General features: G+C 36.0%; 4 protein-coding genes across 6 annotated transcripts in view; 2 read left to right on the top strand and 2 right to left on the bottom strand.

The window, feature by feature from the left end:
* Positions 1-11769, bottom strand: part of cnn3a (calponin 3, acidic a) — a 15649-nt gene extending 3880 nt beyond the window's left edge. The window contains exon 1 of the mRNA XM_088598335.1: positions 11455-11769. Coding sequence (XP_088454461.1) covers positions 11455-11511 — 57 coding nt within the window. The 5' untranslated portion in view covers positions 11512-11769. The remainder of the gene's footprint in view (positions 1-11454) is intronic.
* Positions 11770-17667: 5898 nt separating this feature from the next.
* alg14 (ALG14 UDP-N-acetylglucosaminyltransferase subunit) lies at positions 17668-38046 on the bottom strand. Of its 2 annotated transcripts, XM_088598339.1 has the most exons (5): positions 37918-38046; positions 35600-35682; positions 33718-33869; positions 32638-32760; positions 17668-19689 (listed from the first exon to the last, which is right to left on the bottom strand). In XM_088598339.1, exons 1-5 carry the CDS (start codon positions 37926-37928, stop codon positions 19459-19461), a joined length of 600 nt encoding a protein of 199 aa, XP_088454465.1. In that variant the 5' UTR covers positions 37929-38046; the 3' UTR covers positions 17668-19458. The 2 variants fall into 2 exon arrangements, with proteins under 2 accessions (XP_088454465.1, XP_088454464.1); XM_088598338.1 differs by lacking the exon at positions 37918-38046 and having other exon boundaries at positions 35600-35811.
* tlcd4a (TLC domain containing 4a) lies at positions 38022-63367 on the top strand. The gene is made up of 7 exons (XM_088598336.1): positions 38022-38417; positions 48349-48515; positions 50694-50783; positions 52008-52066; positions 52593-52687; positions 57602-57675; positions 58346-63367. Exons 2-7 carry the CDS (start codon positions 48361-48363, stop codon positions 58659-58661), a joined length of 789 nt encoding a protein of 262 aa, XP_088454462.1. The 5' UTR covers positions 38022-38417; positions 48349-48360; the 3' UTR covers positions 58662-63367.
* A 1817-nt stretch (positions 63368-65184) lies between these two features.
* hccsb (holocytochrome c synthase b) lies at positions 65185-71458 on the top strand. Of its 2 annotated transcripts, none has more exons than XM_088598333.1 (7): positions 65185-65305; positions 66034-66187; positions 66905-67071; positions 67460-67608; positions 67692-67811; positions 67955-68041; positions 68368-71458. In XM_088598333.1, exons 2-7 carry the CDS (start codon positions 66073-66075, stop codon positions 68567-68569), a joined length of 840 nt encoding a protein of 279 aa, XP_088454459.1. In that variant the 5' UTR covers positions 65185-65305; positions 66034-66072; the 3' UTR covers positions 68570-71458. The 2 variants fall into 2 exon arrangements, with proteins under 2 accessions (XP_088454459.1, XP_088454458.1); XM_088598332.1 differs by having other exon boundaries at positions 68365-71458.
* The last annotated feature ends 631 nt before the right edge of the window (positions 71459-72089 follow it).

The raw sequence follows: 72089 nt of genomic DNA, 5'->3' as shown, positions 1-72089 counted from the left end.
AGCAAGTTAGTAGTTGTGGATTCCTACAAAGAACGAGACCAATTACTTACATACACAGTCATAGAAGACCTACTGTACAAAAGCCTTAACATGACTTCACTTTCTTCCTGTAGTTAAAATTAAAATATCAAAATGTTCTGAACCATGCTACAGTACATCAATTCCTAACAAACTTGATTCAGACATAGCTCTTCTCCATCTTGAAGAGTTTTAGAATATTTATGCTGAAGATTGTTTTTTTACCAGCTTCAACTGAAAAGGTGATTAAATGACATTTGTAAGGGACCAAAAACCACATCTGATCAACATGAAATAAATTATATTTCCCAAGAATTGGGCAGTTTTAACATCCAATTAGACTCTACTGCTTGCCTTTTTTAGAGAAGCTCATTTTGAGTAAGAAATGTAACCATCAGTACACCATCATACTTGTCGATTTCAATGCGGTTCTCCAAAAGAGCATTATCTAAAAAGAATTAGCCGTTTTACCACAGGATTTGTATACTTCACAGATCACAGGGATTCCCTTGCATATGCCTTTTATTCATTTAAATGAAATGCCAAATCCTTACTGCATCCTACAGAGGTCTTTGCATAGCTCAATGAGCCAAAGGGTTAAAATTGGAAATAAACCTTCAGGACTCAGGAAGTTGTCTTTTACCCACCTCCTGGTTAAAGATCATTGGCACATAGATAGGCGAAACTCCCAGCATTTATCTTGTTTCCCTCTCAAAGGAACTAGGGCTTTTACAGGGTAATAAAATGTGGGTCACTATTTTGTCTTATTGGGAAAAAAAATAAATAAAAGTAAAATCCAAGATCAGACTAGAAATTTAATCTCATCTCAGATACTGCCCTTCTGAGAACTAAAGTCTGGCCTGGTTAGCACCAGGATGGGAGACTGCCAAGAAAAATAAGGTCGCTGCTTTAAGTGGTGTTGGTAGACAATAAGTGGCTCTCTACCCTCTGGGCCAGAACTGACAAAACCAATATCACAAATATCGCTATGTTGTACTTTAGATGAGGTGTTTAACCAAGGTCCTAACTTGTCTGGCATTAAATACTCCATAACACTCTTTGTAAGAGCAGGGGTGTCAACCCCAGTGTGCTGGATAAATTCCACACTAGACCTCCTTAAAGTTCTAACTTAATTCAATTAGCGGAGCAATTTCTGATTTGCTACATAGCAGCTCTCCTGAAACGTAATAGCTGCCATGGTTTACCCAGGCAAGTGCTAAACAAAGAGGGTACCTTCCTATAAATAAATTGCTATACAAGATCATCCTAAAGGAGAAGTATATAGCCATCAGCTTATCAAGAGGAGAAACTGGGCAAGATAAATGACTACTGGAAAACAGTGGTGGTCATCCTAACATGTCAGCACAGGTGACGAATTTATTCCCACCACTATATTAGAGTCACACATTCAAGAGCACCTGTGGAACTAGACACAAATACTTTCGTTCAGGACAATAAACTAGCATCTCAACACAGGGGGAAAAAAGGTCAACTCATTTTTTAAAATACTTTGCAAGCCCCGTCAAAAACAATGCCTAAACATAGGACAAAGATGTAAAGGCCAATTTAGGGCATATTATAACCGGAAAAAAAGTAGATCCAGGACTAATTACATTCTTTGATGTTAGAGTGTTTACTGCAAAAAACTTCATAAATGGGCCCTTGTATTAAGTGTTACCCTTTTCTGAACACATTTCATAGAAAGAAGACAATGTGACAACGGACACTACTGTATGAATCCTCCATAGTTGCATAGTTATAGCACAAATAAACACTTGCAGTCGTGCAAGGATTTTGAAATAAGAGACCACTCAGAGCAAAATATGAAGACAATCAAGTAACCATCAAGATACTACTCACTTCTTTTCAAAGCCACCTGGTTGCAATTGTCAATTCTCAAATGTGGATAGTAAGAAATGTACTCAAACTTGGGTCAGGTTTATGGTAAATTGTTGGAATCAATTTAGTTGAGACCACAAGAGTCCAGACACTGTAGAGGATCTCACTAAGAAAAAAAGCCTCCTTATATCCCACATATTTATCCTGGAACAAATCCAAATGCTGCCGAGATACAGGAAATTGCATTAAAATGTTTCTTCGAGAAAGGATTTACTGGACAGTGAACTCCATGCATCATAAAAAGAAACACATGGTCACTCTGGAACCACTAAAAATGACCCTTGGAAGACAGCTACATAGTAATTCTTAACTTTTGGAAAAAGTTAAAATTTTCCAGCAAAACAGAGCTAGCTAGTCCTTCAAGTCAGCTTATCACCATACTACAACACCAGTATAACAATGACCAATTTCACTAAAGCCCTTTAGCCACAAGGCAATAACTCATTTTTCATGCAAGAGGAAGACAACAGCATGAGAAGAAATTTGATTTAGGATCTAAATTAACCCTAAATGTAGAGTTTTAGGTCTCTTCAATTTCCCTCCAATATCCAGCTGCCAACTTTAGTTGCTGTTATTTTAAATCAATGGAATAATAGCTTAGGAATTAGTTCATTAAGGAAGTATATACTGAATATATCAGCTGTTACAAGCATTTGCACTAAAAGATTAATTTCACTGTCTGGTGTTAATACACTATCACCCTTCCAGGATACATTATGGCAGGGTTCAGCTCGAGCAACTACCAAAGAATCTAAAATATATTCTAAAAAAAACAAACGAGACAAACAGCCTTTGGTAACCAACACCAATGTTATCATAAACAAATCAAGGTATGTGCTGGGTGGTGCACATTAGACACCACCTCTCAATCCCCAGTGAAATGTCTTAACTTGTGCAGAACAGCCTACCTTTTGTCATTTACATGAATTCCCCATTATGTCTTGAACCAATATGACAATTCAGGCAGCTTTAACAAGCATTCTCTCAGTATTAACTTTAAAGGGGAAATGCAGTCCCAATTTCTCAGACTGTTTGTTAAATCTTGCTAAAAAGTTGACAGGATCACAAAATTTCACAAATTCCAAATTAAGCACAATCATGAACTTTGCAGAAGTACTGTATAGTCTCCTTGTTGTTGTAAAACCCCCAGGCTTGCCACGGCCAAGAATGAGTTTACGTGAACTGCCACATGAAGTTTAGCAGTCACTGCAAGTACGATGTTGTGCAGCAGACATTTCACCACAAATGTTCCAATGTGATCTGTATATAGAGAGTTAACAAGTTGTATTTGTTGGCAAAAGCTCAAAGTCAAGAGTAATATTTCTACTGGACTAAAGGAGTAAACAAGCAGGCTTGTGAATATCATGTCATAGGGCCATTCACCTCACCGGAAGTTTGGGTCGCTTTGTTCCAAATTACTGAACATGGCACTGCACACACCTGGAAATTTAAAGTATTCTGTGATGTACACCAATGTTACTTTCATTGTGGTTTCGAAAGCACTCAAAGCTGATTCTAACCCCGAAATACAAAATTAGCATGGCAGTTCCCTTTTAAGGATTACTGCCATGGAATGGGAACTTCACACCTTCCAATTTACAAGGATTAGTGGGGTTAGGGGTGGGGCAGAAACCAATAAGACTTAACATGTGTCAAACATTTGTCGTCATATGGATACAATAGCTGTACACAAGGGAAAGTTTTTTTATTGCAATTCATACTGGAACTAGCATACTTTAAAGAAAGACTAAACCAAAGCCATTTAAAATCAACAAAACCTGCAATGTAAACTACTTTTAAAGTAAGCTATATATTCTGTTTCTGTTCTGAGCCATTGAACTAGGTTTTAAAAAGGTTAACCTTTAAACCATACAATAAGCCTGCAGTTATGTACTCCCGCACATTTTAGACGTGCTATGTGAATGACAGCTGACAATGAACAATTTCCTCTTTATACTTGCTAAAGTGAATTTCAGCACACTGCTTAAATGACAGCCAATCCTTAAAAAGGGCAAAACTGTGTTGAGGCTTTATTGTACTGGCCTTTACCTCATTCTTGGAAAATAACATCAGACTATTTCAAATGTGATTGTTTTTTCCAGTCCTACTAGGTCTTTCTCCATGACTACAAAGTTTCAAAACATGTATAAAAATCACTAGTGGTCCTTCGTGAAAGTGTAATCACTTCAATAACTCCTTTTGCACAAGAGAAATTGAACTAATTACTGTGCAGATAAATGGTTTTATTCATGAACACAGACTTTAGGAAAGCAGCCCAGAACAAAAACTGAGTTTCTGTCCCTGTTCGATAGAATTGGCAAACTCGGCTTCGGAGGAAAAATCTGGAAAGCTATGGCTTCATCCCACAGGAATTAAACCCCAGACACCCCCCCCCCCCCCCCAAGTATTTCCTGCTGACTGCGCACAACTGAACAAACATCTGGAGAAAGAGCTTGGAGAGAATGCTACAGAAGCTTTTGTATAATGAAACTGATCAATTGAAACTAACTTGCATGTAAACACTGTAGGTTTCCCTTTCTACATTAAAATAAAAACATTTTGAAATATGCTCTCCGTTACACTTTTACTAAATTTAGATCACAATTACTTCATTCAAGATTGTTACCTTTTATCACCACTTAACACTTAATAACTTGTTTCAAATACTTTCCAGGTTTTAAGCCAAATTCTGAAAAGGGCTACATTTTATAAGATACATCCATTATGTAGAATCCACAACTTTTCTTTTTTATTTTTTAAGGGCAAAATTGGACTTTCCCTGAGATGTACAATAGGTCTATCATTGACATTCCTTTGTTCAGAGATGTCTCAAAGAACTTTATTTATTTAACTTGTAGGTTTTGATTAAAATGATAAACCCCCATCAAAAGCTTTAGTATCTCACGTCAAATATCTCCTTGTTAAATAAAGGACGACCCAAACTACCAAACAAATAGCAGCTGGGTATACTGTATAATGCTAATTAATAATTTACCTTCAACTCCATTACAGATGCTTAACTGAGCAGATAATGGGTTTAGAATAAACAAGCAGATGAGAAGAACATGGGACAATTTATGCACTGTACTATGCCAATGTATAGTTGGTCTATACCAGGCTCACAAGTATTCACTATTAAGGAATTAAAAAAAAAACGGAATTTTTTTTATCCAAGTATAGTAGCATTAAGAGATTCCTGGAACTACGTACAGTATATAAAATCTTTAAAGACACCATGTTCTTAAATACTACTTTTTAAACTGGAACACAAAGAGCAGTAGTGCCGTTTTCAGCCTCTTAAATGTATTGTTACTAAAAGTTTGTCATCAAAACATTCTAGGATGGCTAACTAATAAACCATGATAATTTTCAGGGAACTATTTCCCCATCCGTTTTTTTTTTAAAAAGATGGCATAGGGTGAAATGTTGAAGATTTGCCTAACTGAATTTATACAGAGAAGCATTTGGCTGACCTGCTTCAAGTGTGTCAGCAGACTATACTAAAGCCATCCCATCAGTAGTAATGAATGCTAGAGGGCCCGAGAGGAATGTAGGAATACACTGCAGCCTTTTTGAACAACTTTGCTGCCTTGTAATATTACCTAGTACCAGGGCAGTATTTCTTCTCACCACCATCTTCAAAAGAAAATGCCTGAATGGGACTCTATTCACAGCTCCTTGGCCCCCTTCCGAGTAAAGGCTTCGCAACCACATGGGAAACACGAAAATACCAGAGTTCACTGTGCAGCAATCAGACATTAGAGGACAACTGTATATCAGGAAAACTAGAACTTGCCCAAGAAGTAAACACGTATTCATATTAAGACTGTTAGTGAAGGCAGTTAAACTGAACATGAGAAAAGGGCAATAAATTAAGAGACCATACGCTAAATCACAATTTTATTGAAAAATCCCAAAGAATCCCATTCAACAATATGGTTATGATTGCAAAGATACTTCAATGCATCAACAATGAGTATTGAAAAAGATTGAAAATTAATTTCAAAATTAAGAATAAATGTACTCACATTGTTATTTGCATTTATATAGTGCTTTTCAAGTCAAAGAATTCTGAAGTGTTCATATGTAGGAGAAGATCATCCAAGTGGGTGCTGCATAAGTTGCAGCAGAACAGGTAAAAAAAAAAAAGTGAAATATGCAGAGTATCATGGAATCTTTAATGATAAAACAGTCAGATGCTCAGTCTAATTTAACTGGTATTTTAGGAATTTCATGTGTAAGTGGAGACCAGCATTATGATCTCATGCTTAGTATTTAAACCTCATAGCAGATGGAAAAAAAATGCAAAACTACTATAAAACCAAAGCTTTGAGTTCAGGATCTTGAGCTAACATTTCAATCGATTTCCTCCTTTGAGGGCGATAATTTGACTTGGAAGAAAAATCACTGCATACCCCAGCTGCATTAAAGTCTTTTGCCACAAATTGTAACTGTCTTTGTAAGATAACCCACAGACAACCACACACACTCATCTGTCATTAAAAAAATCTGCAAGTGTATAACTTGTGCTGTATTTTGTTCCCCTTCTGCATTAAAAAGGGGCAGATAAGAATGCTACTCTAGTAGAAACTAGTCAGAGATGAACTCAGGGACTTTTTTTTACAGCTAATCACCACTAGCAGGAATGAACTTTCCAAAATATTTGATTTGTGGGTTGGATTATCACCAATTTCATGTGTCTCTATGTTAAGAGACCATAAAAATATTGATTGCACTAACAAATATTGAATTTCTTTAACCTAGTTACAACCGTTCTCCCTCTCAAAGGCATTGCAGTTCAGCACCAGGATACATTGCACATGGAATGGAGATAATTAGTCTTTTAATCCACAAGACGTATCACCACTTGTTTGTAAATACCCTGGAAAAACCCGAATTGATCCTACGCCACATAAAACACCATTTAAACAGACACCTTACCTAGGAATTCTTTTTTTATATTGAACTTTACTGCCCATGAGAGAAATGTGCCCCTAAGTGTACTGTACATTGCAGGCATCTGGTTAGTTAAGAGAAGATGCTCTTGTACAGCAAGTCTATAATACCTGAAGTACTCCGTTATAGAGTGGCACTACAGACTTGTCTGCAGATTCCCAGAACCTGAAACCAGTCATTCCAGATGGAGACTTGGTTCATAAGTCACACGTACCTTAAAGCACTTTGTCATTAAAGGTGCCATATGTAGAACCATAACATAAATAGCTGGGGGTAATACCGTAATTCAAAAATCACAAAGTCTTTGTTGCTTTTACTAAAGGATTAAAGAATGCAGCCATTCATATAACCCTATATGAATATTATTTCATTTCATTAAGTACTCAAGATATGGGGAAATGTTTGTCAAGAACATCCACAACGGTTGTTGCTCATCTGATCACAGCTTTGGTATTAAAGATTACATATAGTATAGAGGCCTCAAATACTACTTGTTAAATTGGGAGAGAAAAGAAGCAAAATCAAAATTTTAACTTCTAAATAAGTACAAAACATCTGAACAGAGTATATTCTTTATCCTATGAGTCAAATTAAAATCCTCACAAGCAAAATTAAAGCTATTTCACCAAGTGTGTGCTTTGGCCACTTAAGACTGCAGTCAAGTCATGAATGAAGTCAATGAACAAAGTCTGTATGGCCTGTTAAATGAATTGGACATTTTGATGTCATTTTGTCATTTCATCAAAATGTAAATCAAATGTAGCAGAAATCCTGTTACTTCTCCTGATGGTGTGCCAGGAGGTTATGCAAAAAGGAAATGCATACCAAGCCACTGTGCACAACACCAAGACTTACAGTAAACCAAAATTTCATCCAATTTCACACAAAGTGAGCCCTCAAGATAACAGGATCTTGAGTGTTTTTAAACATTGCTTAACCGTTCAACTTTACTATTGCACATTTTATTTAGGGGGAACAATGTCAAATATTGATGTCTTGATTCAAAAAATATTTGCACGCCAAAAAACTCCAAACAAATCCAGTTAAAGTCAGAAGTAATACCATTCACACCATATGTGAAGTAGATCAATACAAGATAAGGCCTGGGACACAATTAAACCTGCCAAGCCATGTTGTTGAAGCTAATGCCAAGATTTCTTTTAGAAAATGGCAGGGTGAGAGCCTAGGATCAACTCGCTACTATCCACCAAATGACCTAGAGGGGTCAAATACCCTGATCGGGTTTGAAACCTTTCTTATGTTATCTTTGTCAGTTCATTCAGCTTCTTTAGAACACAGGCTTCATTATATTTTCCATTAGTTGTAACAAATCACTGGAGCCTGGCCTGTCAGTCAGCAAATTCTCTCCAAGCATTCCTCTTAATAAAGGGCATCTGTATTGTCTCCCTGCTGGCAGCTGCAATGGAAAATACTTCAGATCAAACTTATTTTTATGAAATGGCCCATTTCTTCTCTTCTCACTTGGGGGAAAAGAAACTCCTTCTGCCACAAGCCAAGAAAGAATCGGCACAAGAACCTTGCTAATTTAGTTATATTATATTCTATCAGGGAAAAACATAATTTAGATTCTGGTTACGATATGAAACCATAAATATTATCCAACAAAAGGAGAGCTACAAGTTCATTTGGCAATGAGAGACAGAAGCCACTGGTCAAAGTCCAAGTGGACTATTTAATACATAGAAGTGAAAATAGACAAGAAGGTAAATCTTTAGGTTACAGGGTACTGCTTAGTCACGATATTTTCTGTGGTCAATATATTCAAGAACCTTGTACAACTGTTACATACAGTATAGCACCTTTAAACGCAACTGTTTTAAAATGCTGTAATCATTAAACAGATGGTTCCCCCCCCCAGCAATCACTGTTTAAAGCGAACAAGCAATATTAAACAAATCCTTACTATGAATGTTTGGCAGGTTAATATTCCCTTACTCGATAAGATGTTCCATTAAAATGAAGTTAAGCAAATCTGACCATTCTTCAGATTAAGTAACACCAAACCTGTGTGGCACCGTTTTTAGCCCATTCAACATTGCACGTTTTCTAATGTTTGTAAAGACTTTACACTGACTCTCATTCTAGTATTTTAACCACCACTTATATGAAGCTCCAAATGGTGTAAAAATACTAGAAATTAAAGCACTTTTTTTAAAAGAAAAGGCAAGCATTTCACTCCAAGTATAACTGACAAATGATCCATTTGTAAGGAGTTACTATAGATTGAGAAAAAGTCCCAACATTAACAGTAATATACAGTATATACTCCACCCACCCCGCATTCCAATGATAAATATACTTCATGTCATAACCGTGTGATTAAAACCCAATGCATAAACAAAAACTTTTCCAAGAATACAGCGGGCATGAACACTAAGAGGAAGTTTGAGGGATCTCTGACATTTGGAAGGAACTGTCAGCTGCTTTTCCATATCGTAAAATCAGTCTCATTTACTTTTTTCTCGTTAGCTGTGAAATAGCGTCTTATCTTACTGATTACTTTAATTTGGTGGATAGTAACATGTGGCATCTATTCCCAGAATGTACCCTTAAAAGCACTTCATTTAAATGGCACTTATGCTTGCATTAAAAAGGGGAAAGAACAGCTAATTTAAACGTTGTCCAGCAAAAAGACTGATTTCACGTTATTTATTATCTTCAAATTATTTTGCTGAGGGTATGAAAGGTGTTTGTTATTTTTACATCCAAATATGGCTCACAACGACTCACCTCAATTTGATCTTGGTACGTAAAGAAAATGAGCAAAAACAAAAGACTTTTGCTTTTCTATCCCTGTAGGCTACTAACAATGTCCTGAAGTAAAAGATTCCTGGAATAGTACAATCAGAAAAAGTATGAATTATCCAATTAAAGCATTTTGTCCTGTATATTTTGACTAATGCGTGCACAACTCCTTTTTAAAACAATGAAAATGATTAAATAATGCAAAAAAGACAAAAGAGGAAAGAAGTTCAGATCTTGCTGCCTGAAAGTTCAAAGAAACCAACTTTACAGAACAGTTTCAAAGTTTTAAGAAGCAACCTGAAGATCCGGCAGTTATCTATACTGGAGATTAAATGGTGCCAACCCTTGTGGTTTATCGCCAAATTACTCTTGAAATCTCTGCTCGCTACATCTCGCTTAATGGTGGCTTCCTATGGATAAATGGTGATGTAATGCTTTGGGAATCCTGACCAGGATTCTACCCCCCTCCTCCTCCGTTAGACATTTTCTTTTCGCAATCCGTTACGACGTAACATCTCTCACGATTTAAAGCTTAACGCAACAAAACCTGACTACCTACTGTTAAATCAAGAAAACGTGAACGTCACACGTTTCTCCCTCTATCAATCGTTTCAGGAAAGTGCACTTCGGGACAATTGCTCAAGGTTACAAAACGGTAGAACCAAAGCTAAATTCAGTTTCGTGCGCTTTTTCTTCCAACACCTAATTACGGTATAAATAAACTCGCAATTAAACAGCTCATAGGCATATCTTTAGATCTGCGTTTCCCTATTAATTTAGGTAACAATATAAAGGTTTTTTTGCCCCCATAATATTGTAACGGAGTACGTGGATTCTAAGTGTCCCAGCTCCTCCCAAACAGCTAATAGATCCCGAACAATGAATTCGGCAGCGGATTTCATTCATATGGCTCCTACTATGCCGCATACCAAACCAGCGCTGAACAATGGGTTCCTGTGGCTCTCCTGCGTACATTCATGAGCTGCGCATCAAGAATGCCGATGTTTACCAAAGCGTTTGATTTACACACACAAAATAAAACAGATTGCAGGCTCTGATGAATGTGATTTTTGTTGAAACAGTAACCAGAAACTGGATAGACCATCTATAAACGAATAGACCTCAGGGTAAATAGTCCCGTCATTAAACAATAAAGATACCGACTAGTATTTTGTTGAGCAACCTTTTCAACCAAGTGGTCTTCGTTTTATTACTGTATTTTTGCAACGACAAAAAAAAATAACACAACCGTGTTAATAATTACTCGAGTCAAAAATAACAAAGGATAGAAATTATTCACTTTTAAAAACCAAAAAGTGGAACCTTCGGAACATGAGCTCCAAACCGTATTCATAAAGTCAAAACACTTTTTACACGATACTCATTCTAAACTGTATTAAGATACATAACTGGTACTATATCTGAATTTCATCGTCTCGGAAAGTCAAAGGGGGTCATCAAAGAGAGACCGTAGCTGTTTTTCCAATAGTCGAAATAACATTCTCAATAGATTTTTTTTAAAAAAAGGACAGGTTAACTATTGCATTGTTCTACCTTTTAAAAAGCAACACAGACTTATATGAAGGGTGTGTATAACTACTCGCACGAATCTCTAAAAGAAACCTTACAATTGTATGAAATTGAGCTTTTTAAGTGTTACACTGGACTAACAGAGGGACCGATAGGGTCGCTAAATCACAATTATGCTCTAACACTCGGAAACCAGATTTACCCCCAAAAAAGAAAGTTCTATTAATCAACTCCGAGAATTCAGTCAATTTCTTAAAGTATACATTTCTTTTTTCCTCCTCTTACCTTGCTTTTCACTTCTGCAGATAACCCGTAGGCTGGCCCTTTGTTGAACTGAGTCATTTTCCTTTGTTACAGATAATAAAATATCAATGCTTAGATACAATAGAGTTATGCGTCCTCTTAGTTGCTGTTTTTCAAAACGACAGCAAAATGAGGCTGCCCGTTTTTCTCCCAGCTCAGTCCAAACAAATTGCTAAAAGTCCGTGCACGCTGAGCCCTTATATGCACTCCTAGTTGTCCCAAACAGATCCTAGTTGTCCGAAACAGCGTCTCCGCAGAAAGTTCTGGTTTCAATAGCTCATTTTTTTGTGCGCTGAAAAACTGTCGCAAGACGATTGACGGCCACAAGTTGACCAATCAGAGACGCTGATTTTGTATCTACTCTCCCTTTTGTTGAAACAAGAGGCTGCTAATTGAAGCTGACGTCAGCTGATATCGAAACTCAGCTTCGCTTCAAATCTGGTTTGAAGGCTTTGAAAAAAAAAACAGATATGACATTTATTATAGCTTTCATATTTCTTTTTTTAATCTATCGGTTTCGGTCAGTTATCTGTCATTATATACAATGTTGCAATGAAGATTGCAACATTGTGTATATCACTGGACTAACAGAGGGACCGATAGAGCATAATCATCCAGGTGGATGCTGCACATTGGTGGTGGTGGAGGGGAGTCCCCATTACCTGTAAAGCGCTTTGAGTGGAGTGTACAGAAAAGCGCTATATAAGTGTAAGCAATTATTATTATTATAAGATACACTGAATATGTGTTGTGTGTTTCATTCTGTCATGGTTTTGTTTTACAACAGATACAACTTCTGTGAAATAAAAAGTTGTAAAAGTTGTAATGTTCGTTGTTTCCCAAAATATAAACCGGTCTCTGAATCGTAACTAAAACACGTTTTAGTATGCTTTAGTATGAAAATCCAGATGTATATTTAATATATTTGATAGAAACATATTCAAAATTAAAGACATACAGTATACGGCTTTCATTAGTATGTACAAAATGAAAATATGTAAAAAAAACATTCACATATATATTTCTAAATGCAAGATAAATTCTATTCATATGCCAGCAGAGTGACGTTTGTGAATCCTTTTGCTCTGACAACCTTGAGGAGGCATTGAACTACCTGTTAGGGTTATTTGGCCACTCCTCCAAGCAGTATCTCTCCATCTCAGGTTGCACAACCTGCTCTTGTGATCTGTTTTCCACAGCTTGTGCCATTAATGTTCCACTAGAGACTGTGATAGTCCATGAAAAACATAGATTTTTAGGCTTTTTTACCCTTTTGGTCACTGTGTTTGATGCATGCTTTGCATTTTTATGCTACAGTTAAGTCCATTTGCAAACAAGCTTGAGCTTTATGCAGAAGTCACACGTATTTGTTGAGGTAAACTTCAGAATTCAGATGTTCCAAGAAACCAGGACCAGAGGAATTCAAATCAAATCCATTTTTCAACACGAGCTTCTCCTTTCTGTGCCAATCATACTCTAGGTGACACTGTCAAAAAAAAAAGAACAATTTAAGTTTCATCCAAACACATTAGGTATTGATTTGGAAATCAATCAGTTGCCATCTAGCAAGTTTTTTTTTTGTTTTAGAACTCTGCAGTACTGCTGAATTTAACCCTGAATGCTAATCTTGTTGACATTGTTTCCTTGTGATGTCTTCTTTTTCTGATGATGGACCAGTCAAGTATATGATGTCATATGTATTTCCGTGGCCCCCACTGGAGCTGTAGAGGTCAATAAGCGTTCTTGTAAGATCTTGAGCCAGTTCCCTTGCTTTCCACATGATAACATGGTGCTTCATATTTTGCTTTTACATTGCCTCCTCTGTAGCCCAGTGGCTCATCCATCCATCCATTTTCTAAACCTTTCTTCCAGTTCAGGGTCACAGGGGAACCAGAGCCTACTCCAGCAAGCAACAGGCATAAGGTAGTTATCCCTATCTTGCGCCCATTACTTGGTATTGCTTACTCCAGATAGGACACACAGACTCGAACACAGACACGCACACACTCACACCAGGGACAATTTTCCCTGGAGCCAATTAACCTACCAGTATGTCTTTGGGCTGTGGGAAGAAACCAGAGCATCAGGAGGAAACCCACACAAACATGGGGAGAACATACAAACTCATGCAAATCCAGAATTGATCCCAGGGCCCCGGAGCTACATGGCAGCAGTGCTAACCAACCCAGTTGATTGTGTGATTATTGTTACGTACTCTGAGGGAAAAGGTAGGAAAAGACCCTGTGCGGAGAGTGAGAGAGAAAACTGAATTCAAACGTTGTCCAAGTCGTGAGGCTAGAGTGAGGTCAGAGATCAGAAGCAGTACTGTAGGTCAGAAATCCAGGGGGTCACAAGAACAACGATAAGTCAGAGAAAACCACTAACTAGATGTGCGGCTCATGCTGAGGAAACCTCAATAGTGAGCGAGGACAAGTTGCAGAGTGGAAGTCTATATGGACAAAGTGCGTGAAGTAAATTAGTGGGTGCTCATGGGAATGTGACAGTGTCTGCGTGCCTGCGTGTGGTTTGTGACAATTTGTAATTGTAATTGAAATATTTAATTTCACGGGACTTTGTAAACCTACCAGATTACTGAAAAACACTTTAGGGGCTTATTTCCATAAGAATTTTAAATCTATGGAATTATGAATTATGGTTATGAATAATACAGTTTATATGAAATTACTGATTACAGTTATGCTATGTATTGTAGCGCTCACAGGTTCACGTGGGTATGCGCCCTCACCACTGCCACCTCAGATCAGCCCCCCAACCGCTGGGGACTCAAACCCAGGCCTCGGCCGTCACTTAACAGGCACTCAGTCAGCTGAGCTAAAGGGAGATCTCTCATCAGCCTGGCGACTGAGGTCCCTGCTATTCACAGGGAAAGGCGATGACATCACCGCGCTGGCAAGCCAGCTCGAACAACCTGTAATGTCGGCTGTATGCGTGACAGTATCATACATTTTAATGTACACCTGTTTTTCCTTTGGGAAATTAACTTTTAGTTCAGTCTTTCTGTAAGTGTTGTTCCTAAATAGTTTGAGTAATTGTTAGAAATTTTGTTCCGAAAAAACCCAATATATTAAAAATAAATACTTAATGGAACTAAGATATGATAATAATAATAATAATAATAATTGCTTACACTTATATAGCGCTTTTCTGGACACTCCACTCAAAGCGCTTTACAGGTAATGGGGTCTCCCCTCCACCACCACCACCAATGATCAAGCTTTCTATTTTTTTCTACTGGAAAAAAAAAGTGTTTTCTTAAAGTGCACACCTGTATAGAAGGAAATATATTTACTCAACAGTATGATTCACAGACCATGAGGAAATCTTACCATCAGGCATTCCAGTGACTCACAAATGAGGACAGGTCTGCTGAAGAACAAAGAGACAATGTAAAAACCAGTCTACTAAGTGGGTACGGCACGTGAGTTCAAAAGCTTTTAAACAAAAATGAAAATGCATGCCTTGGAATCCTCCCCTTGAAGGCAGTTCTACAAATACAACATTAGTTATATCTGAATGCAAATGTAGAACGAAACAAGTCACAAGCTGCTAAAAGCAAATGGATTGAATTATACAAATTAAAAAGACATTTCTGATACATCTCTAGTCATACAGAATTGCATTCTGTGTTAATTTCCATTACTGAGCTAATCAAATCCCTCAATTACTTTTTTCAAATCATTTTCATTTTTTAAGCAGTTGGAGATTTTGGAATGTACATGAAGGCTGTATCAACTGTATCATTCCAGGACCAGGACTGCCCTCTCAGGTGTATTAGTAGTAAATGTTAGTATAAGCACAGTACTACCATTTGCATTCCATTTATGTATATTTTGCTTCGTGTTTTTAAACACATTCTGATTTTAAAAGATAGGGATTTTTACATCTAATGTATATGGAAAATCCAACTTCAAACAAATCTACAATGATAGTATTAAAAACATTATTCTACAACACATTATCAGATGCATTTATTTCATTAAACCAGGTGTTCATTAGGTTAAACCATGAGTATAAAAAACGCTAAGGCTCTACATCAAATGTCATTTTTCTCAGTTCTTGTAAATATAATTTCTGCATTTTTCTTTTTTTGAGAATACTCCAAAAATTATCTGAAATAAATTAAATGGAATATAGCAACTATTTATGTACTGTAAGTTATCATTTAATACCCTTCTTTTAAACCAGATTTAAAGTGAAATTGGGCTCCTAGGTTTATAAATCTGATTAACTCTTTTCTAGCCTCTATAGAATGATGTTAAGTAAATTGAATGCTCACATTTATAGAAGATAAGATAAATTAGCTGCATCCATTAAAAATTGGCAATTGGCAATATAAGCAAGATTACAAACAAGAGGGGGTCTTGCAGCCCATCTCATTACTATGATTCCAGGCAACTTTCTATTGCCTTAAAGATCCAAGGATTTCATGCAGTTGTTTCTTGAGGAAAACTAGGGTATCAGCTTTAAGCACACGACAAGGCAGCTGGTTACAAACTCACACAAATCCCTCATGAAATCACTTTCTTGTCGAGTTTTACAAGACTTCCCCTGTCCCCTTGGGTCCAAATGGTTGACTTTGTCAATGCCTTTGAGGATTTTGAATACTTGAAGATGGTCCACTTATATAGTAATACAAATATAAGAAAATATCATCAACAGGAGGTCAATTGGCCCATCTGATCTGTTTGATTTCTAGTAAACATGTGAAATGATTTAATTGTGTTTTGCTGTCAGAATAGGACATTCATTTATTGCTAGGATTATCTGTATCTGCTTGTCATGTTCTTTTTTGATTGTTTGAAAAGGCTATGCAGGCGTTCCCTGACAATGTGAGTAAGAAAGCAGCTCTTAGTCAAGTCTACCATTTCTGTTTCAGTTGTTAACGTCCCATGCAGTTCTTCCCAGACTGTGTGTGGAAAATTACAGTCTCCCATGAAAGAACAAATGAGAAATTCAATAAAGGACAGATTTAAAAAAAAAAAACTTGCAGTTCTTCACCCATGCAAAAAAAATGTACACATTTAGAATGAAAAAGTGTGATGCCCTCTCAAGGCAGATTAATGCCAGCAGTTTCTTGAGCATGGAAATCTTCAAGTTATAGCTGTTGCTATTTTCTTGGGAAGCTGTTAGAATGTTACCCTGATTGTGAAGAATTTTCTAGTTTTTGCTATATCATTCTGTTCCACTCTTTCCCATTACTCTTACAATCCTGGTCTCAGATTTGTTAATTTGTCTCATATTTGATGAACTCAGTTTTTTGTGTAGTCACAGCTGCAAGAAGGATCGGTGGGCATCTGATAAATCTGTAAATCTTTAAAAGATTGCCCATCATTGTCGATCATTTTTTTGTAACGTACTGTGAAAAAAATGGTCCCAAATTGGAATTTGAAGATTGGCACACCTGAAACTTTTAATTGGATATTCAGAATCATGCATACCATAAATATGACAAAAGCCCCAACAATATTACTTTACCTTCGCCTTGGAATATTGCCACACTGAAGTCTGCAACTTTGCAACTTGGCATTCCACTCAAGTTGACTTATTGACTTCAACAAGCTGCCAACACTAACACTCATACAGTACATTACTCAGAGGCTGTGGATCCTTGATAAATTCTACACTTTTAACTATATATCCTTTTCAAAATGAAATTGATGTGTCCAGATAAACACCCAAGTCTTTCTCAGTAGGTTCTTAAAACTATAATCATAATTTGTTTTTCCCATCTGCCTGCAACACTTTCATCTTGTCTATATTAAATGTCATCAGCTACAATATGTGTTTGTATCACGTTGAACTCTGTCTACACCCTTTGAAGTTTCTTTTGTATCTCCCACAGGTTTTGCTTATCCTTCGACTTTATCTCCAAATTTCACCACTTTACTAACCATACCAAAGAAATCATTAATTAGGACAGGCAGGTTTCCTAAAACAGATCCCTGTGGTTCTCTCCTAATAACATCTTGTCCGGAACATTCATACTAAATCCAATAGGTTGACTTTATCAATACTCCTGAGGATTTTGAATACTTGGTTACGCCCTTTTTAATCTAGTCATGATGTGTATGCTGTTAATGTGGTATAATATTTCGATTATATAAACTACAAAATGCTTAATGGACTTCACAAATATTGAAGCACTTTGAAGTGATTGTATAAGGTCAGGGTCAGAAAAAGAACTTGTGCTTTTATTAGAATGGCCAGTGTTATTTCACAGCTCTGCCAAGCAGTAGGACACAGCATAACAGGAAAAGCAGACTTCCTCCCACACTTATATTTTTTATTTCGATCCATAAGGTCTCAGAAGCACTCAAGCGGTCTGTTTAGCTTCTATGACATTTGTATAAACTGCTACCCCATAATCTCTTCTTCTAACCTCCTTTCTTTTCTGAACGTTCTGTACCGAATAATCAATGTTTCCTTTACTCCTATAACACCAGAATTTCTGCTTAATTCTCTGTTGGGACTATTTAATTTAGACGTCTCAGAGTTTTTAACTGAGGCATGCTTGATTTTGTAAACTCTTAAATGATAAAAAGTAGAAAATGTCTTAAGAGCTGAAGAAGGAAATAAACATATCACCGTTTACTGATTTATAACTATATTGTTTAAATCACTATAAAATACCATTTATGGACATCACAGAACAAATGGCAATATAGTACAAATACTGCATTAATTTAAGATTACCGAGTCAAACCTTTTTTTGAGTCATACTATTTATGCATGCTACACAGAAAACCAGTAAGATGTTATAATGGAAACATAAGACTTTTTAAAATGCATCACTGATGGGTTTCTATTCAGTTCATATAAAAAACACAACAAATACAGTGCAGAAGATATGGGTCATTCAGGACCTCTCTCAGGTTACATAATATTAAACCAGTGCAGAAATAATGTGTTCATACTGGAACTGAAAGGAAAGCACTAAAAATAACCCCCCATTCCAGTTTATTGTGTTTTATTGAAAGCTCTATTTATCAAAACAGTCCTGCTCATTTCATGTGTTTCCCCTTCACTAAGCAGTTATAATAAGGGACTTGGCGGTTCAGGGACAGGAAACATATCAATGATGGAAATGCATCACAAGTTAAATGTACATCCTGAACAAATTATAAACAAATCAAAGTCCATGACTGTTGTGAAAAGATAGCTGTAAGTCAGTCTACTTGAATCCTGACTTTGCACGTCACACATAAAACACAGTACACAATCCTAACCTACCTGACTGTGTACTCAAAATGTACTCAAATTGTGTGCCGTTCAAAATTTGACCCATACCTCTCAGATTTATGCTTTTCTGTTACCATTTGTTTATTATATGTTCCACAAAACAGCTGATACTATAGTGAGAAAACATTTGAACTGAATGGAAAGTCATCCCTTTCATCCTACAAAGCTGCTGAAGACCAAGATGTCTTTGAGCAAAAATTATCATTAAAGTATTTTATTCATGCTACCAGGTAAGACAATTGAGAGCAAATTATTATAAACAGTGATGATCTGAACACTCTTTTATACAGCAATTTGAGTAAAGCAAACTCTTCATGTACCTGAGCTTCCAGCTCAGGATTTGAACCCATGGTTTTTCAATCTGGAAGCCTTTTTTCGCCTTCTTTCGTACAATCGTTAGCACTTATGGTTAGCACTGGTCTTTCCTTGACATGAGACCCATTAGAATACTTTTGAGATTAAAAAAAACTATATCCTGATAACAATGAAATAACTTTTTATAGTCATTAACCCTCCAAAATACAGAATACTGTATAAAAAATGTCTAACATAGTGTTCACATACATTAAACTATCGCATGAACTGGTTTTAATATGCAGAAATTCCTGGGAAAAACACAGATATTCTTCAGCCAAAATGAGTACATGAATAGCATTATGAACCCAGATCATGTCTGTTATCAGTACCAGCTGCACTTGTTTGTCTTTTTAAAGATTTTTATGTTCTTTAAACAGTTCTGCCAATATAAACAGACTTAGGATATTTTTCTTGCAGTGACAACCACTGAACAAGAAAGTAGTCTGACAAATGATATAATATCTTCCCAGAGAGCGACAGTGTTTCCACCCGACAGATGCTCTCCACATAGACAATAAGCACTTTCTTCACTCCCAAGACTCCTAGAAGGAGGGCTGACAGACAAAGTGGGACACATGTTCCTGGTCCATTGCACAACACCTGAAATAAAACACAAAATCAGTACAGTCATGTGAAACTGCCAATAAAGAGACACACACCTATATCTTTCTGATCTAAGGATGTGACTTAAAAGATACTTAATCCCTTCCCAGTAACACTCGCAGGCAGAACACAGAACACCTGTACCAACTCTGTGTTATTTGAGAAGTATCTCTGAGGAAAAAAAGATGGATAAACCAAAGAATGGGTTTTGGGAGCTTCCATTAAAATACAATAATAATAATGTATATTTTTTTAAAAAACAAAAATTCCACAAATATAGTAAACATTTTGGGACAGCAAGTGATGAACTAGAGTTGGGTGAGGTACTAATTTCTTCCTATTTCTTACGTTGGACTTGTGACTTATTAAATATCTTTGTATCTTTGAAGAAGACTAGAAAAAAAGCAGAAAATAGAATCTTTCAACAAGACTAATCAGACATTCTACATAAAGTTGTCTAAAGTGCTGTTTCATTTTCTGAATTAAACCTTTAAATGTCTGTGAAAATTGCCAAGGTAATCAACCTTTTACATACTAATAACAATAAAATCTAAAATAAAGGTGAACAGAATTTGCTACAGCTGTTTTTTTTTTCTGTATCAGATCTCAAATAGAAGCACGTCATATAGTGTTCAGGTTGACTTAGCCATAATACACAGGAAAACAGGCAGACCATGGCAATGGTCCAGAATGTCTGTTCTATTAATCACTGCACCACGTGTAAAGGCAACGTTTCAGTGAGAAATGAGAAGTACATCAAACTGTAAGACTATCCAGTCTACTTGCTATACATTACAAAATGCCACACTACTGAAAAGTTATTTTGTAAAAATGTGCCACTTTTAAAAGAATTTCAGAAAGCTCTTGAAAAGAACGGAACCTCTATTACATTATATTTAAGAACAGGAAAAAGCAAATTTGTTTTTACCATTTCAACTCTGAATGCATCAGATTTCTTCACTTTTAAAGTTGCTCTACATTTATGTACTACCAAAGATTAATATCTAAATTTCTAAAATTTATTTTGGCATGAAAAACCTGTTTTAGGAAAAAAGTCACGACGGGACATTTTTTAAAAGTAAGCATTTATTGGTGGCCTCTGGGGAAAGTTGGTGGAAAGATTTCAGAGAACTTGTCCATTGAAACACAAATGGAACATCGTGTCGTGTCTACCTTTCAGAGAAACCTGAAACTTACTGACTGCATCTCAGAAATGAAGAAGCTTTCAGACAACAAATGGCTCATACATTCTTTCCTAAACACATGCAGGAACAAAAAATTCAGAAGAATCTTTGTTGTACATTGATTTAAAAAAAGTAATCTGCTCATTCTCTCAGGGTACAAACTGCACTTCTGTTTTTACACATCTTATATATTCATTAAATTTTTCCCTGCCATGAAAAAAATTCATGCCATGAAATAAACTCAAACTGTGTTGGGAAATAAAATCTTGGTTTCATCCAAGAGTAAAGTACTTTTTGGTCTTTCATTGTTTGCTTTATTTGCCTGATACTTTAGCTCGTATTTAGAAATTCCCTGTCAGTAATCAAAATCCTCCTTCCATTTGAGCTAATCATATTATAGAACACCACTAAGCAAAGATCCAATAAGCAATAACAAAACTGTTTTAACTGAGTTAACAGCTCTTTGTCTGGCTTTTCATCTTCAGACAGGTTACCTGTAACAGAAATACACTGTATTAACCATAAAGATCTGCCATCCGAATTACATACTTTCATTTACAGATTGTGTTTTAGCTGAAATACATCATACTGTACTGTTTAGCTCATGAAAAACTATCTAGATGGTAGATGGCAATGAAAAACTACTTTAGTAACAAAATAACAGTTTGTTATTGATCAACACCTTTTGCAAAATACAACCTTTTGCAAAACAACAATGCCCATTCATTTAATCTTTTTGTTTCCTTGAAATAAAAGATCTTGTTCAAGACAAGTGAATTGAAAGGAACATATTTGAACCAATACATTGAAGTGAAATGCAAAATTTAGATAAATATTTAATGCTTTTGATATTAAAATAAAAAAAACTAAAGTATTATTACTTTAGTTAAGTAATAAAAACAAAACACTATTAAGAACACATTATTTCTAACACAGGAAGCTGCTCAGTAAATTCATTGTTTCATTAATAACAAACCTTAGACCATAGACAGTGGAGTTCAACCACTGTAATCAAATATGTGCTTTTCCTTTCCCTGTAAATCTCATCTAGTAGCAACAGAATTATGTCCATGCAAATGTATTCGGTATCACATAACACAGAAATCTTTCTGGTAAAGCCTAATCTGGAAAGAGTCTGAGCTCTTGTTTTTCAAGAGTGATCCTTAGCGTCACACTAATAAAATATCCTAACAAGCTTAGTATCCTCACAACTACTTAGTACACCAGTAGTTAGTTGTACAGTAAATCACGGCACTGGTTTTAAACCAGGAACTTCAAGAAACAGAGTTTACCCACCCACTCCAGTGTTTCTAACACAAGCATAATTGTTTGGTAAATATTGTTCCTATGAGGTATGACCTACGTCACCATTAGAGACTGGCTAGTTGCACAGGCTGAACAAAAATATTATACCAGAGGAACAGGAGCTGGGCATCACTCATAAACTATTTCACACTCATCTGTAAAGGTTCACTGTGGTCAATATATCATTCTAAACAAACAGCTGAGCTCCCTTTTTTTTCAATTACTCATCACTATATTAGATTTTGTCTCCAAGCTGTGAAGTTTGAAAGCTGAGCTATAACATTTCTCAGCAGCACTATACAAAATGTTAAAACCTGTCATTATCTAACAACAAGACAGTGCAAATTGGAAAGAACAGAATGTGAACACTGCATATAAATTCATCACTGTGGTTGCCTATCTTGCCTTTCAAGTTTTTTATGGAGTTTTAATCCAGTCAAACAGAACTGAAATTAAATAAATGTTACATGTATTAGTCAATAGAAAGTAAGTGGCTCTAAAACAAAGAAAAGCACAGCTCAATGAATAATGAAGTTTTTGTAAAAAAAAAATCTTGCTGAGAAGAAATTTGTCTGTATTTGAAAAACATCCATCCCCACTTAAATGATGTATAAGTGTATCCACTAAAATGATACTGTGTTTTATTTAACAAACTTTTCCATTACACTACAAATATCTTACTGATTAGGTTCTTGGAGAAATACAGAACGTTTTCCTCTGTGCTACAGTTTCTGCATTACGTATATTGTAATAAAAACAGTTTCAAAAGGCTGAAAGATCTATTCATACAACCATACAGTAAACCGCATACAGTACACATGTGACAGTCATTCTTATTTTTGAATATTTCATCATTTCTACAAACATTTTTCTGTTAGAATGAGCTGTAAATTTGGTGAGCTTCTAAAATTGAGCCTTAAGTGTCTATTTTATTGGGATTATAATATCCCGCCTGTGAGAAAACCTTTTAAAATCCTGAACCTTCCTTTTCTGGAGGCTGTACTCATAAACCAGGCAGGAACATTCCGTGCATAGCTTCCCTGCCAGTTTTCTCCTCCTCATGCTGTTTGTCTGCTTCACACACTCATTAATCCTGGACAGGAGATCACCTTGTGACGAAGACAAAAGACTGAACCTTCCCTCCACTGTCCCCCTTCACTTCTGCTTCAGTGGGCTGGGAGTATTAACCACAGTTCCAATGATCGCTTTACTCAATCCTAATGTAATCAGATTTGAAAGGAATACCTCCTCAATATTATTTTTTTAAATTCAAAACTCAAACTATGCAACGGTGAAGTTTTTTAATTTTGTCCACATCCATATGATGTGTGATTTTGTAAAATGGTAAAACTCTTTTATTTTTTATTGCCTTATCTTGGCGTGCATAATACAAATGTAACGAGCAGAACTCAAGGCTGTCACTTTCAGTACCTTCATATGGAACAAATTCACTGTGAAATTTCTAAAACCCAAACCTATTTAGACTTCCAGCTCAAAGAAATGTAAGCAGGCTTGTGCTTGGCAGAGATTCGTTTTGGATTAACAAACGTAGTCTGATTATATGAAATCTTGCATTATGCCATTTGTGTTGAGGGACACAACATAATTCAATGCTAGGGTGAAATAATTATGAAAAGAAAGTTGAAAACCTTTTTGAATTCTTATGATATTCACCATATTTGGTTTCTTTAAACATCTTACATAAAGGATTAAGCACAGTTTAGCCCCCTTCGATTAAGGTTGATGAACAAGAGAAGTGATAGTTGTCATAAGTCAAAATGTAGACAATTAAAAAGCTTCAATAAAACTTAATCTAGTGTAAAAAATGGCCAAATCCTGTTTTCATCTGCTGTATGTTTAGGTGTTGTTTTCCACTTGTTCTTAATAGCATATTCTCATTACTAGTACATGACTAATACATTTTACTAAATGCAGATGTTGGAGCTGACAAAAAGTTATAATTTCTCCATATGATCCAGCGCACAGTCTGGCCTCCACACATTCACTGCATTTCGTCAGGATACCAGAAAATCTTTAGATTATTAAAAATGTTACATGGTGTGTAGATTAGCTAAATTCATTTTACATTTTAAGCAGTTCATTTTACACAAGAAAGACAATTCATTTAATAATGAGGCTTTTACAAAGAACAACTGATAGCATTAACAGTAATGTTAATTCTGAGATGGGTCACCCATATCAGCAGATGATCCACATAACCAATTATCACTTACAATTAGCCATTAGAAAGCAAGTATACAAGAGAACAAAACAGAAAAAAAATGAATCTGTATAACTTTAGGATGAAGAAAACTGGTCACCATACACATAGATTTAATGCAACTGCACAAAACAAATAAAATGGAATTTAATTCCATTAAGAAATTCTTGCTTTTAAAATGAACCTGCGGGTTCAAAAAATGTATTAAAGATCATGATTAGAATGTATTCTTTAATATTCTGTCTGCAATACTTGCTATAATAGAGGCAAGTTATGAATGTATCCCATTTTATCAATGAAATATTAATATTAGCATTAATACATTAAATATAAAATTAGCATTTCATTGCTGTTTCACTGGAAACATTAGTAAAAACAACATGCCATAAATTCTGGTTATATTTGTATATGAGTATTTATATGTTGATAAATAATGTGAAATAATGTCTTCTCTTCATCAGACAAAATCAAATATTAGGATGCCTTTGTGATATACATTTGATTTGTGCAGCTGTCTTACGTATATGTCTGTGAATGTAATGTCTTTTTTATTAACAACTAGAGTAATGTGAAGTTCTGTTATTTTAAAGATGTCTCATGGCTATGTTGTTTATACAGATGTCTAATTACCATTTTACAAATGTTATTCGGAGAACCATTTGGGTCGATGATTTGTATTATTACAACTTAGAGGTTGGTTCTCCAGTGTGAAGCAACTTGAACATTTTAGAGGTATTTTTGTATGTTTTGTAGCTATTCTAATACAAATCATTGAATTCACTAGAAACACACCATATAAGGTGTCAAATACTAAGTATTTCATAAATAGGGTATATAGTATATTGTAGCTTCAAATAGGAGTCTGACAAAATGAAGGCTTTTACATTTTAAGGTTTCTGCACAAAGAAAACCCTGAATATAAAAATGACCAGCTGTTACAGGTCAGGCAATGACACATTTACAAAAAACAATGAATGAATTCCTGTATGTTTTCCTGTAGTCACATGCTGATAAATTAAAGACAAAACATAAAGTCTGCTACCAAAAATTTAAAGTAAAGTAAAGTAAAAGGCTTTACTGGAAAAGAGAGAAATGGAATAGAATTTGCTAGTAGCTAGAAGCCATAAGACAAAGCCAAGAGCTGGTAAATCCATTACAGAATGTCATTCTATAGCCATTGTAATTTGTTTCTCTGCATCATATGACTGTATCCACAATTTTTTCCAGACATGGAAAATTCAACCATTTCTGGCTTTCCAAATAACAGAACAAAGCCAAATTTTCTAACTTAACTCAGTGTCTGCACCCCCAGTCTTGGAATTCAATAAGAAACCATCTGCCAAAGGGACAGAAGCAGACATTTTATTAAAATACCTAGCTACTGATTGCACAAAAGTAGTATTGCATGTGCATACAGTATGTCGGGCCTTTTCTTATATAACCTGAAAAAACAGTGACTAAATAAGAATATACAGTTATTTAGTTACAGTAAAATAACATTTAATATTTTTGATATTAACGTCTAACAACTGATTTCACTACATAGTTATAGAAAACAGTAGATACTATTGCTGGTGGTAAGAATCCTCCGAAATCAATTCAATTTCACGCAGAACACGTCCTTCAGATGAGACATAAAATGAGGTCCTGACTCTATGTGGTCATTAAAAATCCAGTGGCATTTCTCAAAAAGAGTAGGGGTGTTACCCCGGTGTCCTGGCCAAATTTCCCATTGGCCTTTACCAATCTTGTTCTCCTAAAAATCCCCATCTATGAATTGGCTTCATTACTCTGCTCTCCACCCCACTGATAGCTGGTGTGTGGTGAGCGTTCTGGCGCACTATGGCTGCCGTCACATTATCCATATGGGGCTGCACATTGGCGGTGGTGGAGGGGAGTCCCCGTTACTTGTAAAGTGCTCTGATTGGACTGTCCAGAATAGCACTATACAGTATAAGTATATAAGTGTAAGCAATTATTATAATTATTATTAGATCAGACCAATGTTTCTTGGACTACCAGTTTTTAACAAATTGTTTGATTTGCAGTGAGCTAATCTGTTAACCTATGAAAAACTCACAGAAAAATAAGTTTGAAACCGCTTTCTAATACTTCAGCAGCAACATCGAATATCTTCCTGTCAAAAACACAGGTCTTATATTTTTTAATATGCTGAGGATTTTAAATACAAACAATATGACAAAGTTCAACAAGTGGTGTTCTGGCCTACTAACCTAGCAACATTGCCACCATGTAGACTGATCCTGTGGGATCTAAAACGTTAAGCAAGGCTATGTTTGGTTCCAGGTTGGGAAAACTCCAAGAAAAACCAGGTTGCGGCTGTAAATAGTGAAACAGTAGGAGGCACCCAGCCCTCTGGTCCAGAATTTACAAACCAATGCCCACTATAGTGACTTGGGACACTGCTGTATTAGGAGCTGTCCTTCAGATTGGACATTAAACTTATATCCTGGCTGCTTGGTCAGATTCAATCAAGCGTTTCAAAGAGTTCAGGTATTAGCCCTGGTGTCTCACAAACATGCAGGGGAAATTTCAACCTTTGGTATGTACAATCTGCCCAATCTATAGTCCCTCCACATCGATTCAACTGTTGAATCAATTTCTCACTTCTCCACCTGATCTATTGTGCATATGTGATGGCAGTTCAAGTAGGTGGCTGCGTCAGCATGCTTAGGCTGCAAAAGAACAAGTGAAGGTTTATTCCATGCTGAAAAGAGAAGAAAAGAAACATTTTGGCTGTGGGAATGCTGTAGAGCATAATGGCTGCCATGCATCACCCAGTTGGGAGTAGTTTTTCAGTGGTAGACAAAATGGTCTCCTCCTGTATGTAAAGTGCTTAGAGTTCCATCAGAAAAAAGTCTTATATACAGTATATACACAAGGGATTGTTATTAACTACTGATGTGACCTACAAAGTGAAACATAAGCCATCCATTTTCTAACCACTTTGTCCAATATATGGTCACAGGGGAGCCACATCCATCTCCGCAAGCAATGGGAGCAAGGCAGGATACTCCCACATTTTCCCGAAAAACACTTTTTAACCCTTTGCTAAAGTAGCATAGTAATAAAGTGCATAAAAGGAACTAGTTATGGCTGAGTCCGTTTTGCTGACATGGCCTGTACCCTTCAAAGAGGACAAATATAGTGTGTGATCTAACTTGAAATGCCCATTTATGGCAAACACATGTCTCGGAATGCAAGCTCCCTTCTCCCTGCTCTGCAATTTATTCCCACTCATTTAACTTCAGAATGCATCACAGATTTCAAACAGCTGTATGCCTACATTTCAAAATGCAAAATTTGGGTGAAAAATCACTATGATCTTGCATACCTACTGTATTCTATAAATCTTTACTATTCTGAAAAATAGTAGGGACATATAAAAGATTAGAATGGGGAAATCAGTCCATCATGCATTAAGCTTAATTTAGCTTTTCAAATTAGTATTGTATAACTACTGTGCACTGTTCTAATGTGTAGAAACGTTGCAATTTAATTATTGAAATTTGAAGTTTTTCTAGTTTTGATAAGCTCTTAATCTCTAAAAAACTCTAAAGATTCTGAAAAAGAGTCAGATCATAATGTTCACCCAAATAATGAGACATCATTCTATTCACTAACTAAATTCAGGAACTAAATTCAAAACACAATCTACAGTGCCCTCAAAAAGTACTGAGACAGTGAGGTCTAAACTTGGGCTTTCACAGTGAATCAATAATCATTTCTGATTTATATTAAACATGATTTATAAGTACAGTCATTTTATTTTATAAAGTCAATTTTGTTATTTCCTCTGATAAATTAAACAAATGGATAGTGTTGAACCTCTTTATTCTGAATGAGCAAAAATACTGAAACACTTGGTTGACAGATATCTCTTCTTGGTCAGGTGTTTGATCTTGTGTAATATGGCACAACTTGTCTTGCAGTTACTTCAATGATTGGAGTCAGTACAAAAGTATGCTGAGTACTAAACTCAAAGAATGTCACTTAAAGAAAGGCTGACGATTTTGAAAAAGAAAGAAAACACACAACAGGTACAATAACCTATCAGCTGGGATTGGGGCAGCCAATAAAAAACCCATCTGTTCCTGATAAAAGAAACAGTATCAGAACTGTCAAGGAAAACCTTGAAACAACTGTCAAAAGCCTTGTAGGTGTGAAGGTACTAAAATCCACAATTTGCAGAAGCCTGACAGAGCAGAATCGCAAAGACTGCACCATGAAATGGAAATGTCTCATCAGCAGCAAGAACAGAAAATCCAGATTAGAATGTACTCAGAAGTACAAGGGTGAGTTTTGGCACAAAGCTTTATGCACAGATGAAACTATGATAAACCCTTAGCAAAGTAATAGAAAGGCTCAAATGTGGAGTAAGAAAGGAACTGGAGAACACCACCTTCTCTATGAAGCCTGGTTGAGATAATGTCATGGCCTTAGCATGCAAGATCAGCGAAGAAAATGCTTCCATACATATTGGACTGTGCTTCACCATACAGGATGATAATAACTTGAAACATTAACTAAATAGGCAATTGCAACCTAAGTGTTTGAATCCGATTGGGCAGATTTTCATGCTGAAGCAAAAATTGAAACCACAACCTCCAAGAATAGGCATGAACTGGATGCAGCAAAGACTTGGCAAAACATCTCTCTCAGATTATTACACAATGGGTTGAAAACTCTGAAAACACCCCAGAAAGAGGGACCCACATTAACTTAATTACTTGCAATATTTTGTAGGCCTAATTTATACTGCAATTTAAATAAGCAAAAGAGGAGCTTATGTGGATTAAAAAGCCAAAAACAGATAGATTTAAACTACACACGGGTACAGTATTTTATATCTATGCATTACCTGCCTTGTTTAACATTGCTGCTCAACTCTAGATTCTATGAATAGTTGTAAAGCACCATTTTCAGCGATGCTCCACCTCCTGGTTGTATCTCCTAAGGGACAGAGAAATCTGATTCCATTTCCCCTCTAGCTTCAAACCAGTGCCTCACAGCTTCCCAGCGATCCCGTCAAGCCCTACAATATCCTGTGAACAAGGCCTTTCTCTGCTGCACATACTATTAATCCTGAGAGAGAAATCCTGCTCCTGTGCTAATTCCTGTAGGAATACTTTTAAAAGACTTTACATCTTGCATCCTGATAAAACGTGATGCAGTACTGGGATTAGCTCAATCAATACTTTTGAAAAAACAATTCCTCAATTTTTGTTTTAAGACTGTGAAGCCTGAATCAATCCTTTTAATATGCGTGGCAGTGCATGGAAAAATCAGGCATTATACTCCAAAAAATATATTTTCTTTGATTCATGACATAAAACTGAGGACATTTCACATCTTGTGATTTCTAAAATAGATTCTTTATACAAGCTATTTTTTGGAGAAAACTGGACAGGATCCAGTATCGACACAGTACTGATGCAGTATTTTATAAGTTTGACCTCAGTCATAGAATTAGTTACACTTTAGGAGCATAACCTAGCAATTTAGTTGGTTTCATTTCTTGAGATTATATATATCTAATAAAGATAAGAACAACAAAGCTATTCATACTTTTGATCCAAAAATACTCTACAAAACTCAGCATTCTCTACATTCCAAGGTATTTAAACCTATTACTTGTACTGTATAAACAATTAAAAAAGGCCAGTGGAAACTAGCAAAAATGTCTAATAAAAGCTTTTTTCTCATAGGGCCTGTGAGCAAAACACTGCACAATGTTTAATTTGAAGACAATGAGTCTCCTGTGTGACTTTTTAGGTATTTTATGGAGTTCTAAAATTCTTTGGCATCATTAAAGTTGCATACTCCTTGTATGAAGAGATGGTCATTTGCCAAAACTTTTTTTAGGCAGCGATTTACATGCCTGTGCATAATTAATTCTAAGATACAAATTCCACATGCCTCTTGTTGGATTTTGTTTTTGTATTTACACAGGTAGAAAATCTACAGTCTACACTAGAGAGGGTAACAATTGAATAAGAGTCCTACAGAATTAACTGCATATCACTTGATTTTGTAGCTTTTAAAAATTAATCATGCAACATACAGTAGCAAGATGAGTAGTAGGCACTTTTAACTTTCTGTTTGACTATGTCCCTGTTTAGCCATGAAGGACCAATTACAATAACACTGGCTAGTGTCCTTGCCTTAAAAAGTTTTTTCCAGTACATTTGACTTTAGTTTAAGACATTATCCCATTCTATAATAACTGCACTGTTTACTACAAGGAAATGTAATTGATTTTGAAACTTACAGTAAAACAAAGTTATTCCTGGTCATATGAAATAAATTGAGAGACAGTATTTTTATTAAAAGTGTAATGAGCAATATTCCATGCTAATTTGATGACTACAATCAGAATATTGATTTTTCATCTCAAAGTTTTAATCGACATACCTAAAATCTAAAATATATTATTATTGAATATGTTAAAAAAATATGATTCTTGTGAGATATTAGATGAAGACAATGAAACATTTAAAATGAAAAAAGGTTAATCTGGAAATAGTATACGTCAGAAACTGAATGCATACTTAAGAGTTTAAATACATACACATAAAATGTAACATACATAAATACAGTGTTAACATAATTGAAAATTTGTCTATAGAAGATACAGGATTGAAAAATACACAAGAGTGCTTATGAATAGATTTGATCGTTTCAAGATCAATTTTTGGATTAAGGGACATTTTCAAATCTGGTGAATGGAAGATTACAGAGACACATGCCAGAATTCCTCGATTTAAGCCCCAGCTAGGATTAAGGTTAGCAATGCCACAGTAGTTAGACATTTTTTAACCTCATAGCTGTATTTTGGGACCCAAGTGACCTAAAGAGTGATACTTTTCTCCCATCTTCACTTTTTTTCTGGATAGACTTGGCTGCTTAGTATTCCAAAATTAAATCATATTAAAATTAAGAAAATCCATTCCACTGGGTAAAACGCTCTCAATTTTGTCATACAAGTATAACCAGAAAGAGAAACGGCATCAAAATCGAATGGTTCTTGTAACCCTAACCCTAGCATGGCCTGGCATGAAATGTATGCTCATTTAAATACCGTGTTAACAACATTTTTCGACTCATTGAAAATAGTCTATAGAAGATACAGTATTGAAGAAGGCTCCATAACCGAAACTTTTTGTTTCCTTTCTTCTCTTTTCAGCATGGAATAAATCTTTAACTTGTTCCTTTGCAGCCTACGCATGCTGACGCAGCTATCTACTTGAACTACAGGACTGAAGAAGACACATTAACAAGATTTCAAAAGATTCTGTTTATGAATAGATTTGATTGTCTTAGGCTCATACATTTTGGATTGAGGAACATATTCAAATCTGATGAATGGAAGGCTTCAGGGACACTTTGAAGAATTCCTCAATTTAAGCCACAGCTTAAATTGACCACACCAGTTAGCCCTTTAAAGATATTGACACCAATAAAACTGTGAACAAAGTTTCAAAAAGTTTCTTATTATATAACACTTTCAACAATTATATAATAATCTGAAGCAAAGCAGGGCACTCACTTTGTTGCTCTGTGTGTGAAGAGTGGCTGTGTGACTTCCTGTCTCATGTATGGACTTGGTCTTGGTATAATTGGTTAAAATCTAAGGCAAGCATTACAAAATCAAGCAGATGATTAATAATTTCAACTTTTAACCTCATGATTTTGAAAGAGAAAAATATTTATGTGGTTCCCGAGTGACTAAACCCATAAAGCCATTCATTCTAAGTGCATGGTGACCTCTAAGGCCCAGACATCGCTAGAGGAAGCCTGGGTCATGTCACAGGATAAGAATGAATAGAACTCCCCAAGCAGAGGTGCATAATTCACCAAGCACTTCCAGGGTAGGGTGGATCCTTATCGGCAACAGTGACTCCTACAACGTGCCAAACGAGTGGCAGAGACTTGAGTGATAGAAGTCACTCCTCCAGTCGGCACTAACTCTCCTGTCAGACACCGTAAACTTGGCTGGGAGGGAGAAAATGAATGGTTCTGATACCTAGGAAGGCTGTGACAGTAGTCTAAGACTGTGTAAGGTAGAGGAAATATAACTGGAAGGGTGTGCAAATAAAAGACTGACTGAGGTTTACATCTTGATATTGGTTTCCAAAACTGATCCGGGTTTCTGAGCAAATTGAACAAATTCATTATTAAAGACTGAAAGAAAAAGGGTCAGTTTTTCCATACCAAATCTGGCCTCAATTTAAACACTAGAGGCATGGAGTAGACCAAGGAATGCAAAGTAGTGAGCACAGAAGAGCTCCAGGACTGTTGCACTTCACGACTTCTAGGTATCCGATGGATGGTAAACTAGAATAAAGAACACAGAAACAGATCATCTTTCCATTTTCTTTAACTGTACATGCAGTGCAATGTAACACAATGTCAGATAGTTTGATAAGCGAACCTTGGAAGTGTACACAGTGTAAAGGCATGTGTAAAAATAGCAACAATACTAAACACAGGTTTATGGATATATGACATAAATTGTCACATCATATTATGCATGCATAAGCTCTTGGAATGTTCAGAGCAATGTTTGACTAAATTATTGTTATTGTAAGTCAAGTATGGTACTTGCACCAAGACCATACAAAAACAGTAGGATGTTTGACAAATGTCCTTTCTGCCTCACGAAAAAGAATGAATGTGCTCCATCTGCTGGAGGAAACAATGTTAACATGCATCCATCCGACCATTTTCTAAACTTCTTCCAATTCAGGGTCGCAGGGGAGCCGGAGCTAATCCTGGCAAACAACTGCCACAAGGTAGGGTACACCCTGAACGGAATGCCACTATAGCAGAGCAGACACGCACACCCTTATACCCAATTTTCCCAGAAGCCAATTAACCTACAAGTGTGTCTTTGGACTGTAGGAGGAAACCACTGCACCCAGAGGAAACCCACACAAATATTAACACCTGCTAGATACAACTGAAAGACTATGCTAACATGTGTATTGTTAGAAATATTCCTCAGGCAAAAATGAAGATACACAGACTACTGTCCTGTTCGAACATGTGCAGTGACACAGCACAGAAAGTTGTGAAAACCCCCAGCTTAAATTAAAAACAAATTAGTGGTGTTAAGACTTCCAGACTTGTCATGACTTGCTGCAATGTCTTTTTTTCCTGTCTGTGCTGAATTCTCACCTGTTTCCGATTAAATGTCTGATGTGTGAAATGATGATCTTTTTTGGTACTATACAACAGTACAGCAGAACAGAAAAGGTAGTGATAGGCTGAAGTTCTTTTTGCCTACTATACCTTTTGTTCTCCATCCTTTTCTCTTCTGGAAGCTTCAAGGAAACGGATTTTATCTTCACTCATTTTGTCCGTATCAGCAATGATGTAATGCCTTGGAACGTAAGCCTGGGACAGACTCTCCAACAACCTGAGCATTTCTGTCGTGTGTCCTCCTGTAACAGTTGCAATCCATTTAGTCTTTAAAAACCAACTGAATGCTATTAACATGCTCTTTTTCACTTATTAACATCTTGCTGTAACTTAAATCTTCAATATGGAGCACTTATATATCAGGAGTTAAGCTTATACATTTTCTGGAGTGTTGTGACTCTGTACTAATGTACCATACATGACTCCTATGAAATACTGTCGCTTGAAATTCACTGATAATGAATTGATTATTGATTAATAATAAACAGAAGCTAATGACATTTCAATCAAACAATACATTTGACACTTTATTGGAACAATATATGCTATCATAGTGCCACCTTATTCACAAAACGTTTCTTATTGTCCTGTCCCACTACTTACATTTTAGTTCTATCAAGGAAATGCAAGGGTGTTTTTCATGTACAACTTTTGACAAATTTTCATTGTTTTGGAGAAGTAAAACAAAAATTCTTTAGGTGTTATTTCCCCAGTACTGTACTTCATCAAATAAAATTGAAAGAACATATACTCAATATGTGCTTTCAGCAAGGTTAAGAATGGCAGAACTTTTTAATGTGCCTCCTTTCACAGCTGTTATCTAATATATACTCATTCAATCGGTGTATAGTTACCTCGCTTTGCTGTGTTACCTGTTTTATGGATGGGCACTACAATAATGATTTTACAGTCAGTGGGTATTTCCTCTCCCTGTCTTAAAAAGACAGCTGGAAGGATTTTGTTAATGGCATATAAATAACATCTCGTTTCCAGATTTGTTTAACTTTAGTGCTTCTTGTACTTGTAACACTTCACTTTGTTCTGAGCTATTATTAACCTTTTCTCAGCATTAAGCATGTCTGATGTTTTTTCTTCCTTGGTAAACACCCAAGTGAAATATTAACGTCATACATCACCAATTTCACTGTCATTATATAGAAGACATCAATATTAATCTCTAAAACACTTGATGTCATCCTTTACTGATAATTTTGCTTATTCTAGACATCATTGCAATATTCCTTTCAAACTTTCTGTTTTTGCCTTTTTTCCTGCCGTATCATTTTTACCTGTTTCCAGTTCACGTCACTCATCATCTTTATCTTTTTTGAAAGCTTTATAAAGTGATTTTTTTTCTTTTTTATATTCCTAATTACTTTAACCATTTGGACCACTGTTTTCCTTACTTACTCGTGAGGTCTGTTTTGTCTAAAGTAGAAAGCCATCCATTTTCCACTGAATCGATATGTAAAGTATCCTGTTCCAGTCTATTTCTCTTAATCTGCTGTCTCATTCCTTCGAAATAGTCTGTTTTACCGAAATTGTTAAACGTTATTTCGAACTGTTTCAGAGTAAACCTATACTTCACAGGACACGATGTAATTTAAGAGTACATTCCCTTAAAAGGTATTGGTTTGACGAGAGATGTTATTAGTTTAAAACACAAAGAACACAACGAAATACAGAAGAAAACACAACGCTGCGATAAGACCTTTTTAGAGTTACTGTTACGAAGAGAACTATGAAGAGATTAAAAGGTCACAGTGACAGATTTACACACAATTTTACAAACAGGTCTGTTCGTAAACACGGAAAAAATAAACACAAATTGACATATTCATCTGCTACGTCTTCTTTTATTATTCTCATTCATTGCAATTAACTGTGGAACAGCAATATCACCACTGCAGACTTTGCCAATATGTTGCCAGTAGTACTACTTGCCAATGCGGAAGTATTGTAACAATCATACCTGATCCTGCCACAATGAGCACGGAGACAGAACCTTTCTTTCCTGGTTTGCATTTTACTCCGCTCCAAACGACAATCAGCAATCTTAAAATTAAAAATATGGTCATAAAACAAACTCCAAATACAATTCCCCAAATTATATCCATAACTGCTCAACCCGTTACGTGTATATTACTGCTACGGCATCCCTTTCAGACCAAACTTCACAGCCTGTTTAGTACAAGATTACACTACAGATTTTGCATTACAGATAGCCTCTGCTTAATCACTCTTACTATTATGTACAGTGTTTATTTGTTAGGTTTTCAAGATAGTTTTATCATCTAAATTGGTTGCTGTAATAAAGACAATAACAACATTAAGTGGAGTTCTACCTAAGTGGGGTTAATTAAATCTTTCTTAATATTCCTAAATCAAATATTAAGATTTTTCTTTCAGAAAACATTGAATTTCAAAATACCAAACAGATACACAGCGTACAGTTGCTCAGAGGTGAAAATAGTCTAATAATTTTTCAACTCTCTTTTACTTTACTGTTATTATTTCTGTCATTCGTAATTGATGTAGTATGAAGTCAGCTAACTAAACTTCAGTTTGTGATATACAACACATGTTATTTTGCATTAGCTTCAGAGGTTGTGCATCATTTCAGAAGCAAATGGGTTTAAATGCCTTTTGTGCTGTCAGAGGTTTCCATTGTTTGCTTCATTGTCTTATAGCTTTCCATGTTAAAAAGCAATTGTCTATGTCAAATTATTTTTCTTAATTTTTAGATACAATACTGTGAGGCCAGCTGACACACAAATCAGGGTTAAAGTCCTGACATTTTGAAAGATTTGGTCAAATATACTCAAAGGCCTTATAACATGATGCTAGACTACTATCTAAAAAAGACCAAACAATAGATAAATATATACAGTATGTTCTTTTTAAAAACAATCACAGGCATAGGGATAGCACTTGACTTATTATACCGACCATCGGATGTTATGGACAGCATCTTTGGATTCATCTTGTGAAAGGTACTTTATACAGTACATGTGCGATTGATTGATGGTTTAAACTACTACATTACCTTTGAGCAAGCATTCCAGTATCACACTGTATTAATTCTCTCTTACTGAGCTAAGGCGTTCATTATGTAGATCCCAAAAATGTGGAAATTATCATTTTTATCTTACAGTATCTTAGGACAAAATAGCAGTAAATAAATCATTTTAATAAGGTGCAATTCATTACTATATATATATACAGGTATATATATATACTATGTATACTATATATAACATCTATTTTATATTCTCTACATGTGTGTTGCTTTTCTCAATATATACTATATACAGGTATATGGAGGTAAAACATGGACACTAAATTCAAGATCAATACTGAAACCCCAGACAACTATAAAATGAAAAAAAAAGAATGTTGCAGACAACATAATAAGCCAGAGAAACCTATGTCTCCTAAATAAGTGCCAGCAGCATCAAAAAAGTGAAGAAATTAAAATATTAGTAGTTGGTAGAAGAATAAAATTAATATAAAGCAAAAAAACAAATACAGGAATGAATACAGCAACAAACAACTCATCAGAAACACATCCTGCAAGATTAAAAATCAATATGCTTGCTGGATCAAACTGGATGAAGGCAGCTGAAAACAAGCATTCATAGAAAACTTATAGGAAGCTTTTTAATGGCTGCATAACAGGAATAAGATACAGATGTATGTTTTAATTATACAGAGAGCTTAATTTGATTTTAAAGTATTATTATACACAATACTGTGGCCACGAAAAACTTCCACTAGAGTCATGCTTAGTGATACGAAAAGGAGTCTGGGCAGACTTGTCGTCTGCAATAATTAGGGAAAAAAAGAATAATAGTTTATTATGAAACTGTATTTTATTCCACTAGACCAGGTCTTATTTTGCTGCTAATATACAATATCAAATAACGTAACATAAGGTGTAAAACACATCACATGAATACTATCTCAATCTTACATATATTTATAAATTGGTTCCTTTGGTAAGAGCACACTACACCTGGTGTACAAGATGTGTAAAAGTCCTATCTGTCCATAAAATTTTATCATATGCTACCGACATCTTAACATTCTTCCGTATGTCCTGCACACATCTAGAAGCTGTGCAAAACGCAGGATTACCTGCCAAATTGCTCGTTCTTATCAAAAGTTACAGTAGGTCGTATTTTCCGTCTTGTTCGTTCAGAAATAAAAGAAGATTCTCGTTACTACAAAGTTAGTTTCGCTTTTAAAGAAAGGAAAACTGAATTTGCCATATAAAGCTACATTACGTACCGTAGGTGCATCAACCTTATTTTTTCATTAGAAATGCTAGTTCGATATATAAGAAATACAAGAAAAGATTTCGAGCGGTGAGAGCTGCCTCGTCAAGTAAGTGAAAGGTTGTTATTTCGACAAATTAGGTATATAAAAACGTTCATATACCTTTAAGAATTTGCTGTAATTTGATATAGTATAGGCAGAAGAAGTGCCTTTCCTTGCAGCCACAAACCAGCATCAGCCAAGAAGCGCATCTCTTAAAAAATACACGTTTTAGACAGTATGTGCAGAAATAGAGTTCGCAAACGCTCTTAATTAATCGAAATATAATCAAGAGAATAATCGTAGTAGAAGAGATAATAACAATAAAATGAGATTATGATGACGAACCGTTTTTGTTGGTATGGCTGGGATAGATTTTTGCCCATGCTTTTTGAGGTTGTGGAGCTCGACAGTCGATAAGAGAAAAATGCTGAGTGAAAAGACTGTAATTTTTTCCAAATGAAAGGAGAAAGGTAAGTTTGACCTTGGTCAGTTTTTCCTGCTTTGTTTTTGTTTTAAAACCTTGTTTTTTTTAATGATCTAAGTGTATACATCATGCGGCGTTGGTTGGCCTAGCTACAGTATACACGGCATTGCACGAATAGTTTGGTGTACAATATTCTGTTAACACAGTCAGACATTATTTTTTTTCTGTTAATCAGTGTGAAATATAAAAAGCAATATCCAGGGCTGTTGTTCATTGTAGCAAATTTAAGCATTTTCTTCCTTAATTGTTTTACTTCATAACTTCGGAATATGCCCAGTTAACGAGTTTAGTGATCTGTGTAAGACCTCAGATGTAAATATATATAGGCTTGCGTTATTACATCATATACTTCGCTGCTTTTTTGTCTGAAGGTTTGAAACACGAGTCGGGTATTTCTGGATTAAATTTTTAATATTTGTCTTAATTTAGTATTTGTCACAAGATATTGAACAGCATATCAAAGAAGCGTAGGTTGAACAATTTTAAGCTATGCATTGTCTGATCATTTCAGTCTGGAGGACTGCAGCATTGCTACTGTATCTTCTTGTTATTCCATGGCTGAATTTTTAATGGCAGTGTAAACAAATATTGTGACTGATTATACACATGTCCACAAATAAGTTGTCCAACTAACTTTTAAGAGATAATATGATAGGAGCCGTTGCTTCCATAATAATTTACTGCTTTTACTGCTTGTGACAGTGAGGCAGTTTTGTCCCATGTGAAATGTGACACAGAAGCTTTCTAACATACATCTGGAAGTGCTCCCAAGTCTAACCTTGCAACCCTCTGCATTTCTCTCCTGGTTCTTTGGCAGTCAGAAATATTGAATTGTGTAAGATGACTAGAAATTCTGTGATTTGGACTGAAGTAAAATAAGGCAAGTACACTGTTCAGCTTATTTTATTTGTGACCTACGCCTGTTTAAAAATTTATTTTGAAGATCCATTGATAAAAATGGATAAATATTTGGATACAATTTCCTCCCATGGTTAATACTGTAGCTCCCTCAGCAAGCAACAGTGTTGAGCCTTTGTTTAAATTAACTGCACTGCCATGCTAGTTTGCATTGATCTTGAATACAGTACATATGTTTCATAATGTAATGGTTCCCAATATACTGTATACTGTACAGTATATTCCATTTTTACTTGGTATTTCAAAGAAGGAATTTGCTACAGCAAATACTTTTTGAAGTTGAATGAAAAGAAAAAAGCCAGTTGGTTGCTAATTTAGATTGCCTTAGCATGGATTTTACACAGCTGTTGTCAAAAGTGCTGTTTTGTGTACCTGCAAATAAGTAGTTAATCTTAGAAAAATGTTTCAGAAGCAGGAATGACGAGTGACCAAAAATGGAATATGTGTTGAACTATATGATGTGGAACAAGTGAAATACTCTGCAAAATGGAAAAATAAAGTATTCTTGGAAATTATTTTTGCGTCTGTACTTCTTAAACATAGTTCTTTTTTAGTTTACTGAACAATCCTCAAGGTTGAGACCTGAGGTACAATAATTACTCTTAAAGAGTTCTTTTGGATTTCTTTATTGCCCCAATATTGGTTTAGTTATTGTTTTTCGAAAGCTTTTCTTGATGTTCTTTACAGACCTTCACATCCGTTTTTGAGGTGTGAGCACATTCTATTTTTTGTGGTTTTTATCTCGGAATACAAATGTTGCTTGTTCGGTAGTTTGCTGCTGTTTTTTTTCCCCCCTGAATTTCCTGTACATCCAGGTAGATGGTATTTCAGGTTTGCAGTGCAGCGTCCTGTGTATAAGGATTTGGCAGCTTCCTTTTGTACCCAGTTTGGAAAAAAAACTGTCAGACTGACACAAACTAAAAGCAGTGTGGTTTAGAATTGTTAGGAACTGTGGATTTATATTTACTCTTTCCTTTGGTATGTCGAGCAAATGAGACTTTATGCTTTTCTTTCACAGCCCTGCTACAGTAATTGGCAACTGCAGTGCATTTTTTGTGGTGTACTTGACAGCTGAAGAGAATTGACTGATCTCTGTTACTGGTATTGCTAGTTCTGAGAAAACCTATATAAATGTAGAATTTAATTTTGCCCTGTGCTGGGATTATTTTCATTAGCAAACCAAATATTTGATAAACACAAGATACACTTATTTTGTGGCGAGAGAGTCTGAATCGTCTCAGAGGGAATTACACCATAAATAGACTTTTAAATGCAACAAGAGTGCTTTTTACCTAAGCATGATCGAGGAGTGCTAAAACGGGAATCTTGATCACTTCATTATTTTATACGTTGTTAGTTGTGGGTCTTTAGTTGAGAGGATCTTCAACCAAAAACAAATGAAACCTAAACAAAATTGAGTAGGTTTGTATAGGTGGGCAGAGTTAAATCTGGAGATCTTGTCTTCTGTAAAACGTAACAAGATTGTTCTAAACACAGTATACAATAAGAGTAAGCTACAGTGTTTTAGCATGCTCTGTGACAAAAACAGAATTAGAAACTGTGCTCATACTCTTGAAGGCATGGAAAATTGACACTGTGTGTGAGTTTACATTATATTAAATATAGCAATGTCATGAAGCAAATTGGGAAAGTATACATCACGAGAGGTCAGTTTGGCTAACCTTTAAAAGGCAATACAGAGAGACCTACCCACATGCAAATACTCCTGTACACATTGAGGTTATCAGTATGCCTGGCAGTGCAAGGCTACAACATTGATCAGTGAACAGCTAGGGTGGTTGTGTTAAAGACAGGAGTGCATTTCAAGGTGAAGTGCTGTTGAGTTCTTCAATTAACTAAAGACTAAAAGGAGTGGACATTCATAATATATGAACTTGCTGTGTGAGAACAGTATCATATCATGTTTGTCAGTAAACATGTTAATAGGTGAAATATATTTGTACTGAGTAGTGCCATGCTTTAATCATCGTGACTTTTGCTGAATGCTTTCGCAGTTCTGATAACAGCATTCAACGGGGTGGTAATGCTGAAGTAATACTAAAACTCTCAATTGTGATGGAAATGACAAGAGTTTCTGTTTCTTGATGTGTTTTATACTGTAAACAGTATATGTAGTGCACACTGTATTGTTTTCCGTGTGCTAGGTTACGTTACTAAGTATATTTGTGCTTGAGAGGGTATAGTATATTGTGCTGGATAAGTGGTTTGCCTTTGCTAAATTGACAACTGCCCTGGGCATAAAATGCTTGACCCTAAATACATGTCCTTATGAGAATGTAGGTAAGACCTCCTGCATGGTAAAGGTAAAAATCTCTAGAAGTGCAAAGAAGCATATTGCGGTACTGCAGAACCAGTGGACACTGATGCATGCACTCTGTGTACAGTGACAGCTCCCAAAAAAATACTGCAACATCTCCATGCTAGCATTACTCAGGTGTCATGTAGACTTGAACTGCTACCCCTCGTTTTTAAAAGCCCATTTAAAGCTGTGAACCTTAAAAATGTCTTTAGTATCCGTTGAAGGAATTAGGCTTTTTTTAGAAAGTAAAAATATTTAAGTAGTACTGGGAAAAGTGAAGATTTCAATTTCCTTAATCAGAGGACCATCCAATCATTTTCTAACCACATCATCCAATTCAGGGTCACAGGGGAGCTGGAGCCTACTCTGGTAAGCAATGGGCGCAAGCAATGGCTGGGATCCTTGTGTGTTGCAGGGCACACACAGGCAATGACACAAAAACAGATACACAAGGGAGGGCACCAGAGCCACCAGAGAAAACCCGAGAGAACACAGGGAGAACATACAAACTTCACACCGGTGACATCCCAGGTCTGAAATTGAACCAAGGGGCCCTGCACGACAGGAGCGCTAACCACTGCATCACTGTGCCACCCAACAGAGCAGAAGCACGGTTACAATGCTTAGCACTGTATTACAGGGACATTCATTCCTGCTGTCTCCTCTCAATGTGCTGCAAGATTTTTAAAGTCAGTTACTGTGCTGCAGTACTTTAAATGATCTTGTTTAGATTTTTCCTTCTCTTAGGCCTGATATTCTGATTAGACATTAAATTAGGTCATTGGCCCGCTAAGCCTGTTCAGATGGTACGCATGCAGCTAACAACCTGTATAAGAGCATGTGTAGCTGCAGCATGATGGATGAATTAAAGGACTGACTGGTTGTGGCCAGGCTGTGCTAAAATTGGCACAGGGGTCACTTCTCTGCCTCTCAAGCTGCAAGCTGGTAGTTTATACATTAGACCATATGTTTGAGAACTGGATTCACCAAGGCAACATCATTTCTTTGTGTTTGGTTGTGGTTTTTCAAATATTTGTCCAAGCTGCAATGTTTGATGTCTGATATGAATGGCCTTTACCTAAAATTCAAAGTGTTAAATCAGGTTTAGCTTCAGATTTTGACATTGTTGATTTCAGCTCAAAACAAAGGTTTAGAACAGTGGTTCTCAAACGTGGTTTTGGTTGCAATTGCACCCTTAAAGGGAAATAGAGCTCTCTGTTTCAGTTTCAGTTTCTGAGGCTGGTTATTAACTCTCTGTAACAAAATAAATTATTTGACGGTATAGAAAAAAATGGACAAATTTTGAATTGGGCACAAAATCGTGAACTATGAGTTGCCATTTTGTCGCAAACCGCTAGTCTCACCACAGGCAAGAGCAAGTTTTCCCATGAATTGAGACGTGAGGCGGCCCTTCCTGCTCTCTAGTCTGCGTAAGAACTAGTACTGTATAATGAGATTTTTGTGCAGCAGACATTTCGCCGCAGAAATGTTCCAATATGACCTGCATGCAGAGTTAACGAGTAAGTAGTATTTGTTGGCAAAACCATCTCGAAGTCAAGAGCAATATTATAATTAATTATAATTGCTTACACTTATATAGTGCTTTTCCGGACACTCCACTCAAAGCTCTTTACAGGTAATGGGGACTCCCCTCCACCACTACCAATGTGCAGCCTGGATGATGCGACGGCAGCCATAGTGCGCCAGAACGCTCACCACACATCAGCTATCGGTGGGGAGGTGAACAGAGTTATGAAGTCAATTCATAGATGGGGATTATTAGGAGGCCGTGACTGGTAAGGGCAATGGTAAATTTGGCCAGGATGCCGGGGTTACACCCCTACTCTTTTCGAGAAACGCCTTGGGATTTTTAATGACCACAGAGAGTCAGGACCTCAGTTTTACGTCTCACCAGAAGGATGGCGCCTTTTTACAGTATAGTGTTCCCGTCACTATACTGGGGCCTTAGGACCCACATAGACTGCAGGGTGAGCCCCCCCTGCTGGCTCCACTAACACCTCTTCCAGCGGCAACCTTTTTTCCCGGAGGTCTCCAATCCAGGTTCTGACCAGGCTCACACCAGCTTAGCTTCAGCGGGTCGCCAATTGTGAGTTACAGGTTGATATGGCTGCTGGCACTAAATTACAGAAGCTTATTAGTGCCATACAGAAAAAAAAACATTTATATGAGACAGTATCCTGTTTATACGAGAAAAGTATCTAGTTTGTATGAGAAAATTATTGAGTTTATACAAGAAAAGTATCTCTTTATACGAGAAAATTATTCCGTTTAAACACAATAGTTAATTTGTGAACAATGTTGCCTACTATCTTAATACTGTATATTGCATTGTACTGTATGTGAAATAATATTGTCCTGTGCAAAGTAGCATTGACTTTAACAACAGTAGAATATTGTTACACTTTTCTTTTTTGCTTAGCAGAAGGTGCAGCAAAAGATACTTGGTCGTTTGAATGAAGCAGATACAAAATAAAAGCATCTCTGAAAGAAAATGGTTTTGAGTCTAGATACTTAAAAGTGAAGAATTTTAAATGAAATAATTTTATGTTAGATTTGTACCTTATAGCAAGACCTTGTGGTAAATACTATATTATTTACCATTTTGGTCACCACAATGAAGATTTCTGCTGCTCTGGAATACGTCTGGATACATTTCAAAATAAAATAAAAAATCCTAATTTTACAGGATAAAAGAACTGAAGATTTTTAGTCTTGGACAGAAAAACCACAAGAAGGCCTGCTTCGAGTATTAAAAAGCCACAAAGGTACTGATAAAGTCAACCCCCTTGGACGTTTTCAAAATCGAAAATGAAATATGGGCCAGAGGATAGAAGTGAAAACTACAGGGAACTGTAAAGTGTAAAATGAAGGCTGTGGGGGTCTGGAACTAACAGACCAGTATTTAAAATAAAATAAATATTTAAAACACTTCTGAATCCGGTTTACATGTTTGACAAGCTAAAAGGTTTTTTTTTCCTGGTAGCTGCCCTTTCACATGTACAGAAGGCCATAAACTTTTGTATGTATTTTAAGGATACATGTGCATCAAGTACCCTTAACATGAGCATGTTAAGGTGTTCATGTAAATGCCAAGGGTATTAAATGAGCTGATCATTCATCCAATGTGCTATCGTTTTAGTTACCAAAAACTGCAATTTGGCAAAAATGTTTTGTGCATCTTAATCTTGTTTGGCCCTGAGCCAGAGATGTATCCTTTTGTTTTTCCTTTCTGGATAACTTACTGTAATTCACAGAGGAAGACTTTTATTTTACATGTGGTGACTTATTCCTCCTCATGCAGAAATCCTATATTTTTTTTTGTATTGTTAGGAGGTATGTTGTATTTTTAGATTTCAAAAAAATGTTTCACTCAGTATCCCTCCCTCCTTAATGGGTCTAACTATTAACTCAAAGCGAGAATCAAAAAATGCATTTGTTCATTGTTGTGTATAAAGTCACATTTTCTCACGAACGTGTTTCCATCCATCGATTTTCCAACCTTTATCCAGTACATGGTTGCAGGGGAGCTGGTGCCTATCCTGGCAAGCAACGGACACAAGGCAGGGTACACCCTGGACTGGATGTCAGTACATCACAGGGCAGACACACACAGATGCAGAAAGAAGACAATTAACCTGCTAGTCTTTGGACTGTAGGAACGTTTGCCCCATGTTTGCGTGCGCTTTACCCAGGTTCTATTTTCTTCCACCTTCCATTGACACGCTGGCTTAATTGGCGTCTGTAAATTATCCTTGCATGCTTGTGGGCTCATGTATTAGGCCGTGTGATGGACTGACATCTTTTCCAGAATATAATTTATGACCTACTGCTTCTAGGATAGACTCAAATGCTGCAGCTCTTAACAGGAATGTGACTTAAAACTCTGTCACCAGGTCACACAACACAGTGAGTATCTGGACACACTCAAACAAGTACAAATCATTCACTTTCCAGACAAAGGTAAATGTTTAATTCAGATACAGTACGGTAAGCATTTGAAATGTACTGTATATACAGGTATTCGTAATGATAATTGTATTTGAAAAACTATATGTAAGTTCAGCTATTTTCATTAAATCTTATCTATAATAAGGGCTCTTGGACCTGTTTGTCTTTTATATTTTTTGTTGTATACTTAATCTATGCCTACAGTATATGGTAAAAGATTAGCTCTTACACATCTTATATGCTATTTGTGATTTCATTTTTGTCCTCTAAGGAGGTGAGCAGGAGGAAGTTAGGTCATACATTAAATAAAGCTTTTACCTGTATAGCGCAGTGTTGTTCATTTATTTGTTAATTTCATAACTGATTTAAATGTGATGAGTAACAATGACTTCTTAGTCACTTTCGGTTTACAATATATGTATAATGCAGTCCAGACGTATTAGGATAGTGAAGTGAATTTAGCAGCTGTAAAAATATTTGATCTTGGGGAAGAAAAACATGACTCGCAAGTCAATTCAGTTTTACCCTCCTGGAGTATATTGACATTATATTATAACTTAGGGTCAATGAGTAGTCAAGGCTGATACATGGACTTTAACTGTATCTATGCAAGATTACAGTTCTTGAATTCAGCTCAAATTTCAAAAGAAAACCTCTTTACAGTGTTTATCATGTCCAGTTGGTCAATTTAGTTTTGTTCAGATTGGCTGGTTGCCCAGAAGCCTTTTTGAAGGCTTCCTGATACATTTTAAGATTAGAAAGTACTGTAAGTTGTCATAGAAATCACACTGTTCTCACTGCTGCGGTTCAAAAAGTAAAGGAGACTTCCACAGTCACGGACCAACAGTACTCGGTGAGTTCCAGTCAGACCTTTGTGGAGTGTTAACTTAATTTTTTTCTCAATCCTGCGTACATTTATGATATGAAAAAAAATGTTTATTGCAGACATGCCTAAATAGATGGTTAATGCATGGTCTCAAATGATTATAGAAATGAATTATGAAGTGGGAATTTTAAATACATTCATCTAGGGGGCAATGGGTTCGATTTCTGGGTTGCTATCTGAGTTGTGTTTGTATCTTCTGGCAATGCTCATGTGAGTTTCCTTCAGTTGCTCCACTTTCCCCCCCCCACCAAAAAAACCTACATACTGGTAGGTTTCAGTTGGCATCTGTGAAAACTGGCCTTAGTGTGAGTGTGTGTGTTTGTGTCTGTGTGCGGCACCCGTCCAGGTTGTATCCTTCCTTGATCCCTGTTGCATGCTGGGATAGGCTCCTGCTTCATGGTATCATGGACCAAATGTATAATGATGATAAAACTATGCACTGGGCAAAAATGTTGCACAACTACCTTGCATACAGTAAAGCTTTTCTTTTGTCTAAAAGTAATCTAGGACTTATTTTTACCCTGGAACCAGCCTAAAGATTGTTGGGAGGATGTCTTGTGGCTATCTGTATTTGTTTTTCCACCATGACCTTTCTTGTTTTTAATGACTAGGTTGGAAGTACTCAGCTTTCCGTGCTGCTCGGATTTAAAGGGATATACAGTAGCCAACTTTTTTTTTTGCACGACACCACATTGATAGGAAGTGACATAGTTGTAATTACAGAATGGGAGTCTCGCTTGTTAAAAGTATTCACCCTCACAGATGTGAAACACAGTTTGAATTCAAGAAAAGCACCCTTACTAAATCACAATCTTAGCCAATGATGTTTTTTCACTGCGATATTCTGTTTTGGACGGTGTGGTGGTGCAGTGGTCAGCGTATAGCTGCCTCGCAGAGCTAGGGCTAGTGTTCAATGTTAAGTGTTCAGAGTTTGTATGTTTTTCCCATATTCCTGTGGGTTGGCTGTGGGTACTACGCTTTCCTTCCACAGTCCAAAGACTGGTAGGTTAATTGGCTTCTGGGAAAATTGGCCCTGGTGTGAGTGTTTGCTTGTCTGTGTTTGTGTGTGTGTCCTGTTGTGTTCAGGTGTCCTACCTTGGTCCAGTTGATTTGCTGGTCAATAACAGTATATGAAGAGTGAATTAGGTCTGAAAAAGTTAGACATGGAAGATATTATGGGGTGTTCATTAAATGTATATAATGGAATATCTTTCAGGCTCAGAAATCTTATTACCTATATACTTTAACATTAAAACAGTGTGAGTGCAATAGTAAAACAGGCCTTTTGAATCGGACTAAGCAGTTTTACTGTGACAACAGAAGTATCCAAGTCCCATTACCATGGTGTTAATTGTCATGGTGGTGAGGCTATTGGATGTTTGTCACTAGCGATGTAATTATTCCATTCTAGGATCAGATATTGATTTGAGATTAAATCAGCCAAATCTTTGATGCAAGTGTATCAGAATTTAAACTGTGTCAAGTATTTCTTCATTGGTCTGTCAGCCTAGCTGTTTGTATCTGGCATTTCCTACCCCAAAACAGGAGTAGAAAAGGATTGTTATGTATTATATTACAATATATTAATAACCTATTAATATACCTATTGCTTGCCTGGATAGCCTCCAGTTACCTCACGACCCTGAATTGAAGAAGCATTTAGCAAATGGATGAATATATTAATATGTAGCGTACCCAGGGTAATACCCTGTAAATTAGTAATGACACAATGGTATACTTTTAATATTTCTGAAGAATCTGTCGCAAACAAGAAACAAATGTTTGAAGGAACAAACTGTTCTCTTCTTTTTTATCTTCTTGTAGGGAGGGGCTGTTATGGATCCCTTCAATCAGCTGATTCTTGCCATTTCAGTGGCCAGTTTCATCACCTTTCAGCTGTTGTTTCACTATGTCAGCTCCTGGGTGTCCATCCGCATCAGCCCTGGATTTCAAAAGCTGAATGAAAAGCAGAAGATTGAATGGAACTCCAGGTATGATGTGAATACATTTCTCCTCCTTTACGCATGATAGTGAATTTCTGTTTTGACACTATATCAATCCACTGAAAGTATCTACAAATTAACAATTAATAGCACCGATAATCAAAATTAATTATAGCATTCACAGTTGAGTGTTTTTTCCTGTGGTGTTAATATACTGTAGGTACACGTATATTCTGAATCCTTGCCAGTATATCAATTTATCAAATGTGAATTTTTAATTTGGGCTAGTGCAATGCCTGTTGTGTCTATTTACACTATATTGATTGTTAAGAACTAATTCAGTATTAATTATGTATGTCTGTATTTATGTAAATCATCCCCAAAGGTCTGATATCTTTATATTATAGCTGTCGTAACATTGTAAGGTTTGTTTGGTAGGCTGCCCGGAACAAAAATTGCATAGTATTCTAATTTGACTTATGTCGGGTCATCTGCAGTCGTGATAAATGCTTTTACCATTTTTTTAGCTTTACCCATGCCTACAGAAAGCAAACTGCATGCTGTAAATTTAAGCAGTGTTTTAAATGCTGTCAGCATGGTAAGTATTAGCACCAGTTTAGTAGTGTTACCATCGAACCTGAACTAGAGTAGTATTGTATGTATTTGTTTTTTCTTTAATGCTATATTCCTTTTCAACCAGTGCCACTAAAAGTGTTAAAAAATAAAACAGGTAGCAAAGACCCCCACCATACAGTTTTAGAAGACTCCCAGATGTAGAATTCTAGCATTAGTTAACTAGTGGATTAGCAATTGCCGCAGTACTTTAGACAGTATTGTTATGAGCACAATAGTGTTGCACTTTGTACCTTAATTGCAGTATTTTAAAAAATAACTAAATCCATGTCCTTGATTTGCTTGATTTAGCAAACACTTCTCACTGAACAGAGAAAGAAATCTGTAAAAGTATAAAATTGTACTGAATATTATGCAGTGACAATCATATATTTGTGTTATAAGTTTACATAAGCTTAAAGTAGTGGAGATGGACTGTTTTTGTCATAATGGAAAGCAAAATTATTTGAGTTGCTACCAGTTTTGTAAGAGGCTAAAATATTTTAGCCAATGATCACAAAAGAAAACTAGAGTTTAGTTAATGCAAAATATCCCCACAACCCTTTTGGTTATAGCTACAGTATGGATGATTAACAGCTAAAAGAAAAATCAATTTAATGGACAAAACCTAGACAGACCTTGAGAGATTTTGAAAAACTGAACCTGTGTTGGGGTTGTCTATTAATAAAATGGAATTGTCATTGCATGCACTGATACTGCATTTGTGAATGGAGAGTCCATGGAGAAGTATATCTTTGTCATATTTCATTGTGCTTTATAGGCTTTCCTTCATATTTCTCAGTTTTCCAAAGAATAGTTTCTGCATCCTTATAGCTTCAGTTTAAATGTGATTGCTGCCAGGATTTGGGACTATGAAATATATAATTGTGAACTGCATACATTTGCATATCAATTCTGTACTGAAGGTGATAATTTTATACTGAAATAACCAGTACAGCTTTTGAGCAGTGATTCCATTCTGAAGTAATACCTGATTCCCAGGTTCTGTGTACTTTAAATACCAATGCACCTCAGTGTTCTCAAATGCTCTCATCACTTACCCACTTGTCTTTGGGCTAAAGTAAAGCTTTGGTCTGCAGTGCTGGCATTTTTTCCTCCTGATATTCTACTGAAGTGCATGATAGAGTGTGTTTTGATGACTGCTTCCCACACACAGAGATTAGGTTGATAAATGATAAATGGAGCACAAAGAATTCAGATTGACAGGTGATGGTGTTAACAAGGCTGTATTTAGTTGTCTCCTGTGGGGTGTTTAACAAGCATACTCATGAGTATTTAAACTCTTCCTGCAGCTTATCAGTCATGTCTAGGGAGTCATGCAGAGATAAGTGTTGAGTCATTAAGACAGCAGTATTGATTGTTTGTAGATAAGATTTAGAAGAGGAAATGTTTTGAGCCACTTTGATTCTATTATTAGTAATACATTAAATTTCTGTGAATTAATTCCTGCTTACTAGCGACTGACTTACTAACCATTTAAAATCCTGTTAATTTCTTTGAACATTAATATACATTTTTGTTCACCTTTGAGTTGCAATACCAGGTATTAGCCCATTGATATTATATTGTACATACTCTTTCTCCTTATATTAGGACAGTATCGACGCTACACGCACTGGTGGTTGGGATCTTCTGTGTCTATATACTATTCTTTGATGATGCTGTCAATGAAGATCCTGTCTGGTATGAAATATTATTTTTTATTCTTTGTTAACTGCAAATATTCCTTGTTAAATGGATTCCATCCGTTGTCCAACCCAACAATTGTCTTTATTTGCATGCACAGAAATGGAAAGGTCAGGTTATGCAAGATAGTTTCTAACAACCATGTCCCTTATAATAATAATAATAGCTTACAATTATATAGCGCTTTTCTGGACATTCCACTCAAAGCGCTTTACAGGTAATAGGGACTCCCTTCCACCACCACCAATGTGCAGCATCCACCTGGATGATGTGACGGCAGCTATAGTGCGCCAGAACGCTCACCACACATCAGCGATCAGTGGGGATCGGCTAATGTAGCCGATTCATAGATGGGGATTATTAGGAGGCCATGATTGGTGAGGGCCAATGGGAAATTTGTGCAGGATGCTGGGGTTACACTCCTACTCTTTTCGAGAAACGCCCTGGGATTTTTAATGACCACAGAGAGTCAGGACCTCGGTTTTACGTCTCATCCGAAGGACGGCACCTGTTTACAGTATAGTGTCCCCGTCACTATACTGGGGCATTAGGACCCACATGGACCGCAGGGTGAGCACCCCATGCTGGCCCCACTAACACCTCTTCCAGCAGCAACCTTAGTTTTTTCCCAGGAGGTCTTCCCATCCAGGTACTGACCAGGCTCACACCTGCTTAGCTTCAGTGGGTTACCAGTTGTGAGTTGCAGGGTGATGTGGCTGCTGGCTTATACCAGTTTAAGAAGTAATAAAGAGGCTTGGGTGTGTAGGTATGAGTCATGCAGAAACCTAAGGATGTCCCAGTCATCTCAATCCACCCAGTCTAATCAGTACTCAGCCTTTCTTCAAGCTGAACTGTTGCCACTGTTACAAAATGGCTTAGCCTAGATTTCAGCTATTGAACAGGGGAGATAGAATCCCATCCTTCTTTTTCACGCATTCTTTATAAAAAATATAGTTCTCTCAGAGCCTGTAATGGAAATACACATATTCTTGTGATACAAAAAGTAATGTAGTGGCTTTTGTGTTTAGAGTGCAGTTAATTCATGAAAGATATATTAAATATATTGTAATTTATTTATTAGTATAATGGAAAGTGAGGTGATTATTCTGCTAATTGTAATTCAGAATATTCTGTTTCAGACATAGAAGTAGATTTGAAGTGCGATTTGATGTGTTTTGTCTAGCACAATAGTCCTTAACTTTTATCCTTTTTTAACAACAGGGGAGATCCTACACTGGTGAAACTAAATGTTGGCATAACCACTGGCTACCTCATATCAGGTTAGTGTTCACATCTACATTAATATGCATTCCCACCTGCTAGCCACTGTGTCTGTCTCACCGGGCCTATTCAAGGGCAAAGCTGGAATCAGCTCATTACAGTGTTTCTGCCTAAGCAGATGCCTGATTATGTAAACAGAAATATCACCGACAGGATGTAAAACATGTATATGGGTTTTTGTTCCAGCAGTTTGAGGATGGAAAAGATTAAAGTTAAAAACAAAATCTATCACAAAGAATTTCTTAATGGCTTATTTACCAAGGCCTGCTTCTCCTCTTTCGGTATTGCATGTTTCGCATTGTTTCAAATGAAATATTTTAAACAAATAGGAATTTTAAAACTTTATGTGTATTTTTTCCATGATATTATACAGATTTAATAGTACTGAACACAAGGGAGTACACAACCACATTATAAATATTTGATTGGTTTGTTTTATATTCCTACCAAATCATACAGATGAGGAGCAGGAGGTTGCCTAAATAATAGAAATGTCTTCTCACAGTTTTCTTGTTTCTTTTCCAGATTTGCTGCTCATATTTTACTATTGGAAGGCTATAGGGGACAAGTTTTTTGTAGTTCATCACATGGCAGCGTTGTATGCTTACTACTATGTACTGGTGAGTTCCCTATTGTCCAATAGCAGAACGAGCAGGCAAGATGGGAAAAAGACAACCAAGAGTGAACAGTTATATAGCCTAGAAAGTGTCAAGCCAGTAGACAGGAACCCATGTGCCTGAATTGACTGAAATGGTATCTTCTGTAAAAGGAAACATAACATAAATGTTTTCTTGCTCTATATGCATACTGCATTGTTAGTGTAAGTGTGTAAAGGAGTGCATGTACAGTATATAGATGTAATCTGGTAACTGGAACTGCCAGTTGTATCTTCATTTCTTGGTTTACTCTCTGCCAGTTTTGTGCCACTTCCTCAGTCAGCTAGTGACTTTATATTTGCTCCTACTGACAGCATGTGTCACTATATTGATTTAATGTTTTAACAATCTGAATGATGCTCATGCAAAAGTAGTGATGGCAAAGGGGAAGTCCATGTATGCCAGGATTTTTTCCAATACCTAGGATGATTTTAAAGAAGTTACAAAAGTTATAAGGGGTTCCAATAATTAATTTAAGCAATTTCAAATGAATATTAGTATTTAAAATATCTGGCTGAGGAACATTTAGTTTGTTTATGTAGTATGTTGTAGAATATGTCAGAAATATTCTATTGTAATTGTTCAAATTAAAAGTGTACATCAATTTAAATTTGTATATTTTAATTATAGTTTTATTATTTCTTTATTGGAGATGAACATGTACTCTTTTACTGTAGAGTTGGATTCAGAAGAACATATTAAAATCTGTTCTCTTTTGACAAATAAAACTATAAACAAATAAACAAAATAATAACTAACTTATTTAAAGTCTTGATTTCAATTATTTGAACCCTTGTTTTAGACTAGATAGAAAGCACTATAATCCTCTTTAAACTTGTGCATGCTTTTGTAGAAGCTACTACAGTTAACTTAGTGTGAATCAAGCTGCTGTTCACTCTTGGTTCTTACAGTCTCTAACCCTCGAGGTCGCCAAGTTCTGTAACAATGATGGTATTTTTTGCATGGAATGCTTAATAACTACGATATGAAAGGTTACTCAGTGGGATGAAAGCCCTTCTTGCTCCTATTTCACTGGACCTACAACAAAAGCCTGTGCATGCCTTTATACTTGGGTTCCCAGGGTTTTGTGGAATGCTTGTTTGCATGCTTATACTTTGTGCCAAAGCTGAATTTTACTCCCTTTTTATAAGGGTTTAGTCACTTGATGTTATATTACCTAGTTTTCCCTTGATAATAATTAATGTTAAACTTATTTATATGAAAAAATCACCTGCTGTTTATCAGAGCTGCTGTGGTTTTAATTCTCCATCTAGTGCATTGTCCTTGTCTATTACGTCAAAAAAACAATTGTCATCAAAGGACATCTAATGCATTGTAATGTGTCTAATGTTTTTAAAGGTCACAAAGATTAAGAAACCGTAAAAATACCGATTACAGAGCCCATTTACTCCACAATCTTAACAATTGAAAGTAAATTAGGCAACTGTTAAAAGATGTTCAGCTCTTTGGCACAAGTTGTATGTTTTTTAACAACTTGCTTTAAAAATTGTCTTTTGTAAAAGCAGCTGGTGTGATAAATGCTGCAAAATGCAAAAAAAAAAAAAACCCAACTGTTTACTGCTTTAACATTTTAATCCACAGTAAAATCTGCAATATTTCTTCTAATCTTTCATTTCACTTTGCGTAAACATGTTGACGTTCATTTAAATTCTGACATGCTAAGCAGAAATCATGAAAGCTGAGACCCTAGGAGTTAGACCATACTGTCACTGGACTCTTTCAGTGCTACCAAATTGATGCATCAACATGGGGTGACAGAAACTATAGAACAGAGGGCAATCTGTTAACGTCAGTTGCAAACTACTTAGGTTGTGCTCTAGGTGTTGTAAAATGTTCAGCATTGATAGGAAGCCACATTGCTTCCTTAAAAATAAAGCCCCTTCAATCATTATTAGAGTGGATTCAGTGCATGTGGTAGATTCACAGATGAAAGGTTTGGTAATCACCACCTGCAGCAATCCTTTAAAGTTTTTTTAAATTATGTATAATACATATATTTTTAAATTAAACTATGCTTATGTTTCTGATTATTTGCAAAAAGCCATATCTTAGCTATCCACTAAAGTAATAGTTTCAAATCTGCCTCATCCTGACTAAAGTAGCATTTAATTACCCTAAAAAAATTGTAAGATTGCATTAAAAAAGTTTGGTTTATAACATTTTAACATTTGACTATTTAACTTGGCATTTTGTAAAATGCATGCAAATGCTGAAAGTGTAAGGTGTATTTAACTTGTGATTTTCATAACATTGATATTTTAATTCAGGACAGGTTGCCACCAAAATAAATTTTAGCTCCCTTTATCCTGAGACCTTCTTACTTTTCCTACAAGTTTGTGACACGGAGAGCAATGTGCAAAACTGTTTTTTTTTCTTCAATTAATGTTATGAACATACCTTTTTTAAATAAAAAAAAAAACATTCACAAAATTATTTAAACATTAAAAGTCAGAAGACTATATCCCCCCCCCCCCCCATGCCCCCCAGGAAGTGTGTGAACTGTTCGTGGTTCATAACTGACCTGAAGCTAAACCTTGGCTGTTATTACAATAATTGTCAGGGTCCTTGATATTGTAAGGATATTCTTAAGTTCTTTATTTGGTAACCAGAGGAAAGCAATGAATAGTCCTGACAAATGTTGTTCATTTGATATACAGTACCGTGTAATTTAGGGTGCATGTCAAACCTCTTTAGTGTTGGTGTTGCTGCTTTTTTGCTGCCACTTGTAGTTGCACTTTCTCTCTATTGATTAGCTTTTTCTGTCCTCACCTAACATGTCTGATCAATTAACTCAGTCCCACGTCTCTTACCAGCAAATTGTACATGCAAAAACTACCAAAAAAAACAGTTGACATTTAAATAAGCACACAATAATCGACCTACTGTAGATGAAACCCATTCCTGTCTTGTCTGCAGTTAGTGCTGTTGCTGTACGCTGATCAGGTACATTGCCCAGTAACAGTATGGACTTACCAGTATGTAGAGGTACTAGCATGCAATGCTAGAAGATTTGTCTCTGCCTTAAAAATAACTTTTTTGCTTCCAAAGCTCAGTAAGTATGCTGTAACGTTTCCATTGCAGGGTCTTCTAGGTAAGTGTGTGCTATTATTTAATGCTGAATTAACTTGAACATGCATTAAATTGTATATGTTTTGGCAACGTCTGCTTTGTGAGTTACAGTAACATATGAAATAGTCAACTACAATGTTGTTTTTCAGTCACCTTCCACCAAATATACATAGTTATGTTTGTACATTAGCTTTATTTTCATCTTTAGAAAGGTATCTTGCAAGCTGTCTTTCTAAAAGGCTTTCAGATTTGTAGAGAACTTGGAATGGTCATAAAGCTGTGGTCTGGATTAAGTCAGAATTCTGCAAATCTACAAATTACAAAGTGCTGACTTGATTGGACATGATATCAGATTTAGATGGGCTGGGAAGCAAACAAAATTGCCCTCAAAGCACCTGACTTGTAATTTGCAGATAGCAGGTGAGTGGATGTTTTCATAAATTGGAATCTAAATCTCAATCAGCGGTGTTCAGCGTGCGGTCATAAAATAAAAGATCCACTAAGAGCAGCGACGGAGATACTCATGTGCCATAGCTAAAGACTGATCCCTTTCCCTAGAGCTGAATGTTTAATTTCACCGTTGTACAATCACAATTTCAGCTAAGCATATGAATTGAGACACTTATTTGCTTTCCTTCTCTTAAGAATGCAGGTAATCCAAGCAGTGAGTCTTTTGAAAATTTGTCATCTCAACGAAGTATGATTTTAGTGTTAGGGTGTGTTCTATGCCCGGCATGCTCAATGCCTCAGCAAGTACCTAAATTAAGTAACAAGTAGTATTCGATTGCAAAGTAGTTGAATACAAGTTCTGCCTGTTACTGTGTCTCCATAAGAGAAATAAAATAAAGCATGTAATAAAAAAATCATTTGAGACCTTGACACGTTATACACAATCTAACATTATACCTCAGCCCTGATGGACTGAGTCACGTGGATTTATTGACACATCCACTAGCTGCTGAGTACAAATGTTTCCTTTTGTAAAAGGAAGTGGCCTCTTGCAGACAACAACTTTTTATCCACTTTTTGTCGTTTTAGTGCACAAAACCCACGTTTTATTTTATTCTTTCAGATTCACAGCTCTGTGATAATCTTTTTCATTTAATGAGAATCCAAATTAAAACCCATTAATTTTCCAAACGCAGTGATACATAAATATTACATCGTGCATAATATTGTCCATTTTTGGGGCTTATTGTCTAATAGAAAGCAGGTGACTCATAGAATATAAGCAAACTGTGTGTTTTTCCATAATTAACTGTGATAGCCTTGTGCTTTGTAAGCACAATCAATAGCTAATGCAAACATTTCCAATGGTTATGCAACTGAAGTCACTTACGCAGGCAGCAGTTGTCCAGTCCAGCAGTGCTGAATGGCCTGATTCAGTCCATAATTCACTTTTTTAATCCTCTTGAGAAACTGAGGAGAGTAGGATACCGGCTATTATATTAGATATTATAGCTGTTCTTCTCTTGCTGTAATGGATATTAATGTTGAAATTGACATCTGTTTAAAAAAATACATCCTACAAGGAATAATAATTGAAATTTGGTACCAAAGCAGCATCGGCTTCTTATGCTATAATAGTTGCTTGCATCGCATGTGTTCAAAAACTCTGAACCTTTTTTTGCCAACATTTTATATCATAGCCATCAGTGAATGCGGTATTGCACAGTCATCTTCTGGATGTAATATATTTTAAGCCTACCTGAGAATGATGGGTCGATACAGATTGTAAAGCAGTTTGTGCAATTTCTAGTTCATGATCTCTTTTTTACCTTCTTTTAGGGCCAAGGATTGTTGCCTTATTTTGCTAACTTCCGTCTGCTTGCAGAGTTTTCCACTCCCTGTGTGAATCAGCGGTATGTACGAGTTTCAGGTAGAATACCATCAAGACGCGTACCTGTGGGTCTTGCATACAATCGGGAAACTTTCAGAAAACCAGCGAGGGTTTGCAAAAAGCTAAACATGTTTTAAATTCCGTCCTTTAAACAGCCCATGCTCCCAAGTATTGACGTTTTCTTATTAAAACTTTACAAATGGTCACAGGGAGTGTTCTTTTCTTTAAAACTATTACAATCCATCAGACATCTTTTATTAATTCTACAAAAAATGTAGGTGCATTTATATAATCGGACAAAAATATGTAGGATGACTTGACTCATGACTGTTCTTTGTGCGGTTATTGTTTAGTTATGTAGGAGGACGATCCATAGCTTTTAAGGCTTTCAAATTCTATGTGTGTGATAAGAAATATATACTGGTACTGTATATATGGCAGTGCAGCTTGTACTAACTACTGGACTATTCCATCACAACTGACTGAAGGCATTTTCAGTAACATGGCCATACACTTGCATCCCTTGTGAAAACCTTTGACCGTCCAGATTGGTACACTACACCCATTATAAATGTGTGTCTTGATTCAATTTTTGGTCTGGCTTTATTTTTGAAAATAGAATCAAAATAAATATCTTAGTGTTCACGGCGTATAGGCATGCTTTTTATTATTATTGTTGCTGTGTTTTTCAGCTGGTTCTTTGAAATATTAGGTTATCCCAAATCTTCCAGTCCCAACATAGCCAATGGAATCATGATGGCAGTAATATTTTTCCTGGTGAGGATTGCTGTCATGCCAGTCTACTATGGAAGAATGTACTCCATCTATGGAACAGAAGCCTTCTACAGGCTGTCATTCGGAGGACGAAGTGCTTGGATTTGCTCCAGCATCTGTCTTGATGTTATGAATGTGATGTGGATGCACAAGATTGCTCGTGGATGTTACAAGGTTCTACGTTCCAGTAGGAAGCTCAAGGTGGAAATACAGGAAAATGGAAAGATTGACTAACCTAAAAGAAGCAATGTGATTGAGAACAGCAAGCACATCTTTAGACTTATGGAAGAACAACACTTCTCTGTGCTGGACAACATGGGCTTGTCCTTTTCTGCAAACTCAACTTTTGGATTACTGATTGTGAATATCAGGTCAACTTAGTCATTTCCTAGATGTTACATAATTCACTATGGCGAGAAAAAAAACTTTCCTTGATGCGCCATGCATCCTTGAAAATGTTTGGATACAAGGGAAATGGCAGAGATTTACCGGTAGCAATATGTTATCTGTCACAATTTAATTTGAGGTTGGAAAAGATTTATTATATTTCATCAAACTGAGGGAGGCCTCAGGTTTTGACTAGGGATAAATGACAACATTATACACCAGATGCAAAAAATGTTATATTCAGACCGTTTATTTAAAAAAAGGGAGGACAGTGGTAATTTTCATCAAGAGCTCGTTCTGAAGGGTAAACCTGAGCTTCAGCCAAATACATAAAAAGTAGTATCCCATGTCTTTTGAGGGTTGTTTTATTCTGCACTGAATTTTAAATAGGATGAACACTGGACAGTGAAGATGTGATGGAGTCTATGAAACTTAAATGTTTCCACAGCCGTTTAAACAAAACAAGTTATGCTCAATGTGTAGAATACAGCCTATCCAGTGCACTTCAAGAACATGGTTTTCCGTGCATCACTAAAAGACAATGCCAGACAACACAATCAATTTGTGTAGTGCAATAAGATACGATACACAAAGGACATGTCTTTGGTAATACATTGCTCTAGAGACACTGTGACCAAGAGCATGAATTTGGAAAAGGGAAAAAAAATGAAATGCTCTGACTTGCAGATGCACTATGCCAGGTATGTTTAAGAGAAAATAGTGTTTATCAGAATTTGTGGTCCAGAAACAACAATTAATCATTTTTCCAGATCTGAATTTTAAGTTATAAACGGTATTTATTGTTGTTTCTTTTGTTTATTGTACCATAAAAGAGGATACAAGTGCACTTATGCCTGGCACACAGCTGCTTTAGAAGTTACAGACCATAATCCGTTAAAAGCCGAGAAGACTGTATAACATTTGCTTGCATTTGCATCCTAGATATTTAAATATATGCATTCAGAAAGCTGGCTGTTGTAATGTTTGAAAAATAAGAGCACTTAGTGGGGATGAAACGGCTACTAAAGGAATATTCATTGAAAAATAATACAACATTCTTGTAAAAGTTGTGTACATAGACCATCAGCGCTGATAAGGTGAATGCTGAAAGCGGTGTTTTAACTATGCTTCGTTCATAATATTAACAGTTTCCATACTTGTGCAGAGAGAGGCATGCTGCAATTTACTTTTCGTTTGCATATTAAATGGATAGAATTTTACTGCGATTTCAAAACGCTTATTTAAAGCATTGTTAAATACCATCATCCCAATGATGTGTTTTCTAACAAAATTGAAGATTGCCAAGACAAAAATGAAGGTAACAATTTTAAAATGATTTAAAAAAATTTCCCTGCCAGTCAAAACAAATGCACGCACAGGACCTTGGACAAAGTACTGTATGCAGGGTCCTTTGTATCAGATACCTCATTTATAATAAATCTTATAAATCTTGACTTGCAAAGTATGCTGAATTGGTATGTCTGTGCTTATATACAAGAAATATTTAGTCATATGCAAGGTATGACTTTGAAGTGGTGTTTTGTGATGTACGTAGATTTAACCACAAGGCAAGAGCTCACAATTTTTAATGCAAGTCCTGTTTTGCCTTTACTGTTTTGCTCTTAAAATTACATTAATTGTACACAAAGTCAAAATATGGCAGTCATTTTTTTATTGTGTTTATAAATCTTTGATGCAGGATGGTGGGTTCCACATGGTTTTAAACATTTAGGCATCTACATGTACAGGTACATGTTAAGCTTACTTTTAAAGCCAGCAGTTGGTTGCGGTGTCTATTAAAATCTTCATCAAAAGATTTTTCTCATACAATTTCGAAACACTTTGTATTCATTATGTTTCCAATGGGCAAAAAAGATGCAACACAAAGGAAATGGGATATTTGAGCACAGGTGCTGCAAAACAGCCTTAAACAATTCTGTAAAGATAATTTATGTCACTTGCGTTTTTTTTCTGGAATCAATATTTTTCTCACACGTTACTGTCCTTTGTTTTTACCTTATTATGTTTATTCTAAACAAAAATACTGAAAGAGGATTTCGTAAATCTCGTTTCTGCCTCACAAATGGAAAGCAACACATTTTATTGTGGGGTAAAAAGCATTCCAGCACTGCTGCTATACCAATCTAGTGTTGTAGAGTGTACCTTCAATTAATTACAATAGTGCATTGATTTGTCTTTTAGGGAATGGTTTTTATTGGTGGCTTCCTTTGCTGTTTATGCATGATTGCTCCTTAGAATTACAGTTCTTATTTGAACTTTCTTCCATCTAATTAAGTATATCCTTAAATTTTCATGTTTGTGCCTAAGTCAAGTCAGATCCGCATCTACAATATTTACTATCAGAACACGTAAGATTTTTTTTTTCCAAAGACAATCCTTAAGGATTACTTTTTCTTAAAGTTATAAGGATTTTAAAGTTCATGCTTCATGTTTAAGGAGAAAAGGGAAAAGATGGGTGAAATTTCAATGGGTTGGTGGTTGTAACGGTGTTTTATTGATACCTGGGGATCAGGGGATGAGACTGTGGACCTTTAAGGACAGAGTGTGATTGATTAAAAACATGTTTTGTTTGTATGTTTACTATGTTAACATTTGTTGTCAAAGAACAGCACATGCCTCATTTTGATTACTATTTTGGTAGAGAAACGAAAGAACAAAGTGCAGTATGACTTTGTGTGCAATAGCCAGAGTTCTAAAAATGCACACACCTTTGTTTACCCTTTTGTCATAGTCTTGCTTAAGCCATATTTTTTACATTATATTACATCTCCATTCTGAGCAGAGATGTACATGCTGCTTTAACTGCAAGGACCATTGACCATAAAGCTATTCAAATACAGAGAATCATCCCCAGTAATGATACTACAGATTATTGCTCTGTAGTATAATTTTGAAAGATACATTGAAAGAAAGTCTCAGGCTTCTATTTCCAGCTTTATTGCTTTGTACAAAAAATAGCATAATTAATTATTTGGGTGGGACAAGATAGCTAGTTCTTAACATTGTAATTACATAAAATTTGGAACACAAACATGTAAGTAAGCAAATACTTTTTCAATTTATTATGGTCTTTTGGTGGAATGAAAACTTGTTCCAAGGGGTGTAGAAACATTAGGTGAGAATGCCAAATGATTTTTTTTAAAGAGGATGGTACAATGCTTGATTTGGGGCTGGTGTTCAACTGTAAAACCTGAGATCAGTATGGTACAGAAATATTTAGAAATAGCCATAAATATTTTTTGTTGTTCCCAATGAATGTATTCATGGTGTCAGAAACTTTGGATATGTACTTCATGCTTACCTGTTGTCATTTTTTATCTATTAATTTCCTTTGTGATCATTTTTTTTCCTTTGTCATACTTTTCAGGTTTTAATTCAAGAGATTTAAATGAATTACATGTTTTTATGTCTTAAAATTGAAAATTTATATTTTATCTTCACAGTTGAAAGCTGTAGTTGTACAATTATAAGCAAGGGTGTTTTTATTGAGTTGTAGTGATGAAGGGTACCGTTTTGAGAAACATTCATTTATTTTTTTGTCGACGGTATGTAAGTACTGTACTTTGAAAATCTAAATTCAGTCTCCTTGCTACAATTTTTCAAAATTATGAAATTTTAAAAGCCTGTGTTTTTGTAAATTTGAAAGAATTTTTTTTTCCTCGACAGTGTCTGGATTGATTGATAGCCCTAGATTGAAATTGTGTTTTAAAGTCAAAATTAAACATTTTCTGCACAAATTGCACGCCGTAAAACAATACTGGCCTTATCAATGTGAACGATATATTTGAATGTTTCACATCACTAAATATGGTTTCACTACAATTACCAACCTGCAGTATCTTGTAAAAGGCATGATGTGAAAATTGGTTACACTACAGTGAATGGATAAATAAGTGATTCTGCATACGAAATAACTGAAAAGGTGTAACCATATTCAAATGGTTACAATATCATCCAGCACATTACTGCACATATAGGAAGAAAACCAATGTTTGCTTTTTAAGTTGAGTTCAAAGAAAATGCAGCTTTACATGTGGACAAAAAATCCAAACTTGGATTCTGTGATTCTGTCATGAAACATGGAGATGATCTCATAGAGAAGGAAAACAAAAGAATAATCAAGTGTGCATGGTTTTTAGCTGTGTTGTTAATAAACTTATCTATTTATTCACTGTAGATTGGACTGGAGTACCCCATTCCTGAAATCATATTTTTCTTGGGAACTTGGCATCATTCATTACTATTAAAGATATGTGTTTCTCAAATGATCTTATTGAATGATGACATTGTAAGAAGTTGCTGTGTTTTCCAGTCTAATATATACAATAATTAATCATGTTTATTATTGTGCATCCAAAACTACTTGAAATGTTAGCTTTATTCATTTTTCCCAATAAGCCATGCATGAAAAGGATAGTTTTGTTCACTCATCATACATTTTTTCCTCTTATCTGTACACTTCAAAATGTAAGTCTTTATCTTGCCTGCATAAAGCAATACATTCATTAGAAATAAATATGAATTAAAATACAGTGCTTCTTTGTGTTAATTTCCTTGTGGATGATCCTGTTTATATTGATGTACATCAAGAATAAACAAAGTATAGCTTATCTTATCTACCCAAATGCTACTTAGCAGTTGCCAAATATCAGAGAAAAGCATACTTACTTAAGTAAAGATATACAGTATAGTATATTCCTTGGTTTAGAGCTATCACTATCACAAATCTACCATGGTTGACCATATCATTTACATGATAACCAAATCCATTTTGCTGCTGGTTGCACATTTATAACAAGCACAGCCATTTGAAAATAATTTTCAGAAATATTAATAAAATAAAAAAGTTTTGCTTTTGCGTTATAGTGCCACCAACAGGGCAAAGTTGTATAGCACGATTCCAAGTAGCTACAGTTGTGAGAAAAAGTTTGTGAACCCTCTGGAATTATCTGGATTTCTACATGAATGGCTCCTAAAATGTGATCTGATCTTCATCTACAGTAAGTCATACATAATAAAGACTTATTTAACAAATAACACACACAACATTTTACATGGTCATATCTTTATTGTACAAATGGTTTAAACGATCAAGTTAATTGATGGAAAAAGTATGTGAACCTATAGGATAATGACATCTTGAAAAGAGGGTAATTGGAGTCATGTATTCCAATCAAGTCAGGTGTGGGTTTGACCTGCCCTGCCATATAAAAAAACACACAAGTTTGGTTACCTGCTTTTCACAACAGAATTCTGTTGAAGTGTAATATCGAAAGAGATTTCTGAGGCCTTAAGAAGAGTTGTTGAAGCTCATAAGACTGGAAAGGGTTAAAAAAGGATTTCTGAAGACATGGGCCTCCATCAGTCCACAGTCAGGCAGATTACAAATGGAAGAAATTTAGCACTGCTGCTACTCTCCATAGGAGTGGGTGTCCTACAAAGATCAGTGCAAGGGCATGCCATAAAATCTTCAAACAGGTGCAGGCATCTCTTGCACTTGATAATGTCTGTGTTCATGAGTCTTGCATAAGAAAAACACTTAACAAGAGTGGTGTTCATGGGAGGTTACCATGGAGGAAACCACTGCTCTCCAAAAAAAAGCATTGCTGCTCCTCTCATGTGTGCTAAAGACCACCTGGATGTTCCACAGCACTACTGGAACAATGTTCTGTGTACAGATGAGACAAAAGTTGAACTTTTTGGTAAATGTATACAGTGTTATGTTCCATTTTAAAATCCCATTAAAATGCCGTGGCTGTGATCTGAAGCGGGCCTTTACAGCAAGAAATTAAAAATATATACATGAGCTGAAACAGTTTTGTATAGTGGAATGGGCCAAAATACCTCCTAACTGCTTCGTAGGTCTGATCAGCAGCTACAGAGATCGTTTGGTTGAGGTTATTGCCAGTAAAGGAAGTTCCACTAGTTACTAAATAGAAGAGTTCTCATACATTTTCTATCAATGACCTTGATTGTTTAAACCATTAAAGATATGTCAATATAAAATCTTGTGTGTGTTGTTTGTTAAATAAGACTTAATTTATTATTATGATTTACTGTAGATGAAGATCAGATTACATTTTAGGAGCCATTCATGCAGAAATATAGCTAATTCCTAAGGGTTCACAAACATTTTCTCAAAACTGTTAAATACAGATCACGTTATATACTCTAAGAGCACTATTAGCTGTTCCGTCATCATTAATGTATGGCTCATGAAAGACACATGACAACCCCAGGTTGTTGTTGTTGTTGTAAAGTAAGCATAATAATTTAAAGGAAATGACCAATGGAAGTACAGCTACGCGGTTTAGAAGAGGAAATTACGTTTTCTGGAAGGCCCGTATACGCTTCTGTTCGGGGTGGGCTCTGCTTAGTTACGTCATATCTACGCGACCGATGCTTAAGAGCAAAGGATTGTGGATAGTTGGTGGTTTGTGTGTGACATTGGAGAGAGCAATGCTGGAGAGGTGAGTATTTTTATAAAATATTTGCACTGGGTATTTGACTTAAAATGTATTATATGAAGTTATATGTTTGGTTATGTAGACGTATAAATGTACATCCAAACCTCAAATAGAGACGAGATTTGTTTTTAAAGAAAGCGGACACGTGTATTGATACGTTTGTAGGGGTCTGAATCTTCTGGTTATTCAACACTGAACTACGTAATGCATTTGCTTTAGCTCTGTATTTTTTCCTCCATTTTACGTATTACATTACAAAACGTCTGTTTCTAGTCATATAACAGAAGCTATCAACAAAGTTACTAGGTATGGTCCGTATGAAAAGCTGTACGTTGTACCTGTAATGCTCAGTTTTTCAAGGTGGAATACAGTTCAGTAAGAATAATTATCCAAGGCTATTGAGCGCGTATCGTTGACATAGGGGAAGAGTGTCATATAACTAATTTAATTGATAGTATGGTCAGGTAGAAAAGCAAACAACCGATGGGCTGTGGCCGAATTTGATCTTGAAGACTGCTTAATTTTTATCAAGGCAGGACTCGGCACAAAAGAGTCAAACTGTACTGCAATTGTGTACCGCTCTGTAAGTATTTGAGAAGTGGTATTGTGGACGTCTGCGGTACATATGGTACAGATAACATTATCTGGGAAATACTGCAGCAAAAAGATCTAGATGTAAGTCATAGTGCTAAGTCGTTACGTATTTGAAAATAATCTCTTTTTGTTCACAGGTGGGTCATTTGAGGCTGGTGAGTATCTTATCTGCAAGGATGGGCGCAAATGCATCCAGTGCTACGTCTACAGTCCAGGCAGCAGGGACAGTAGTACCTCAGCACACTGCTGCATCTCCACAAGAGTGTCCAATGCACCAAAAAAGTAAACCATGTAAGAGTTTTTTTTTTATTTAAAGGTGGTTCATGACTGATACATTTATGTTATAAATATAAAACGGAGTGCAAAGGCAAATGTTTGTTTTAATTTTTTTGTCACAACATGAATTACACCTGAATTAGGATGAGGAAGGGTTACTATAAATCTATCAAACACTATAAGTAAACCTTATAATCAGGAGCTGCATATAGAAACATAAGGTAAAGGCTCATAGAAACTGAATTTGCAATTACTTCAGCACTTGGTAAAAAACATTTCAGTGATAGAAGGTTGTGTCACAAAATAACCACTTACAAATGGTGTTAACAAAATGGGCACATCATCCGTAAAGTTGTCTTTTTTATTTGTTTAAACATGTGGATGTGAATATGTTTATAAATACTATACATTTTATGACTAATTACTGGAAGCTGAAAGTGTGTGTCATAGCTTTGTAAAACTAATTAATTGAAACAAAGCATTTTTTCCAGTTTTGTGTGAGTAATGTTATCAGTAATGACATCTCATTTGTTAATTACCTTTCCCGCTGTTTTATTTGTATTGTTAAATGTAAAACCTGCTACTTAGAAAAACCTTCCAGGGGATAGAAAAGTAATGGAGGTTTGGTTTAAGTAGTTAATCTAAATCAAAGCCCATTAGCCAAATAAAAAAAATCACCATTTTAAAACTGAAATCTTAGTCTTCAAATAATTGTTAATGCTTGTTCCCCAGCTTCCCCACCACCTGGATGTCCCATGCACCAGACCGCTGCCTCAGTCCCAGAAGAGAGCCCTCCTGGTCCAGCTCATCAGGAAAGAGCTTATGAATATGTGGAGTGTCCAATGAGAGCAGCAGCTGGAGAAAAGAATAGATCTAGTGACATTGACCCAGCAAATATGGTAAGGGCAAGACCAAAAGTGCCCCCAACAAATTCTGAACTCATTTCTAAATTTAAAAAGCTTGTGATTTACAAAGGGGAATTTCTCCCCCCCCCCACCTCCCCATTTGAATTAAGTATTCTTTCAGTTTATTATTTTTATTTTGGGTGCTTTGGTTGCAATATGGTTCCTGCTCATATCATCAGAAGGATGAAAATAACACGTTTTACAATTGTTTGGAAAGAGTCTAACCTCAAAGTTAGTACATGAATGAATTAAATGTGAATTTCTTTGAAAATATACAAAACCTATTTGAAAGCTAGTTGAAAATACAGAAACTGTGAGTATTAGAGCTTCTTAAAGTTTTTACTTTGCTGTGTAAGAATAAAGCTGTTTTTTTCACTTCTAGATGCCTCCTCCAAACCAGACCCCTGCCCCAGATCAGCCCTTCTCTCTGTCTGTGGCAAGAGAGGAGTCTAATATTCCTCGAGCTGGGTCAGAAAAGAACTGGGTCTATCCCTCTGAACAGATGTTTTGGAATGCAATGCTTAGAAAGGGGTAGGCAAATATAATATACCTTCTCTTTAAGTAGTGCTTTTAGCGCTTATGCATCAGAACTGAAAACTCTCAACTTCTTCTAGGTGGCGCTGGAAAGATGATGACCTTTCTCCAGGCGATATGACCAATATTATCAAAATTCACAACCAAAACAATGAGCAGGCTTGGCATGAAATCTTAAAATGGGAAGCCCTCCATGCAAAGTGAGTTTATACAATACTATTTCAAGTTTGTAATAAATGCAATATATATTTGGAGAAGCCTATACAGTGTAGTGTGCGTTAAAATACTTAAAAGCTGTTTGAATGCCTGTTGCTTCCCTTAATGGTCTTCTCACAATTTTTAGGGAATGCCCTTGTGGACCCACCCTGGTTCGCTTTGGGGGTAAAGCCAAGGAATACTCTCCAAGAGCTAGGATTCGCTCCTGGATGGGGTAAGCTATAAGTTCCGGTTACATTGAGACCTGTTTTGCCTAGTTTGTTCACATCCAAAAGCTTTGGATGTTTTAGTGCATCCATGGGTGCTGGTAAGGGTGTCATATATAAGTGCTCGGTAGTAAAAGACCGCTCCTTTGCATAACGGCAGAAAGCAGCACATGTGGCTTCAGTGGGATGATCTATGAAATTTGGTGGCATTTTAGAAGCTTACTATTATTATGGAATGGCTTGACTTGCCCCGAATTGCAGTTTGACGTGTTTTGTGTTTGACTTTTTTGGGGGGATCTAATTTTTATTCTTCTCATTGTTTTTGTTCCAGCAGATACGAATTACCTTTCGACAGACATGACTGGATTGTAGATCGCTGTGGAAAGGAAGTCCGATACGTCATTGATTACTATGACGGTGGAGCGGTTAACAAGGAAAACTATCAATTCACAATTCTGGATGTTCGTCCGGCCTATGACTCTCTTGGTGCCGTGTGGGATCGAATGAAAGTGGCTTGGTGGCGTTGGACTTCATAAATCTTCATCACGCAGCTGATTCTTCCCTCTTTCCAAAAATGATAGGAAGAGCTAACATGTTCTTAAGTCCTAATTTATGATAAGGATGTCCATGTTAGGATTTGAAAAACGCCATTTTAGCTACTTTTGTGACATATCTGACAGATCTGGGAATAATATAACTTGCGTCCATCTATATCTGTACTTTTCACCGCTGACTCAGTGGCTGTGATAAACAGGTTTTATTTTGTTAGTTTCAGATTTTCTTTAGGGTCTTTGATACAATAGTTCTATTTCTTTTCTAATCTTTGATTCAGTTGTTCACCATTGCACATTTTATTAAGTAATGAAAGACATGCTTGGGGGAAGAGTGTAGTATTTAATGCTGTAAACTTTAATTCAGAGCTCTTGGATAACTAGGTTTTCAACCACAATGATTTATGTGCTCCTATTCTGTTCTGCCAGTTTATATACAGTAGATGGGTACAATGGAAATAAGGAACAAGTAATAGGTTTATTCCATGCTGGAAAAAAGAAGAAAGAGAACACAACATTTCGGCCGTGGAGCCTTCTTCAGGTCTTCTTCTTCAACACCCGAAGAAGGCTCCACGGCCGAAACGTTGTTCTCTTTCTTCTTTTTTTCAGCATGGAATAAACCTATTACTTGTTCCTTTGCAGCCTACACATGCTGACGCAGCTACCCACCTGAACTACAATGGAAATATACTCAATTGTTAATTTTAGGGATGCATTTGTCAAATGCAACAAGTGAGTTGCATACATTTTATCTTCTGTGCCTAGTCTTTGTAGTATTTAGTAACATTTATCTATAGAAGGATCACTATTAACAATTTTTACATTGAGTTTTAAATGTTTAAAATTGTTGGAAAAATAACTTTCAGAATCTCATCTGCAAAGGTATGTTTGAAATCTGATTTTGTGTTTGATAAGAAAAACTAGAAACTTTACTCAATGGATATTTGTTGTTGTATTGGACAGTTTTCAATGCATTCAGTTTTGATAAGCATTGCTTGTTTTAAAACTCCAGTAACCTGAAGAAGGAGGGACGTGTACGTTTACTTGTTACTTATACATTGCAGCAATGTGACAAGGGGTACTTTTGGAGCCTTGATGTGAATAACTATTACTGTAGTCATGCACCAATATATGAATGCTATTGAAATGTAGAGCAGAGCAAGGAAACATTTCTTATTTTAGAATACTACACATTACAATCCTTAAAATTGAGGTTTTATTATATAGTCATGCTTGAAAGTTTGTGAACTCTTCAAGGTGGTCATTATTTTAAATATTATATGAACCTGAACTCCTGAATATCCCAAATAAAGACTTCCCACACATTAAAGGGGATTTGAACTCATAGATTATCAGACTGTGATATTTAACAATCGCCAGATATTCTTGTGTGAAAAAGTAAATTTAATTCAGTCACTTGTGGCACCTCCATTAGCAGCAATAACTCCACACAGTCGCCTCCTATAACCAATTATCAGTCTCTGATACCTTGCTGGAATTATTTTTTCCCCACTCCTCTTTACAAAACTCCGCCAGCTCTGTGAGGTTTGAAGGATGTCTTGCATGAACTCCCCTCTATAGCTCCTGCCACAGCATTTCAATAGGATTCAGGTCAGGGCTTTGGCTTGGCCATTCCACAACATGCAACTTCTTCCTAAGCCATTCTTTAGTGGACTTACTTGAATGTTTAGGATTGTTGTCTTGTTGAAACATCCACTTTATTCCCAGCTTGAGCTTTCGAACTGATGGTCTAACATTCTTCTCAAGTTTCTTGATATATTTCTCAGAATTCATGATTCCCTCAGTGATGTCAAGTTGCCCAGGGCCAGAGTAAGAAAAACAGCCCCATACATGGACACTCCCACCACCATGCTTGACAGTATGGATAAAGTTTTGTTGATGGTTGGCTGTGCTGGCTCTTTGCTGAACATGGCCCTCCTGTTGTGCCCAGATAGTTTGATTTTGGACTCATTTGTCCAGAGAACATACTTCCAGAACTCTTCAGGCTTGTCCAGGTGGTCCCTGGCAAACTTCAGACGGGCACCTTTGTTCTTTTTTCACAGTAGAGGCTTCTTCCTGGTGACCCTTCCATAGATGACATTTACCTGCAATTATTTATGTTTGCTCCTCCCTAACACATCATTTCAGATCTTCAATTTCATGGGTTATCTCGGTTAATTGGTTAACATTGTCATTGACCCACCTGATCCTGCTTTACCTTGATGTAAGTCATACAACTAAGGGTTCACTTATTTTTTGCACCTGCACAATTTCTGTATACTGTGTGCATTATTTTGCTGCGTGACACTTTTCTTTCAAAACACTCAAATGTGTGAATACTTATACTCTATTACAATTAGGTAGTGACAAATTCTGATTATGCATTTTGTGGTTAAAAAAACAAAATCTCAAGTTTTGCAATGGGTTCTCAAACTTTCAAGCATGACTGTATATGCATCTGTTTATTTTACTTCAATTTCGCAAGCAAATGCAGTGTCTGTCAAGTTAAAAGGGCTGGCCAACTCACCTTTCGTCATCATTTTGGAGATCAGGGTATAATTGACTGCTGCAATCCCATCTGTAAAAATGTCTTGTTTTAGCTGTTGACGTGCACAACATCTTGGATTATATAAAAGTATATGTATTCGTCTGTTGATATTTTGGCCATAGCTGTAGAACAATGACATCACAACATCTGAATGATTTTTGAAGGGTGACCAGTGTTTTAAGAACATTTCAAGACAAGCCCAAGTATTAATCTAACAAGTCTTTCTACTAAGTAGAATTTTACATCCCAAACTGTTGAGATTTGTGACTGACTGACTTTATTTGTGCATTGTTTCAAAAACAATAAAGGTCTTAAGTCTCTTCTCATCCTTTGCTGAGGGAAAGCATTATTATTCCTATCATCAGAATTCTAATAATAATGAGTAAGTTAGCCTTCATTGTATCTTTTTATAACAAGAAAGAACATTGAGTTCAGGCCAGGAAACTGTCCACCTTCATTTATATTGCTGTAGTTGGGTGTTTCTTGGATATTAAACTTTTTCTTTCCACTCTAGTTCTACAACTCAATGAGTTATTTTAAGGTCATATAACACTTTAGCTTAAGCGATTTTAAGTTTACATATTTGATATGTATCTGTCCTTTTCGGTGTTGCATTTGGTGGAATTTCTGTGCTATACACAGGATTTAGCCCAAAACATTTTCTGTTGTTTTAGTCGGTTTTCTAAAAGCCTGCAAAGGAACAAGTAATAGGTTTATTCCATGCTGAAAAGAGAAGAAATGAAACAATGTTTGAGCAGTTTCTAAAAGCCTGTTAAACTTTCCATTTAAGTTTAAGAATGATTTTAATGAAAATGGTAACTATCCCTACCAGTAAGAATTCATTCAGCTTTCATTTTTTTATTTCAACTTTCTCGAATATTGTTTGGTTACTTCTCATAGTGTCCATAAGTTTTTGCTAATGGTTAAGAAGGTTTGGTAAGTTATTAGGGCTTAGAA

The sequence above is a fragment of the Lepisosteus platostomus genome, chromosome 11 (assembly GCF_059453375.1).
Source record: "Lepisosteus platostomus isolate fLepPlt1 chromosome 11, fLepPlt1.hap1, whole genome shotgun sequence".
NCBI classification, from domain to species: domain Eukaryota; kingdom Metazoa; phylum Chordata; class Actinopteri; order Semionotiformes; family Lepisosteidae; genus Lepisosteus; species Lepisosteus platostomus.
This window is presented reverse-complemented; position numbering and strand designations above follow the sequence as displayed.

Coding starts and splice junctions, on each gene's coding strand:
- hccsb (XM_088598332.1), top strand. CDS start 66,073: ATGGGCGCAAATGCATCCAGTGCTACGTCTACAGTCCAGGCAGCAGGG. Junction 67,072..67,459: donor ACATTGACCCAGCAAATATG/GTAAGGGCAAGA, acceptor TTTCACTTCTAG/ATGCCTCCTCCAAACCAGAC. Junction 67,812..67,954: donor TGGGAAGCCCTCCATGCAAA/GTGAGTTTATAC, acceptor CACAATTTTTAG/GGAATGCCCTTGTGGACCCA.
- alg14 (XM_088598338.1), bottom strand. CDS start 35,744: ATGGATATAATTTGGGGAATTGTATTTGGAGTTTGTTTTATGACCATA. Junction 33,870..35,599: donor GCTCATTGTGGCAGGATCAG/GTATGATTGTTA, acceptor CAACTGTTACAG/GAGGACACACGACAGAAATG. Junction 32,761..33,717: donor AAAAGGATGGAGAACAAAAG/GTATAGTAGGCA, acceptor TCTTTATTCTAG/TTTACCATCCATCGGATACC.
- tlcd4a (XM_088598336.1), top strand. CDS start 48,361: ATGGATCCCTTCAATCAGCTGATTCTTGCCATTTCAGTGGCCAGTTTC. Junction 50,784..52,007: donor GTCAATGAAGATCCTGTCTG/GTATGAAATATT, acceptor TTTTAACAACAG/GGGAGATCCTACACTGGTGA. Junction 57,676..58,345: donor ACTCCCTGTGTGAATCAGCG/GTATGTACGAGT, acceptor TGTGTTTTTCAG/CTGGTTCTTTGAAATATTAG.